This window comes from Cornus florida, unplaced genomic scaffold, assembly GCF_030987335.1.
Source record: "Cornus florida cultivar Cherokee Brave unplaced genomic scaffold, ASM3098733v1 CherokeeBrave_3.0.0_Hap2_Chr01, whole genome shotgun sequence".
Classification (NCBI taxonomy): domain Eukaryota; kingdom Viridiplantae; phylum Streptophyta; class Magnoliopsida; order Cornales; family Cornaceae; genus Cornus; species Cornus florida.
This window is the reverse complement of record NW_026775571.1, coordinates 25,880,892-25,952,980: the sequence shown is the minus strand read 5'-3', so window position 1 is coordinate 25,952,980 and position 72,089 is coordinate 25,880,892. Positions and strand designations below refer to the sequence as shown.

The following is a 72,089-nucleotide window of genomic DNA, read 5'->3' as shown; positions in this document are numbered from 1 at the left end:
CAATGATCCATGGGGTAACACTGGAATTTGAACGACAAGATAAGGCCTTCGGGTTGTTACCTGTTTGAGCAAGAGAAACATTAGGAGTACCAGATGAGGAATTGAATTTCAGCAATTTTAGAAGATGATCCATCTGTTCTTTGCTGAAGGGAAGTGCCTCGGCTTCATGAGCTGATGGGGCTCGGTTGAATCTGCCTTCCTGGTTGAATCTGCCTTCCTGCTTACTCTTCCAATTCGCTGGTTTACCATGAATTTTCCAGCAGGTTTCACGGGTATGGTGAGGCTTGTTGCAGTGGTCACACCAAAGACGGGGCTTTTCATTATGTTTCCTGCCAATATTCGCTTCAGATGCGACCAAGGCAGAGGTCTCAACAGCACCATTTGATAACTTTTTTCCAAGCATGACCAGCCTGCGACTTTCCTCTCTTCGAACCTCGGAGAAGACTTCACCGATTAAAGGCAAGGGTTGTCGTCCAATTATTCTGCCTCTCACTTCATCAAACTCGACATTGAGTCCAATGAGAAACTTGAAGATGCGGTTGTCTTCCACCTTCTTTTTGTAATGGTTGCAATCTTCAGGCGATTTCCACTCATAATCGCTGAACAAATCAAGGTCCTGCCACAAACGTTTCAGAGAGTTGAAATATTTTGTAACACTGTTATCTCCTTGACGGATCTCTCCGAGTTTCAGCGTTAGTTCATAGACTTGAGACTGATTTCCTAGGTCTGAATACATTTGGTTGACATTGTCCCAAAGTTCTTTTGCTGTGTGGTAACACATATAATTAGAACTGATGTCCTCCTCCATAGAATTCACCAACCAGGTCATCACCATCGAATTCTCTGCATCCCAGGTCGAGTAGGATGGATCTTCAGGTTTTGGTTCCTTCTTTTCTCCTGTTAGGTAGCTGATTTTGCCTCTGCCTCGGATATACATCCGCACGGACTGGGACCAGCGAAGGAAGTTTTCACCATTTAGCCGAATTGTGGTAATCTGGACCGAGTGTGTCTGAGAGTTTTGGACTTGGGACTCAAAGGTCTTGGTCTTGGACTCAGGTATGTCATCAGACATGGTGATTAGAGTTGTTTGGAAGAGAAAAAAAAAAGGAACAGCTAGGGGTTTTTTTTTCAGAAGAATCGGTAAAATGCTCTGATACCAAATAGGCGATTTCAAGATTGAAAGAAAATCTGTATATTGCCCTCCTTTGAATGGTTTACAATGCTTTAGTTAAATAGGACATACAAGGGGCTAAAAAAAGGAAACTACAAGCTGACTACAAGCTGTGACAGCAAACTACAGGCTGTAATTACAGGCTATATACTAACAGAAGCTACAGGCTGTGCACTAATAGAAGCTATAGGTTATACACTAAAATATCCCCTAAAATCTGGTCATTGACTATCTATATTTACACGCCTATCATATCCCCTAAAATATGGTCTTATTAAAACCAAATATCTCTTTTTCAACAGAAGAAAAGTCCCTACCGAAATGGCTCGAGAAAGTGCATATGAACCTGTTATGCAACAAAAATGAAGAAAAGTCCCTATGTCTTATTTGAATCCCCCATGGCATGATCTAATTACACTATAAGCTAATATGTGAATGTGTGAACATGCACGCAAGTGTAACATAACATTTTAAACATGTTACAATGGCCTACGGCCTCATTACATTCCATTTACAAGATTTGACATGCCAAACCTCCGAAGTTGATAAAAACTACATTTTTAAACAAAATGTGGCACCAAATAAGTACAAGTGCAAATATAAACATGCTTGACCCTTGGCCTCATGTCATACATGTCAAATAAATTGAAAAGAGTGTACTTATACACACATTACATAAATGAAATCAAGAATACCTGTTTGATACATAAGGCTACAAAAATGGCATTTCATGCTAACATTTGCATGAAATGGAAACTTTAAAACTACATGTCATCCACGGAATGATGAACATCACGAACCAAGTCTTCGTACCCCCAGTAACTTCGGGGGGAATAAATAAGTTTACTTGTAGAGAATGAGCATGCATCGACTCGATTTCTTTCAGATTTTTAGACTAACATGAAACAATTCAAAAGGGTCATGCCACCTAACATCTATGTCAAATGTGAGACTCAGGGAGCATCCTAAGCTACCTTAGAGTGTAATAAACAAGAATCATGATATAAATACATATATGAAACGAACCAAGGTTGGGATAATCCAAAGAAAACGACAAGAAGGATACTTGAATATAGATCAACATGAATTGCATTATCAATACAATCAAGTAAGGGTTGGAATAATCTATATAATACGACAAGAGAATACTAGAGTACAAGGATCACATTATCAATGCAATTTATATGCTTGGAACATACTAATTAACGAGACAAGAAGAATACATGATATCAAGGAAAATGCATAATACCTATACAAGCAAACAAGATTGGAACATTCCAATTAACAAGACAAGGATGATGCACGAAATCAAGGATATTGCATAATATCTATGAAATGAAACAAGATTGGAGCATTTCACATAACACAAGTTTTAAATCTTCAAGGAATAGCAACTTGAAATTTAAAGAGTGAAATCAACCAATGTGGAAACTCGGATATTGCCCGGATTAAAACCGTACTCTTGGGATCACTTTAGGGCTACTAACACATGGGTACCTTCCCCTAGTGCGCACTATAGTTATAGAGGGACAATCCCCCGTACTAGAACCAAGTCCTAGCCATGTTAATTCTTGATTGATATCCTAAGTCCCAAAATCAACAAGTTGTGCAACCAAGAATGTATCAAGATACAAGTAATGCATTAAACCATATTCCATGCACAACCAAGATTTTGGAACACAAAACTCATGCCCTAAGTTCATCAACTATCATGGCATGTGAAATGTAAAGAAATCATGATATGCATCTATATAGACTACAACCAAGATATATGTAGTATATGGAATCCATTGAAGTAAATATACCACAACTATAAGATACATGATTCAATTACTTACTAAGCAACACATAGATAATTAGACCATTCCAAGTCAATTATGTAAATTCATTAAGTACATTAATGAAAATAAGATACAAGGGGTCATGATTAAATCGATGGAAGCATAAAAGGGAATTTAATCTACTTAAGGGATTAAATTATCAAAATTTCAAGACAAGTCTAAATATTCTACGAACAAGGACAAGTTCAAAATCAAGTTACAAGTTCATTTTATACAAGACACAACCATGTGAATTTAGTTCCATACAAAGGAATAATTAAGTATAAGCTTCAAAACTTATCCGATTATTCTCAAATTGCTACACGTGAAGGAACTTGTCAAGGAAATCATGAATACCAAGTTAGAAACTTAATCAAGTGCATGAAACTATTGAATGAATTTTAATTAATTCCTTTAATTAAAATATCTAGATTTTGAAACTCAACCAAATACTCTCAAATTAAAGTATGTTATTAAACATGTCAAGACTTAATTTAATAGCATGATACAAGTGATTTCTATGCAAGATACTGCTTTGAGTATTAAACTTTAATACAAGAAAAATAATAAATGAAAGGTTTCAAAACCTAATCAAATATTCTCGATTTAATATATGTGAAACTATATGGCATGCACATCTATAATATCAAGTCGGAAATCCAATGAAATGAATAGTACACTTGGAATAAATTAATTAATTCAATTAATTAAATATTACTAGATTTCAAAACATCTCCGATTACTCTTAAATTCACTTATGTTGAAGAGCATGCTAGAGCCTAATATAATATAACATCATATATTGATTTTAAGCTAGTTAAGGCCACATGAATTAAATATTTTCTCAAGAAAAATATTAAATAAAAGTTTCAATACTTGTCTAAATGCTTTCAATTTAATATATGTCAATGATCATATCATGGAGTAATATAATATCATGTCACAAGCTTAAAACATGCTATAGCCCACCGGGAGAATCAAATCTCATACAAGAAAATAAATAAATAAAAAATTCTAGACTTGATATCCAAGCATGTAAATGAGTTGTATAGGTATCCATAGCATATAATATAACAAGAATATAAACTATAATACCCCCTACCTCAATTTGAGATGAAAATCTCAAATTCCCACCGAAAGAAAAGTGCTCTGAATCCAACGATGACGCGGGGTTTTGTCGGGGACAACATAGTGAATAAGAATCCCAAGGAAGCCCCATTAATATCACAACTTAACTTCAAACCCAAACTCCAAAAATGGTCAGAAATGGGTTCTAATAAGGGGGAAAGGTAGAGCACGACAAGGCGAACAATAAACGTTAAGGCCGAAGACTTTTCACCAAGGAAAAGTGGTTCAAAGGAGGAGAGAGAAGGTGGCAGCCATGGTAGCCATGGAATCCGGCCGAGAAAGAGGAGGAAGATGATGAAATCTGACTTTTTGACTTTAAGTCCCCTATTTATAGAAAACCCCAAAAAGTGGCCCGAAAGGGTCCCGCCGGGTCTGGAAAAGTGGAATTTGAGCAGACGTGCTCAAAAGGTAAAACTCCGTGAACAAAAAAGATTCAAAATGAGAAAATATGATCAGCGAAAGAAATGGCGTCAAAAATCGAGTCTGGAGTAGAAAGATATGCCCAAACAAGTTCGGCGGCAACCGGTGTCAGAAATCCCTAAAACTGGGGAAAACGTTCGAGAGGAAAATCTAAGAGTCCATGACTCAATGAAAAGTGAAAATGAATCTCGTACGAGGATCCAAACTCAAAATAAAGTATTTTACAATAACTTTCGTTAATTGCACAATGCCCTTACAAAAAGGGTTAATTACAAAACTGCCCCAGAATGAAAATATCTTCTAAAAGATATTTTCTTATATACCTCTAAAATAAATATCTTCAAAAGATATTTATGAAAAATACCCCGAGAAAAGAAAAAGATTTTAAAGAACTGTGCATCCATGTCTCTATGGACACCGGGAGTAACTTTTCTGCAAAAGTAAATGTACGTATTTCGTGGAAACCACTTAGAATGAAGATACGTGAAGTCAACAACCAACTCTGAGCATGAGAAGTGAGGTTGTGCCGAAAAGTGACAAACGGGGAAAAGACGAAATAGAGAAAAGGACAAAATAGGGAAAATGACAAAAAAGTGAATAGTGTCCAGAAAGTGAAAATGTGAAAATGACTCGGTCCTTCAAGGAAGTTGTTAATCCACACGAAAGAGTCTCAGAAACCATTTCTAAGCACTCGAGATGACACTAAGCAACGAGAAACAGAACTCAGAAAAGAAAATTAAACGGAAAAATTTTATCCGTAAAATTTCAGGAAAAAGGAAAAGAAGGAAAATGACCGGGTCATTACATTTATTGAATACCATGACTAGCAACTGTGAAGATGGTGTTGAAGGTGCTGTCCACTGGTGGGTCTCTAATAACATGGGTGGTCTCTGTTTTGTTCGCCGTTGATGATGATGGTGTTATGTCCATAGCATGGATGATAGGGGTATTTTAATATATTTACAGCTCCGGTACAGGTAAATAAGCAAAAAGGACTAATTCACACACATTTTTTTGATAAAGAGATGGTTAACAAATGACAACGCTCTTGCGAGAGGTCGTTTCACAAGGTCAAAATATGATTGTGGTTTTGGAAGCTTGGAAAGTCAAATTTACATTTATAAAACCACTAATACTACTAATGAAGTATAGCGAGTAAGGATCGTCCGTAGGGATTAAACACGTAGTTAGAATCTAACTTCAACTCTGTGGATCATAAGATTGCAAAGAGAGGTTTGGTTGGTTGATTACACTAAGTTCAATTAAATGGAAATGCAAGTAAATTAAACTAAAGTGAGTTAGGGGTTTAAGAGAAGAGAAGAGAGGCTTAGGGCATTGGAACCACCACCAAGCTCTTCACAAATCCACATACTTTTAACTAATTGGGAAAAACATTCTTGCGAACAAAATGCGATTAGTAATTGCAATATTAAGCATGGACCATCAAAATCAAGCATGAATTATCTACCTAACCTACAAGTAAACTAAATGTAGCACAACCCATCAAGTTTAAGCATGTCCCATCAAATTAGTAACAATAGTAACACACATCAATCTAGAGAATCATGAAATTTGCAATAATAAGCAATGGAATATCAAATTCAAGCATAGATTGTCTACCTAAGAACAAGTAAACTAATGTGTAGCACAACCTATCAAGCCCAAGCATAATCCATCAAATTAATTGACAAATCCATTCAATGAAAACTATGCATAGTCATCACTAAATCCTCAAATAATCACACATAGACATACAACCAACATAGAGAATTACTAGAAAGAATTTAACAATAGAAATCAAAGGAGAACCCACGATTCATTATATACACAAGACTATAACATTAATCACAAGATAAATTTCTCAAAAAGATGAAAGATAAGGATTTAGATTACAAGCTTGTGGCTTGTCTAAGCCCTAAGAGAAGTCTAGCCAATCATGGAGGAGGTGAATGTGGTCATGGAACCCTCAAGGGTAATCTCCAAATATGACTCCATCTTCTTCCTCTTCTTCTTTGTTGAATTCTAGAGAGAGAGAGAATGTGTAGATCTTGAGATGTGTTTTTGGTGCCTATCCACTCATCTTTTCTTCTAACCCTAATCTTTAACTTTTCTAGAGAGAAAACTAATGAAAATATCAAAGTTACAATGTAAAAAATAAAGCATACAAAAAAAGATATTTTACAAAATGGTTCAATCCCCTTTTTGAATAAGCTCCTTGGAATGCAAAACAAGTTAGAAAATGAGCCCAAAATGAATTAATCCTGTAGCCATTTGGTAGGTGAAGATTTGGTGAAGTCGGGAATAAAACAGCTTACTGTTAGGCAATCTGCGATTGATCGCAGAAATTCACGATCGGTCGTAAATTCTGCGATCAATTGGGATGATGTGGTAGCCTTATCTTGACAACTGGTGGCCTTATCTGCTGACGTGGCATTACGAAATATTGTACTTTTCTGCGATAGATTGTGACTTGAACGACCGATGATGTGGCGGCCTTATCTCTTGCTAACGTGGCTATGAACGATGACATGGCTTGCGATTGATTGTAACCTAAGTTACACAATCCATCTTAACAGGTGTCGCTTTTACGCTCCGAGCGCGCTCATGCTCTCACGCTCCGTGCGCGCTTTCGCTCAAATTCTCACTACTTACGACTTAATTTTGCCGCTTTCACGCTCCCGTTCTCGAATTCACTTTCACTCCCGCTCCCGCTTTATGTGACTTAAATCGTAACCTTTGCCTTGGCATTTTTTCGACTTTTTTTCGGATTTTCTCGATTTTACTCGGTGGATTTGCTTGACTCCAAAAAGGCTTAATAGACTATTTTTAGCCCGTTTAAATTTTATTGACTTGAAATCGACAAAATTAGAACTGAAATGGGAAAATAAAGATAGACGAAGGGACTAACATACCCTAGCTTAAGGCTAAAATGTGCAACATTTAAGCACTTATCAACAAATATGAGGGGGTTTTACGCACAATATACTAAATTGTTTTACTTGTGTGCCAAAAATCCGAATCTAACTCCCGCAATATGAAAAAATAAAATAAAAAACACAATTGCCATAGAAGGAGTACAAAACTATTCGTACAATATATATATATATATATATATATTGTGATACCTCCAGATTCCCGAATGCGGGTTGGCCAGGCCCACGCATAAATACCCGAGGATATTAAAACAAATTGATAATAAACGAACACAGAGTACAAAAGAATAAAGAAGAATAAATAAAATACTGACAAGAAACTAAAATGATAATCTAATAATAAACCTCATAACATATTTCCATTAATTAATAAACTCTTCTGATACAATTAATCCTCCAACATACAACTCGGGAATCCATACTGTGTGGACCCCTAGAAAATCCAAACTAAACAAATGGCAACAATAACTGTCTAAATCAGGAAACTGAATCATAAAAGAACTCCTATGTAGCATCGGAAGAATGAAGTAGACTGATCCCCGCTCAGCACGAACAACCTCTACTCCTGACGAACACCTGAAAAATAATGGTAGGTCAGGCCCACAAACAAGTTCTACTCTACTACAGTCCAAGCAGAGATCCGATACACGTATACATCCTAGTCAATCCAACAGTAACTAGTAGTCCGTATATATATATATACACACACACTAAAGGAACCTCACTAGACTATAGGGTTGTCTCAACCTGAATAGTAGGCAACATGCAAAACGCACATATAGTGGGCATGAGTACCTAGACCTACCAGGGTACACAACTACACTATATCTAGCTACACATCCCTGGCGATATACGCACCCTAACCACTGATCCTGAGACTCAAGCTCATATCATGACACCATACTTATATATATATAATATAGTAACCATCCTATCCAGTATAAATTAATCCTCCATAAGTCATTCAACTTGTTCAGCTGACCTGACTTGAATATAAGTAGGACTTAACATGTTAGTTAATCCATTCCCTTATATAATAAATTAATCCTCCATAAGTCATTCAACTTGTTCAGCTGACCTGACTTGAATATAAGTATAACTTAACATTTTAGTTAATTCATTCCCTTATATAATAAATTAATCCTCCATAAGTCATTCAACATGTTCAGCTGACCTGACTTGAATATAAGTAGGACTTAACATTTTAGTTAATCCATTCCCTTATATAAAATAGGTAGGACTTAACTGATAAGTTAATCCGTCCCTAGAATGCCATCGTCCCATACCGGTGCATTAAATCACACAATCCAACAATTGATGTAATAATTAAAGAAATACATCAAACATTCCAGAAATAACTATGATAATATGATATCAAGTTATCACATAATATGAATGACTTATTATTTATTTAAGCTTCCTATATCATATGTCCTACACAAACTGAATCTTATACATGATGATATTTTATTATATCGTCAAATAAGCATTCTTCATATCCAATTCATCATACACATTTAATCTCAATTGTTAAAGCATTTTAAAAGATTAAATCCACTCGTTTGTTTAAAACATTCAAATAGCAAGCATCGTTATGATTGAGTGTATTTAAATTTATTTAAACCCAAACCTAGTCCCTATTTAATGTTCAGGAATCCTAGGCATGTTTCTACGTTACATCATTCCACAGATATGAAAAATATATAATTCAAACATGTAAAAATTCACACCAGAAATCAAATCAAAATCATGCATTTATCAACTTATAACACAAGAACAGATATAAACCAATTTCATAAAAACCTATACTTTAATCCAATTAAACATGCATAATTATTTAATTTTATGTATTTAATAAATCCTGGAATTTCCTAGGCATGTACAGAAATACGAATCAAAGGGAAAGAGATACAAGAAAAACTTGTCTTAAACTTTCGGATCGAAAGTTAAACTTCTTCTTCCTTAATCTTCTCTCTACAGGGTTTTTTTCCTCCTTCCTTCATTTTCCTCCTTCCCTCTCTAACTCTCTCTCTCTAGAATATATCACGTGAATATTTCTAGCCCCTTTTTACAACCTATAGCTATATATTTATAGGTTAAATAAAATAACCCTAACCCTTTTCCCAATTCAAGTCAACTTAAAAAAAATATATATATTAAAATATTAAAAAGGTAAGTAAAATATGTTACGTATATAATTTATGTATATCTTTATTAAATAAATAAATTATACACATCCCATTATTTTTTAATGGATTATCCAATAATACTTAAGTTACCATAATATTATAAAGTAACTTAAAACATAACACGTATCAAATCTATGTATATTTTTATTATTTAAATATAAAACATATACATAAGATTAAATATTACTACCCAAGTTACCATAAAAGTAATTAATAAATTACTTTCCCTTTTATATATTTTAAAAAGGTAAGTAAAATATGTTACGTATATAATTTATGTATATGTTTATTAAATAAATAAATTATACACATTCCATTATTTATTAATGGATTATCCAACAATACTTAAGTTACCATAATATTATAAAGTAACTTAAAACATAACACGTATCAAATCTATGTATATTTTTATTATTTAAATATAAAACATATACATCAGATTAAATATTACTATCCAAGTTACCATAAAAGTAATTAATAAATTACTTTCCTTTTTATATATGTATATAATATATATCTATATATATACATACACAACTATCCACGGGTAATAATCCACACACATCCAACCTCTTATCCAAGTAGTCCATGAGACCCAATTGGTTAGCCCATTACTACTAACCATAACCATAAAAGAAAAATAAAATAAAATAAAAAAATAAAAAAATATTTAATTTACAATTAATCAAAACACCATTTAAGCACATAATCTAATTAAACAATTAACACATAGACATATACAAATAATACATAGACACGTAATCAAATAATCAAGAAATACCTAATTCAATTAAACACATAAGTAATTAGTTAAATAATCAATTAAATAATTAACAATACAATTAAAACAAATAAATAAATACCGAGACTATCCTTTTAAAAGTAGGGGTATTACATTCTTCCCCCCTAACAAAAGGAATTTCGTCCTCGGAATTCGCCCTTACTTTTTTTCATTATGCTTAAAAACTGTGAGCGAAATACATCCTCATATTCCCAAGTAGAAGCAACCTCACTATAAGGGCTCCACTTAACTCCATTATACCAAGTGGTATACAGGATTCCTATATTTTAAGAAACACAATAATCATACGATGCGTAGGTTGTATCAACGTAATCCTCCCATGTCGACAAGAGAATGATCTGCATACCTCTAAGTGCCATAGAATATACGCACAAACTCCTACGTACCCAGCGCTAATAATTCGGTAACGCTAATTCAGAGGCGACTGCCTCAATTGCGAAACACAATCTTTTAAAAGTCAATGTAATAAGTAAAATTGACCTTTCTCCAAAAATCGTCGTTCTTCCTACATGGAAAACAGAACGAGCAAACTACTCCCTGATAGAAAAACTCTAGTATACGAGTTTAACTATTTACAACATCCCGCTGTCGCCTCCCAACCGCGCGCAGTTCAATACAAAGGGAAGTATCTGTTTCCGGCATATTTTTAAATGAAGTCGAGGTCTGATTGTACAACCCTTACTTCCATTTCCAACCAACAAATGAGAGGTATGCATTGTGAAAGATACAAAACCTCCAAAGTTGTCACTCGAACCTTCTTGTGCTAACAATATCACAGACAAAATTCCGACAAGTGCAGTAAACACTTCCAACTGCCTATGAAAATTTAGGATATACGCCTCAAACATATCCTGTATGGTCTAATTTAATCTCTCGATTAATTCCTCCGTCTATAGATATGAAGTAGAGCTGCTGCTCCAAAATCTTCATAAAGCTTTTTCAAAATAGCACTTTGCATCCACTAATATGGACATCCACATGTTATAACACCACTATCACTGAACTATAGAACTACTATGAAGTTCTAAAATAAGCATCACTCAAATTTATGTCCTCAAGCGATCTTTCTCAATCCACCACTCGGATTCCATATGAAAAATTAAAATTCCAAATCAATTTCGATCCTTCCAACTGACCGTCACTCCTGTTTAGTTCAACTTCCATATTTGTTATAAGAAGTGGCTAAAGATTCCTATGATATCCGATGATCAACTTTCCACCTTTGTAGCAGGTTTTACACTTAGGGCAATTATATACACGTCCCTATCCGTACCTGTTCACCAAAACTGACATTTAATGTCGTGATGTACCTTCTAACCATTTGGGTATACCAAGAAAAATTATAAATTTCCATCTCAGTCGCCCGACCGTCATATCACTATTTACAGAAACTGCTAACTCTCCTCCAGTACCTTAAACTCCTTCTCTAGGGTCAGCTCCAATATTTAAAATTGACCTCCTGAACTACCTTGATAATAACAAGTGTTATTATTACACCTGCTATACATTCAACTGATAACTCATCAACGAACCGAAAGATTTAAATATCTTATCGGTTGTTAAGGGCATCCACTTCCATAATTGCTTCCACTAGACGGAACTTGATATAAAATGTGAATTACCACTTCTATCTATCTAAACCATCTTGTGATCCATTCTATTCATATGAACTAAAGTCCTACCAGTTCGAAATAGACAAGAACTAAGCTGACCTAACTTATCAGTCAACCAATATCCCATCCAGAATCATGAGCCTTGTGCGAAGTCAGCAATCCCTCAACTAAATTCGTGGAAAATGCTCTCTCATTTCCACTTCAATATAGGGAATAGCTGTAAATGATCTAGTGATCTCTGATGGTCCATCTAGACTATCTAATAAAAATTACAATGGGAGACAAAATCACTATGTCCCCCTTCCTGCCTGTCCTCCAAACATCTGCTTCATACTGTAAAGTATCATATTTCCACTAAGATAAATAAAGAACTAAGAGTTGTGAAATTCAGTCCTTGCATCCTCTATCCAATTTATCTGCAGAAAGTATCGTTAATCCGGTACCACCAGCTTTCGTCTGTACCCATTGTTTAAATTGGAGTATCTTCAAAAGCGAATTCTGTAACTAAATCTATCCACTACTGATCTGTGATAAACTTACCGATATTGCAAGTCAATCGGTAATTCCATTTATCAATAATCAACTATGACTTTAACTCAACAAAAGTCAACAAACTACGACATTTCCATACATACCATGCACCTCATCTTTATATAAGTGTTTGGTCTCACCATCTTATTTTTGACACACCCTGCTTCTTTAAGACAAGTTAATGACAATCAACTTCTTTGTCTAACTTCAAAAGAATATGAAATCTTTCTATCATCTACATAAGTCATCAATTTCCTTGCAACAGCTAATTGTTGCAAATTGTGACTAAAAAAATAATTCCATATTATTTATGGAAATGAAGAGACTTAGTTTCCTCCTCCATGTGCAACACCGGCAAATTCCTCTTAATGACACACCCTCTTGAATAAATTCTTGATTAAGAATTTATTGATGAATATTTATTCAGTCTCCTATCCTCACTCGGTGTCATTCCAATAAGTACTTAATCCCATACTAAATTCTCCTTCTGATTTGGTAACAATTTCTGAAATTTTCAAGAAGATGTTCAGCAAATCCAGCACCTCTGATATATCATCATGGCGTTACAGTGGTCTTTATTTACCACTACCTCACGCATACCGAAACATTAACAATCACCAATATCATGGCATTGTAATATAATACGAATCCATACCAACGTAAAGTATATCAAACTAATCGTTCTAAATTGTTTGACTCGTAGTGATGATTTAATTATCCCATCCCAAAACACACCATAATGACACACGTCCAGGTTCAATAGATTGGCTAGATTTATGTGTATCTACCAAATCCTACGACCGTATACTCACAAATCTAGCGTAAATAACGCTATTACACCATGTTATTAAAACAATAATTGGCTGATCACACCCTTATGTCCCCAACTAAACCACATACCAAATCCCGAGTAATTAACAAAATAAATAAATAAAACACGTATGATAAACACAATAGAACAAAATATACTCCTACTTAGGACATCGTTCTTTCTAGAAAAGAAAGTCTCCTTTGAAATCAACCTTACTAGATTGTTTCAAAAATTTCTTTTATAGTTTCGTAAATAATCATTCAACCTCGAAACATATCCTTTAAAACATTGCTTAAAAGCACAAATGTTTGCCTAAGCAAATACCAAGGGCTTAACCCTCATCCTCCTTATATGCGGAATGTAAACTGTCTAATTTGACTTTATAAATCGAATTAGAACGTCACAACATAATACCAATGCCTTTTTGTATGTGATTTAAAAATTATGTATTTCGTTCTGATAAGAACACATCCGATCCCCAAACTCCTGAACAATACTTCTTATATACCTCTTTTAGAGATGATAAGAAAGCTTAATTATTTGAAGATTGATCAACTCCAATTCTACTAATAACATTCGCTATACTATTAGCAATTCAGATCACCTCGCACGATCATCCATCTTCAAGATTTAGTACCCTCTCTACTGGATGCACATAAATCTCCTCCATTAGGATCCTCTTCGGCTCTTACTCTTCGCTTGTCTCCTTTTTGAGACCAACTGAAGTCGTGTTGACCCCGATATGCGGTGATCTATCACGTACACCTAAATCCTTCCTTAGCTTATACTTTTAAAGTAACGCCAAATGAACCTAAACCATCGATCCCTAACTCTGCCTTCTGGCAACGAAATCGATAACGTACTCCTTTACTCCTTTGGCTCTTTACCACTTTCGCCTTGAACCCATCCTTTTCCTAGTGCCAACCATTCTATGACTACAAAATATAATTGACATCAGCTCTTCCTAACAAATCGTAAATAAAGTACAACGAATCCTAATACGGGCTCTAAGTTTTAAGAGACGCAACGCGGAAGTTACATAACGAAAGACACTCCTAAGGACACTTGAACCTAGAGTGCTCTGATACCAACTGTGATACTCCCGGATTCCCGAATGCGGGTTGGCCAGGCCCACGCCCAAATACCCGAGCATATCAAAACAAATTGATAATAAACGAACACAGAGTACAAAAGAATAAAGAAGAATAAATAAAATGCTGACAAGAAACTAAAATGATAATCTAATAATAAACCTCATAATATATTTCCATTAATTAATAAACTCTTCTGATATAACTGATCCTCCAAAATACAACTCGGGAATCCATACTGTGTGGACCCCTAGAAAATCCAAACTAAACAAATAGTAACAATAAATGTCTAAATCAGGAAACTGAATCATAAAAGAACCCCTATGTAGCATCGGAAGAATGAAGTAGATTGATCCCCGCTCAGCACGAACAACCTCTACTCTTGACGAACACCTAAAAAATAATGGTGGGTCAGGCCCACAAACAAATTCTACTCTACTACAGTCCAAGCAGAGATCCGATACACGTATACATCCTAGTCAGTCCAACAGTAACTAGTAGTCCGTATATATATATATACACACACACTAAAGGAACTTCACTAGACTATAGGGTTGTCTCAACCTGAATAGTAGGCAACATGCAAACCGCACATATAGTGGGCATGAGTACCTAGACCTACCAGGGTACACAACTACACTATATCTAGCTACACATTCCTGGCGATATACGCACCCTAACCACTGATCCTGAGACTCAAGCTCATATTATGGCACCATACTTATATATATATAATCTAGTAACCATCATATCCAGTATAAATTAATCCTCCATAAGTCATTCAACTTGTTCAGCTGACCTGACTTGAATATAAGTAGGACTTAACATTTTAGTTAATCCATTCCCTTATATAATAAATTAATCCTGCATAAATCATTCAACTTGTTCAGCTGACCTGACTTGAATATAAGTAGGACTTAACATTTTAGTTAATCCATTCCCTTATATAAAATAGGTAGGACTTAACTGATAAGTTAATCCGTCCCTAGAATGCCACCGTCCCATACCGGTGCATTAAACCACACAATCCAACAATTGATGTAATAATTAAAGAAATACATCAAACATTCCAGAAATAACTATGATAATATGATATCAAGTTATCACATAATATGAATGACTTATTATTTATTTAAGCTTCCTATATCATATGTCCTACCCAAACTGAATCTTATACATGATGATATTTTATTATATCGTCAAATAAGCATTCTCCATATCCAATTCATCATACACATTTAATCTCAATTGTTAAAGCATTTTAAAAGATTAAATCCATTCGTTTATTTAAACATTCAAATAGCAAGCATCGTTATGATTGAGTGTATTTAAATTTATTTAAACCTAAACCTAGTCCCTATTTAATGTTTAGGAATCCTAGGCATGTTTCTACGTTCCATCATTCCACAGATATGAAAAATACATAATTCAAACATGTAAAAATTCACACCAGAAATCAAATCAAAATCATGCATTTTTTAATTCATAACACAAGAACAGATATGAACCAATTTCATAAAAACCTATACTTTAATCCAATTAAACATGCATAATTATTTAATTTTATGTGTTTAATAAATCCAGGAATTTCCTAGGCATGTACAGAAACACGAATCAAAGGGAAAGAGATAGAAGAAGAACTTGCCTTAAACTTTCGGATCGAAAGTTAAACTTCTTCTTCCTTGATCTTCTCTCTATAGGGTTTTTTTCCTTATTCATTCATTTTCTTCCTTCTCTCTCTAACTCTCCATCTCTCTAGAATATATCACGTGAATATTTCTAACCCCCTTCTACAACCCATAACTATATATTTATAGGTTAAATAAAATAACCCTAACCCTTTTCTCAATCCAAGTCAACTTAAAAAAAAAAATTAAAATATTAAAAAGGTAAGTAAAATATGTTAAGTATATAATTTATGTATATCTATTAAATAAATAAATTATACGCACCTCATTATTTTTTAATGGATTATCCAATAATACTTAAGTTACCATAATATTATAAAGTAACTTAAAACATAACACGTATCAAATATATGTATATTTTTATTATTTAAATATAAAACATATACATAAGATTAAATATTACTACCAAGTTACCATAAAAGTAATTAATAAATTACTTTCCCTTTTATATATATTAAAAAGGTAAGTAAAATATGTTACGCGTATATGTTTATTAAATAAATAAATTATACACATTCCATTATTTATTAATGGATTATCCAATAATACTTAAGTTACCATAATATTATAAAGTAACTTAAAACATAACACGTATCAAATCTATATATATTTTTATTATTTATAAAGCATATACATCAGATTAAATATTACTATTCAAGTTACCATAAAAGTAATTAATAAATTAATTTCCTTTTTATATATGTGTATAATATATATCTATATATATACATACACAATTATCCATGGGTAATAATCCACACACATCCAATCTCCTATCTAAGTAATCCATGGGACCCAATTGGTTAGCCCATTACTACTAACCATAACCATAAAAGAAAAATAAAATAAAATAATGAAATAAAAGAAAATATTTAATTTATAATTAATCAAAACACCATTTAAGCACATAATCTAATTAAACAATTAACACATAAACAAATACAAATAATATATAGACACGTAATCAAATAATTAAGAAATACCTAATTCAATTAAACATATAAGTAATTAGTTAAATAATCAATTAAATAATTAACAATACAATTAAAACAGATAAATAAATACCGAGACTATCATTTTAAAATTAAGATATTACATATATATCTCTCTTGTAAATAAGGATGCCAAAGTTGTCGCAATGGATAAGTCCTCCTCATAACATTTTCTCGCATTTAAAGTCGGAATGCAAGAGCCACTCAATGGCACATCCAGACCCTTTCGGACCTAATACTTGGCGAAACACCGTATCAAAGACTCATATCAACCTTTACGAATAAGGGGGTTTCAACCCAAAATGTTATGAAAGGCGGGGTTGTATTTATATATGTGTGAAACGTCTCGAATTGTTTTCTTTCTTTCGAGTCGTGTATCATTGCTAAAGGAATTCATCGTTGTCGAATGAGCTCCAGACAACTCCATCACGAACTCAGCGAAACCCTATCATCCATTCTTGATTGTGAGCGAAACCCTAGTTATTTGATTTGTGAATATTTGAGGATTTTTGGTGTGAAAGAAAGAAATCCATAAAATTCAAACTTGAATCTTCAACAACATCATCATCATCATAATGGTCACTTGTCTCTTTTCAAGTTCACGAAGGCGTAGTTGGATATCTGTGTTGAGGGACAAACGCAGCCTCGAGCTGCCGGAAAAAGCAACGAAGGCAGCAAATTGGGATCGGAAAATCTCTCGGCAACTTCAACAGACGCCGGTGAGAGTGCTGGGAACATGAAGGCACATGTTTAATCCTAGAATCAGCTTCATTTTCTTCCGAATTATGTTCGATATAAACTTTCTAGAGGGAGAAAATAAGCATTCAAATCTTCGATTGCTCTGAATCCAACACAAGATACGAATTCCAAACGCTCGTTTTTTGCTCTCTCTAGCTCTGCACCCAACGATCCGTTTGGCAATCAAAGATATCCGAACCAAGGTGTGTGCTTGTGAACAATATTTGTGGATTTTTGGTGTGAAAGAAAGAAATCCATAGAGTTCAATCTTGAATCTTCAACAACATCATCATCATCAGAATGGTCACTTGTCTCTTTTCAAGTTCACAATTTTTTTCGATGCAGAGGCATATTGGGATAAGGTTTGGACTCTCAACATTTGATTGTTCATGTTGTATCTAAATTGTTCATTGGATAATATTATTTGATCATATCTTGTTCATCTCAATCTTAGGTTGATTTGTTTCTTTTTGTTTCTGCAGCTCCTGCTATGTTAAAGAGGCCATTCCAATTTTGCTATATACTGTGCTGATCTTTTTCTGTATTCTTTCTTATAGCTGTTTATATAATTAGGACAGATTGGTTCTCTTATTAATCCATCAGAATTATAATATAATAACAGTGATGGCCCTAATACTAGTGTAACTTAGGTGGGTTAATTACCTAGTTATATATCATAATCATTTTTGTCATCGCGGTACTAAGTGGTTTACCTTGGTCTCAGTGGTTTTTCTACATCCTAAAAAGTAATCCCTCATTCATCCTCATTTATTTGGAACTTTCATTTAAATTTAATTTTTTTTATTAAATTTTTTTTCGAACAGGGATTTATTGACAAGTTTAGTTTGTTGATATTTTTGATGTTCTAACAAAGTATTGCCGGAGATTTGTGTCTTTATCTACTTCAGTGCAGTTCAAGGTAATGGACTTAGGGTTGCGTCTTGAATAAGCTTGTGAGTCAATTGGAAAGATAGCTTTTATGTGTATGATATAAAAATGAAGTTTCTTTGTTATAATTTTAGTGGTATATTTTTTAATTATTGTCTTGCAACTATTTGAAGCCAATGTTAATGTGGTAGACAAAAATTTGAAGCTAATGTTAATGATAATAAAGATTCAAATAGCATTGACAAAAGTGGAAATAAACAAAAAAAGGACACTGTATTCACAACGCAGAAAAATTTAGTCACATACATGAAGCATGCTGCCTGATGCATTTACTAGCTTAATTTATTACTTTTGATAACTTATCAAAAAAAAAAATTAATTTATTACTTTTGATAAAGATCTCAAATTCTTTGCTTGCTTCATCTAACAGAATAATGCTTACACTAGCTTTTATTAATTTATTACATTTGATAAAGCTCTCAAATACTTTGCTTGCTTCATGTAAGTGAATAATGCTTACACTCCATCTCTATATAGCAGTTTAGAGAGGGAGAGACTCTACATTCCAGCTCTAGTACTATCTGATATTGGGATTGATTGACTAGAGCTAAACACATCTACTCCACCGTGTTAGAGATTCTCTAAAACTTTCACACCCCTAATCTCCCCTTGTCCTTCCATTAATATTATTAATGGCTTCCTCAAAGTCTGCGTCATTTGTAAAGTACCCATATCCGGAAGAGGTTAATGTGAGGGACTTTGTTCCTGTCATCCTCTCTAAACAAAACTATTTTGTGTGGAAAAAGCTGATGCTTCGTCTTTTTGAGAGTCAAGGCTTGGTTGGTTTCTTCAATGGCAAAGTTCCGGCACCACTTGAAAGGATCACAGTACCAAATAGTGATATTATCTCGAAGGAGATGGAGAACAAGGATTACCAGGATTGGAAAAGATCAGACGCGCTGTTACAAAGATGGGTTTTAGCGACGATCAGTGAAGATGTTCTTCCAAATATGGTTTGCTTGAAAACTGCTAAAGATATTTGGTCAAAGTTAATTTCCCTGCATGAAAGAAAAATAGGTAAGGTCATGACTTAATTATGTGAATGATTACATAAAAAATATTGGGTACCCAGGGGTACCACAATGTAGTACTCCGAATAGTTATTTCCTATTATGAAGAAAAATAGTTAATTTTCTCAAACTCATCCTCTTTTGCAGAGTACCCATTCCCAGCAGAGATCAATGTGAGGGACTTTGTTCCCATCAAGCTCTCTGTAGATAACTCTTCTACGTGGCAAAAGTTGATGCTTCGTCTTATTGAGAGTCAAGGCTTGGTCGGTTTCATCAACGGGCAGGTTTCACAACCAGTTAAAAGGATCATGGTACCAGATGATGGTGGTAATTGCTCTACCAACGTGACAACGGAGATAGAGAATGAGGATTACAAGGCCTGGAAAAAAACTGATGCCCTGCTGCAGAGCTGGATTTTAGGGACGATCCTTGAAGATGATATTGAGCTTGTGTTAGATTACGAAACCACAAAAGAAATATGGGAAATGATCAACTGGAACTTCAATCCTGACTCCTCTGGTGAAAGTAACACTGGTAAGGCTTATTCTTCTAATGTTTTGCAGTGCACTTTCCTAGTTTTTGTTATGTATTTTTCTTGTTTTTGTTTTGTTATGTTCTTATAGTTTTGTTTTGAGAAATTGTAATTCTTGTAAACGGTTTAAAATTGAAATTCTTACAAGTTCTCCAATTTATTTTATCCAGTCTCTTTTAATGGGGTTTGTAAATGTTTCTATTGATATATATATTGCCAAAATAATTATTTGTTACGAAATTGGGTCTTACCTAAGTCTAGGAATTTTTGTGGGAATTGTTAAGGCCCCGTTTGGGAAGTGTAGTGTGATGTAGTGTACTGCTCTAGCCTAGAACAGAACAAGTGTTTTGTAGTGTGATGTTCTGAAATGAGAACAAAACATGTTTGGTGTTCCAAGTTTGCTCTACCGAATCATGGAACAAAAACATGGTAGAACATGTTTGGTAATGTATATTGTTCTAAGAAATATGAGAACAAAACATGTTTGGTGTTCCAAAGTGTAACCAAAATTAATTTGATAAATAAAATAATTAAATATGTTGGATTAAAAATGTTTTTAAATAATATTTTCTTCAATGCATTTTTTCTAACTTTATTAAGTATAAAGTAAGAAAAAATGATTGTATTATTTTAACATATTGTTCCTCTATTTATCTTAATTTATTATAAAAACCATTAAAATAAATTAAAAAAATCCAAATATGGAACTGAAATAAAGTTTCAACATATCATAGTTTCATGAATTTTAATATATTACATACACGAGTATCAAAAATATTACAGCATTCGTCAACAATGCCAATAAAAGTTCATGAAATAAAATTAAACTTTCAATATTACATTATTTCTCAACAGCCACAATAATAAACAACAACAACATAAGCAAAAACAACAAAAATATAGTTATAGTAAGACAACAACAACATCCATAGATAATGTAGTTTTGCCGATTTTGTTGAGCTTGCATAACAGCAACTACATCCTCCAACTCTTCCTGCACATGACCACCCACTGGCAGACGTTGGTGCATGTCATCCAACCATATAATTTTTCAAACATTGTCAACATTGTCAGCAAACATTGTCAGCATTGATATCTATCTAATTACATAGTTTTAATAAAAATGTGTTAAAAGGGTCATTAACAATTGTAATCTTAGCCAATAACATCGTCTTAACTACACAATTATAATCACGCCATTAAATGCAAAAACAATTTGAGTTGTTTTACTTACATAGTCCGATAATTAGACACATCCTATTATACTCACGTAAGTTGGGAATAATGTCATCGGATTTACCATTTTTCTTTCACATTTATCTCAACATTAAAGCAAACATATACGCCTTTTTGTCTAGGCCCAGGCTCGAACCTCAAGTTATACAACTAGTCCAAAAGCCCTTTGATTATTTGATCTTTCATTGTTAAAGTGTATAAGATAGAATCCCAAAACATTATACAAGGGGTTAGATCTATTTTCTTGTTTTTCATACTTCTTATTTCAGTTCATTCCTTATTTGTAATCAAACATTTCTTTATGCCCAGGTCCTCTATAGTTTTGTCTTTATGACCTCGTCAAAAGTTTTACAATTATTAATCATATGTGTTTTGTCCACTAATTAAGAATGGTAACTTTTTTCAAGTATCAACTAAACAATTCGACTAACAATTCGACTAAAAATAGACCAATAAATATATTCATATGATTTCACGTGGCATTTTTTCGATGCCTGTTAATCACCTTTCATTCACATTGATTTGTTGGTAATATTTTACGTTTTAGAGCCAAACAGCACTTAAATCTTGGAAGTTACATTATGACAAATTAGGATCGAAAGAGTTCATTAGCAAAAGGAAATTCTTGAAATTTTGAAATGATATCATATGATAGTTGGAAAGAGAATCTCTCCTTATGTAGATACTGAAATTTCAATTCAAACCAACAATATAGATAAACAAACAGTGCTATGGTCAACATCAGATCTGAATGAGTAAATGAATTGGGTGTTAGCATTTAAGTCCGACCGCAAACCACCCGACCAGAAACAGTTAATATCGATCAGACCCGGTCCTTGATCAGGTGAAAATACAATAAACCGGTATATTGAACTCCTGAACCTTCATGGGACACTAGAAACTAGGAAATGAACCTTGCCAAAGTTCATTGAACTTTGAACCTCCATGCAGAAAAACAGAAAATAGGAAAATGATTCTTCAAACCCGGAAACAAGAAGGGTTGTTTCTCTTGCTCATTCACATTAAAATGGAGCATAATCAATTTAGAAGGGAAATATAACACCGAAAATACATAGGTTTTGGCACTCGTATATTTAACACAACGTAACAGTACAACAATCAAATTATATAAAATCTATTTTCATAAACCTTCATTAATTGTGGAAGTCCCATGGCAATGTAAACCAAACTTATAATCCAATCTATATCAAAGATTAGAAGGAAAAAAAAAAATTACATGGGAACGACTCGGGCCTTGTACATGCAAATGTAAGCCATATGCCAATCGCCTGTAAGAAAAGTAAAGAGAATACATTAAAATGAGAGGAAGAAATATTAGTGACACCAATCTCTACTTATTCTCATTGAGATGAATGTGGAGCAATGTTTTGAATATGGGACTGGATCTGGTGGTCAAACCGTTCAGACCAGGAAACAGACCTCCAAATCCTCCCTCATAAAAACATCTCATCTTTTATTGTGGGTCAGTAAATTCTTCTTACTAAAATAATTACACAATTGAACACACTTGTTCTGTCATTTCACAACTGTTTTGTTGAATGATATATGTCGAGTATAGAGATAGGAATATGTGTGGCTCATATCAAGAACTGAAGAGCATGAGGTCGCGTGATTAACGTGATAGAATCGCTGGAAGACAACAAGTTTTTATATCAAGTATTCAAGTATTCAAAAAATAATCGCTGAAAAATACTTGTTTTTATATAATTAACAACATCCATATATATATATATCAACTCTTCCTGCACACAGGATCATTGACCACAAAGATGCATCAATTTAACAAAAAAATGCACACAGTGGCTATGCCTATATATAATTAATTATATATCTATATATATATATATATGTATACATATATATATATCTATGTATATACAATGCACACAGGATCTAACAGTGTCACCGGGTTGCAATCAAAACCCTTTCCTTCAGTCCACTGTGAATTTTTTGAACATTCCACCACAAAATCCCCATTACTGAACATTTTAATTGACAAACAAATTACAAAATCAAAGCAAGTTAGAAGCTTGATACAAGAGGCTTGGCAGTTTGATGGTCCGGCGAAGCCACAGTACACCATAAATAGAGATACAAGAGAGCATTCCTCAACAAATCAGGCAACAAGGTCTTCATAATTAATTTTTTTTTTCAAGCAAACAAAAAATTAACTCACTTGGTGTCGACGATGAAGGTAAATAGACCGAGAATCGCCTGTGAATCCGAGAGTGCAGAGAGCAGCGGCGAAGCTTGGTTCGCCGGAAAACCCAGAGGTCACAAAGGGGAAGTTTATCTTCAGATCTGCATACACAATGGAACACCGAGAACAAGGATCTTCATTATACATGTGACTAAATTTAGACAGAACAGAATGACTCCATTTATGAAGAAGATGCATGTTTGGAACTCACCGGTGAGAAGAAGACGTTGCCGAGAAGCTTCGTATTTACATCAATGGTGTCGATTTCAACCCTAGATCTCGGAAAGCTCCAGACACAAAAGGGTACACTGTGAATCGCCTCAGTCGTGTAGAGAGAACCCTAGAACAAGATGGACTGATTCTTTACATTTTGTTATGTGGATTCCTTGTTTTTGGGCTGTTGTTCTCCATTCTACAGTGAATAGTAGGCCGACCATAATTTGGGAACACTTTGGAACATGATTTTTTTGTTCCGGAAATTGGCCGAAAAACTGAAATTGTTCTAGCACTATTGGACACAATACAGCCCAAACAAGTTGGTGTCCTCAATAGTGTCCATTTGCACCGTAGGGAAGGGCATAGAACAAGATGGAGCATGCCCCAAACAGGCCCTAAGTGAATTGTTATGTCCAAAGTTTGTAACGAATAGCTTAACATATACTACAAAACCAAATTGTAGTGAATATAATTACATTTGCTACAAAACTAAAATGCGATGACTTTTTGCTACCTGCCTTTGCTACAACTTGGTGACAAAATTTTTGTCTCTAGAATTCTCTTGCTATGAAAACATAACTTTTTCCTGAAAACAAAAAAAAAAATTTGTAGCAAAAAACCTACTTTTTTGTAGTGAAATCACCATGATTACTCTTCTATATTTAAACTAGACAGTTTTCGTTAGTGTGTGTGATAATTATCTAGCTATCAGAAATATGGTGGTCCTTAATCATTATCAAGCACTGATACTACATGTTTTTTGTTTTTTGGGTAAAGCACTGATACATGTTACTACATAGACATGCATGGTACTGGGAAAAAGGACCAAAGAGAGACTGAATAGGATTTTTGATCGACATTATTTTATATAAAAGTTAATCTGGTTGAATAAATGCACAATAAACATAAAAAGTTTTGTTCATGAGTTAATTTTGTATTACTCTTCCTATATTAAATCCTTGAATTTCATAGTTTTTTTTAAAAAAGAAGGTGAATCTAGTGCACAAGGCTTTTGCTATTGCAGGGTCTATAGAGCATCAGACGTATGCAGCCTTACATTCGCTTGCAGAGAAGTAGTTTTTTGTTTCAAACTTAAATTTCATAATCATGAATGAAATAATTAAAAAGATTCTGATCACTAATTTTTATTTGTGTTTTTTCATGACAATGCCATATGAAGAAACAGAAGAAGATCCAACTAGTCAATACTTGCCGCTGCACAAAGCTGCATTGACAGGTGACTGGGAGGCTGCCAAAGAATCTATTTAAAAAAATCCAGGTGCTGAGAGAGCCTTCATCACGAGAACCAAAGAAACAGCACTCATGATAGCAATTAGATCTGCGCGGGGAAACCATTTTGTGAAGAAACTCTTGGAGTTCCTGGCACCAGAGGATTTGGGTCTACGTGATAATGGTGGCATGACAGCTCTACATCATGCTGCAATAGCCGGCAACACTGAGGCAGCCAAGTTCTTAGTGGACAAGAACCCAGACCTGCCCAATTATTGTAGCAATAATGATGTGTCACCTCTCCTCCAAGCTGCTACATTCTGCCGAAGAAAGATGGTTGTTTACTTGTTGGACGTTACTAAGACAGATATTACACCCAAACTATTTGAGGGTATAAATGGTGCTAAACTTGTCAAAGATCTGATACTTAGTGGTCTTTATGGTAAGCAGTATTTCATTTCCATAGAAAATGCTTTTAATTCGAAAGAAGTCAGCATCACTTAGTACAACTCGTTCACCTATAATACTTCTGCACAAGCACATGCCAAAAAAAAAAAAGAAGAAAAAAAGAAAAAGTTTAAAGTAAAACAGTTTCTTACTACTAATGAATTCTTAATTTTATCTAATGTATGTTGCAGACATTGCTCTACTATTAATTCGGTGCTACCCCGAACTGGCATGGGTGCGACCTTATTCGGCCCTGACAATAATTGCTTCCAAAAGTTCTTCTGCGTTTAAAAGTGGAGCACACTTAAACTGGTGGCAAAACTTACTATACTCTTGTTAGTCTCTTAATCTGCTATCTCTCCTCTTTTTATTGTTTATTTTGCTGTACAATTATTTTTTACCTTTGTTGGGGTTGGACGTGCATATCTCCTTGGTTCTTATTCCGTTATTGGTTTGGAAATTTTTTGTTTAAGTAGTAGGAAAAAGAAAAGTTTTAAAATACTATATATAGGAAAGTTGAATCTCCAAATGGCAAAAACTCTGACCTCACATTCTTGAGGCTGAGAGTTTGAATCTCCTTGGGGCCACCCCTTTGTGATTTTCTCGGTACTTGCCTGGTGCATACGGGATGGAGATTATGGTGTGCTTAAGGCCAAACTCACCCATGGTCGACCAAAAAAAAAAAAAAAAGGGTCAAAAGTTCTTTGCAAATATAATACTAAAAATTATGACATTACAAGAGTCCATGACGTAGTAGAACCAAAATAGGAGGAAAATAAATATAATTAATTTAGAGGATCCCTAAAATTCACTAGGAATTTTTTTTTCTAAATTTCATTGTTGTATCAGAACAATAGTAATTCAGTGACTGCAACCTTAAAGATAATAATAAAATTGTTTGGCTTGTAATTCCAAGTCCCAGGAGGCAAGACAAGATTGTTTGGCTTGTAACATGGGTCAAGCTTGCCACAAATGTGAGTGAGTCAAACTATTTATATTTCAGACTGTGGGTAGGTCTTCTAAGGATCGGTTGACTATAAGGGTTTAGGAATAATCGTCATTGACCATTTTCTAAATGCCTTATCGATGAGGGCTTCCGGCAAAAATGAAAGCTCAACAATGAGATTAGAAAACACATATGTGCTGAATAAGAAATTCAACACGCTCATGAAGAAAGACATTCATTAATAGATGGAAAAGTTAAAGTAGTGGTTGCAAGTGATGAAATAAAAACCTTCAATGAGACTTTCTTAGAGAGATTTTTCCCACTCATTCTTATACTAAATTATCGGACTAAAAATAAGCTACAACTACCTAATTTAAAGCCAAAGAGCTACAAGGATTGGGAAACTGAAGAGATGTGATAGATAAAGCTACAAGCTATAAGCCATGATAAGCTAAGATATTGGCTTATTGGATGATAGTGCTAGACCCCCTGCTTGTGGGACTTTTATCTGGTATTTATAAGGGTCTAGCTCTGCTCTTTTTTCTTTTTTTTTTCCTAGTTGGTACTCCCACACTCCCTACCAAGGAATTGTTTGCACCCAAGAGGAGTCGAACCTTAGACTTGATGCTTCTTGAGGCACCAGGGAAAGTGACTTACCGACTTGAGTCAACCCCTTGGGGTATCTAGCTTGGCTTGTTGCTTGGTTCTCTTCATATAACTTTTCATGGGAATCAAGTTTGAAAGCAATCAGTCACGACTGCCCATGGACTCTTCAACTTTTGGCAATCTTATGTTTGACCATGCGTCAGTTTTGTGTGCTACCCATCTCTAGTTGGTGAGCTTCAACCTCTTTATGCTTTGTTGATTCTACTTGTTTACCCATTTTTAGCTTTTCCCAACCATGCTAGCTGAAAATCTAATCTTGTCCATGCCTTGGCTGTTGAACCCTCTTAACGACCTTTAAGCATGATCATACTATTTATTTTAAACTTCTATTCAATTTGCTTAACTTGGTTTCTGGAGCTCTGTTGAATCTTGGGAACTTCACCATTAACTTAAATTAAACTTGTCTTCACATCCTTGGTATTATTATTTTTTTTTGATAAGTTACATCCTTGGTATTATGAATTGAGAAGATGTCTTGGATCACAATTTGATCGAGCTAGGGTTGGTGTTTCTGTTGACCACTATGGTGGTAATGCGCTGTATTGACCACGTGTTGATCCTTGATTCAAACAATTTGTCCCTAGCATGGCAACCTGGGATTTCCAACAATTCATGAGAGTCAAGAGTTGCAACCGAGGAATTGAGACATCTCTGAGTCATGATCTCTTCTGGTCAACAATTCATGATCTCTTTTGGTTAACAATTCATGATCTCAGTCCTCAATCGGCATGGTCAACATATTTCTTAGGACAATTATTAAAGATAATGATCATTTGCTCTTGACCGCTTTGTCTTGAAATTCTCCCCCTTAACCACACTGATTGAGGGATCATTTAATCGACATGTGACTATTACTACTCACAAAGTTATGCCAAATTGTGGTTCGAGCTTAGTCTTTTCTTTCATGATTCTTGATCACAACTTGGACTCTCTATTTGTTCTTCATATACTGAAATCTCTTTGTCAATCTTCACCATTGACATAGGGCATAATCCGAACCACGTAAATTTTTGTGTTGTGTGGTTCATGGTTTTACTTTTTTTGTCTTTTTGTTATGATTAACCACCATCTACTCTAAAAGCTTAAGCTATTAGAGAGGGTGTAACTTTAATATTTAAATCCTTTTAACACGCCCCCTCACGTGTGGCCTTCTTTGGTCCAACACGTGTTTCAGTTTTAATTATCAGGGTGATGGTGAGGGTTGAACACTATGCCTTACTTTCTCTAATACCATGTTAACCACCATCTACTCTAAAAGTTTAACCTATTAAAGAGGATGTAATTTTAATATTTACATCCTTCAACAATTATTGTTCTTGGTATTGAGGTGTTTGTGGTAACACAACTATCAAGATCAATCCCTTATCAACGAGTTGGTCCCATAGAAGGATGCTTTTTATGACTTACTTGCTTGTCTCTTGATTGATTTGACCTTCCTCTAACAGTAACAAGTTGGTCCCATAGAAGGATGCTTGTTAGACTTGCTTACTTGTCTCTTGATTGATTTGACCTTCCTCTAACAGTAGTTTTCCTTGAGATGCTCGACATCCTTTGTGTTCCATGGTTAGTGATTAGTTTCGTTGCAACCAGCTCTCTTGGTTAAGGTTTAGGTAATTGTCTTGCCCTGATTTTTCCTACGACAACATCGTGGGGGAATGTTTATTAAGTTGATGTAGATGAGGATGCCCTTAGAAAAATAAGATTTTTTATGGGACAAAATGTAATATGGCCTTAGGAACATGGAGTCGCTATCTAAAATTGAGTTGTGGTGTGTTAGATCACTTAGAATATGTGATTCGAATTAAATTGAATGACCATACTTACTGATTCAATGGTTTTGATTATGCATGGGGAAGGGATTAGGCACCCCACAAATACATACTTATGCATTGTTACTAAACTTTTACATGTTTCTCTAAGTATGTCAGTGCAGGTAGAACCTTATAAGATTCTCTGTTAATTTAGTCTTGTTAGAAATGATATTAGGCCTATTATGAAGACCTTAACTCATGTCATTATGGCATAATGCTTATGACTTGGTAACCCGAGTATTAACTTGAACATTGTGATGACATGGACTAACCTATGTACAAGTGACCAAGTGTTAAATGTGAGAGGCACCTAATGCAACTAATGCTAACTTGAATTAAGAGAAGCTAGCGACTTTTTATTGGTGGAACCAAACCAAGGGTGGCCTACATATTTTTCCTTTGAAAAGGAAAGAATCAGGTATAGTTTGAAAAGACATGTTTCGACCTAGGGTACTTTATTATAATTTTGGCAGAGTTACATTTTGACAAATGAGTTTTGTTAAGTGTCAAAAGAAATTATTTTATTGTAAAAATTGATGTAGAAGTATTTATAAATTTGAAAATTTTAGAAAATTTTTAAAGTTTTTAAAACAATGCATTATATATGATGTATTAAGTGATATTTGGTGAAAATTCGACAGAGTATTGATGCAGCCCAATGTCTTAGGGACATAGTGATCATATTTTGATGATTTGACCAGAAGCTAAATGCACCTAAAAATGTTAGATATGACCAAAATGTGCTCCTAATGAGTGATGACAACTGTGCAATTACTTAACCACATTTCTGAATTAGAATGCCATCAAAGCTCCAATTTGAGGTAAAATTTTGAGATTTCTAAAATTCCATGAAAATGAATATTTTTAGAAACAATATGAAATTTAGAATTGCTGGAAAAATAAAGAAAATCGTATGGTTTTGAAAATATTAGGTCTTTGGTATACTAGGCAGACTAATTCAATTACATTATTTATGCAAAAAAATAAATCAAATAAAGATAAAAAGATATTATCAAATATAGACAAATGAATTTGGTCTTTGCCCTCTTGTAGATTCCCAGATCCACTATACTTTCTCCTTCAATGTGGAGAATAAACCCATTACAAAGAAGCTTCAAGCTCTCTTTCCCCCAAAGTGAAAAACCCTTCGCTTTGAATCCAAGGGATACGCTAGCCCTCTTCCATTAGCAATAAATGATAGAGAATGATTTTGGTACAACAATAATTCTCTCACAGATTGATTTTTCAATACAAGCTACAGTTATAAATGAAAGAAAGTTGAAATCTAGAATTTGGGGTTCTAATGATTGATTACAATAAATGTTGTTTGCATTTAAGCTCAATGGTAGTTCATACTCCTAAATGTTCAAAACATTGAGTATTTATAGTCCCTCTAAAAAATATGGTTGTTTGGTGCCCTAGATGCACAAAGGGATAATTGAACTAACTGTTGCATTTTTGAAATCACAGATTTAGTGGACTAACTTTACAAGTTGGTCGACTGACTTTCAAAAGTTAGTCAACCGAGTCTTTAATTGGTCGAATGAAAGTTTATGTTCAAAAATGATCAAAAGTACATTTGACTACTTTCGGTTGACTGAATCTTTGATTCTATCAAACTGATTCTTAGTACACTATAGTGATTTTAGTTGACTGATGAAAACACTTAGTTGATTGATTCATTTGAAATCAATTTGCACCCTACACTAGAGTACACTAGTCGATCGACTTATACAGTTGGTCAACTGATTCTCTTGACTTGGAGATTTAAGCCCTGTTTAACCAATTTCGTCAATTGATACGAAAACTTAGTTGACTAATTTCCCTTGTGGAAATTGAATTCTGTTAAAGCTATATAACAAGTTTGAACATTCTCAAGGTTGACTAAGGCCTTATAAAATGAATGAATTAAGTTCGTGGCCTAGACCAAGTATTCTAAGGACCTTTAAATGATACTTTCAATTCTATGATGTCTGTTTCAGTGTATATTGTGTGTCAAACTACTCAAGCACTAAAAAAGTGTGCCCTTTTTAGCTATTGTTTTGTGATCTGATGATAGATATCATATTACCTATTAGATAAGGGTAGGAAACAAAACAAAATGAGTTCGAAACTCCACTACTAGAGATTGTTTCCTATAACCAACCTAATTCCTATAACCAAACCTACATAATATAAACAGAATGGGATACAGTTCTGGAATTAGGCTTCACAATCTGGGTTTTAGAGCCCACTTAGTGAAGAGTTTGAGCTTTCAATCATAGTTACTTCAAAAATAATTTTACCTTGTAATCTAACACTCACCCAAGACCATACTATACTATAATCTTGATCTTCAATCTTTGAGCTTTAATGGTCCATCATCATATTACTTCTTGTTAGTCCATGGCTTTTGAATTACTTGAGATAATTTGATACCTGATAATATGCACACTTAAGTAACAAGTGAATATTTTTAATGTGCTAAATTGGTTAATTTTGATGTTTTCTCCAAAAAAAGGAAAAAAAATCAGGTTGTTAATGCGTGAATGCACACACAAAAAATAGTTTTTTTGGGAAAAAAAATCCTATGGGGTTCTAAGATTGAAAAATGGTTGGTTAAAGGAGGTGCTCATCCCTCTCTCATTTTCTGTACTGCTGTAGCACTCCGGTGATTCTACCAGCAGGACTAACAACAACTTAGCCTACTTTGCGAGAGAGAAACAAGGACCCCTTGCTTAGCCTACTTCACGAGAGAGAACCAAGGGCGCTTGCTTAGAGATATGGGCGAAAGAGATGCAAAAATAAAAAAAAATAAAATAAATGAAGAAAGGTAGAAGATGAGAGAGATGCATGCAAAAGAGAGAAAAACAAATTAAAATAAAACCCTAAAGATGCATCTATATAAGGGTGAGTGAAGAGAGGAAATGAGTTAAGAGGACCTTGTGTCTCTCAAACAATTGTTAGAAGTAGGAAGTTTTCTCAACTTGATTCAATATGTATCATCAAAGGTTGGAAGTTTATTCTTCAAAAGTTTTTACGAGGACTGTAGACTAATTTTGAAAGAGATGAAGGTTGGTTGTACTCCTTGGATTGCTTGGACTTGAGTAAAAGGTGCTTGGAGGCAGTTCAGGACCCTTTCAGGTTGCAGAAGGGAGTTGAATAGGTCGTAATCCCGAAATCTAGTGGAGGAAGGGGTTATTTATAGAAGTTTTGGGCCAATGGGAATTACGGAAAGCCGAAACTATGATGTTTTAGGGAAAATATCATCATTTCCGCATCAAGTGATGTGGCAATCCCATTCTTGGGCAGTAATCCTCTGTGCCACATCTTTTGATGTAGCAATTTGAAACCTCCTCGATTTTCATGACAAAATCGTGTTTTAAGTGATAATGACCTAATTATTTTTCATGTTATCATATTTTTAGCGATAGAATCTGATTTTGACTAGGTTTTGAGTCGTTTGACCCTTAGCCTTTGGGATAGTCTAATGAGAGAATCTCAGGGACTCCTTTCAAGATCGAAAAAAATAGAAATAGCCCAATCAAAGGGATATTTTGGGGTTTTTATTAAGGTAAAGTAATCCAAATTTCATTATGTAAGCATCAATTTGAGGTTTTGATGAAGCCAAGATGATGATTTGAAAAATCAGGAATGGGTGCTCATGACTGGACGACTCCTATGGCTCTTATGCGATTCAATGGTGGAAGTATTCGAATCGAAAGGTATTTTTAGGATTTGTAGGTAAAATGACTTGAATTTTACCATAGGCATGTCAATTTGAGTTCTTTGATAATGGAAAGATGGACATTTGAAAATCTGGGAATTGATGTAGGCCTGAAACTCAAATTTGTTTGATATCTCAAAATTGGACCAATTGGTTGGATCCAGTTAAAATCGGCTTGTGCAAATGGATGGATTATTATTATTATTATTATTTATTTTTGGTAAGTAAGAGCAAATTGATGGATTATGATCCCAAATGATGTTTTAAATCATTTTTATTGGGTTTGATGAAGGATTAAGACCTCTTGACGTTGATCGTGATTTAAATTAGGGTGTTGGAAACCCTAATTAAAGCTCGACTTGGGAGTCAATTTCATAATTGGAAGGTGAATCAATTTGAAATGTTGAATAATGATGGAATTCTACTTTTGGGTGGATTTAGAGTCTTTCATGCTCTCTTGTTGCTTAGAGGAGTAGAAATTAATATATGAGAAACCCTAACCGGGACTCCAAGACTCGATTTGTAGGTGATTTCACTATTGAGTATGAAATTGACTCGATTGTTTTTTTTTTTTTTTTTGAAATGATTGAATCCCACTCTAGGGTGGATTTGGAGTTTTTGGGACCCCTTGATCGTGACAAGCGACGGACTCTACGAAGTTTCGGTGATGAAAAATAGCTGAAAATAGGGGGTGGGGGCAAAATATGGTATCTACAATTGTCTTTTGCCATATGAACTTTTGACATTGGTCCCTAAGACATTAGGATTTTGGGCATATTTTGAAAGTTAAGACCGTCTATGATGTAATAGAAGCAAAAGGAGGACGATAAATATAATTAATTAATCTACAGAATCCCTAAATTTCACTACAAAAAGATTTTCTAAGTTCAATTTTCGTATCAAAATGAAGAGAATTCAGTCACTACAACCTTATTTAATTATAGCATAGTCTAAACTCTACAAGATTTAAGAAACAAAAGAAAATCTAAGATGTGGACAAAAAGAAAATATTAAATATTATACTTTCTTAAAAAAATCACATTAAAAGACCACAAATAAACTCTAATAAATAAAAAAGAAACTAGAAAATAAATCCTCACTTATTGCCACTTGTTTTGCACTAATTTCATTACTCCATTTTTTTTTTCAAAAACTATTTTTATAAACAGTTTAATAATTTCATTATTATCTCATCTAGATGTACTAACGAAGTTAGAGGACTCTACATACTACCATAGTGGAGGAGACATCGAAAATCCTACCAATAACAGTTTCCTTTCAGGTTTGTCAAATTTCCTAAGTTTTCATTTGTTTATCTTCTTTACTTTGTCTTTTGGTTGATGGTAAGACTTCAAATCCTAACTCTATAACCTTTTTTTAGATGCCATGGCAACATTTGTTCGGTTGCACGAAAATTTCGAATTGGAAATCCAATTCTATGGAATTAGATTCAATTAATTCAATTCCAAATCCGTTGTTTGGATCAACTTTGAATTTCGTCTATTATTGAATACCAATTCCATTTTTTTTTCTTTCATTAAACCATTCATGTATAAATGAATATTTATAGATGATATATGAGAATATATGCCAACATACACACATATGCACACAAATGTATTATCTGAGAACTTGATAGAAATTATAGGTCATCCTAAATTTCCACCCTCTATCTTTGACGTTGACAAATTTACACTGGTTGTGTGCGCAGTGAAGCAAAAGTTGCATTATGCAATATGGAAAGTCTCATTAATATTTGGTAAGGAATGTGTAAAATAGACACTTCAATTTGGAGCATGCAATACTAAAATATATAGCATAACTCCATTCCTCACTTTCATTTAAATTGCAGTGCCACATATGAAGTATATTCGAGAGATAAAATTGAAACACGAGAAAGCACTTCAACTTGTGAAACATCTTTGCAGCGAAAGCTTGAAGTTGAATTACTAACAACTAAAGATATTATTCAAACATCTTTAGTCAGTGCAGCAGTTTCTGGGATTCCTGAAGTTGTTGAAGAAATTATTGAGGTATTTCCGGACTTAGTTTATCACACAAATGAGATGGGACAAAATATATTCCGTATTGCAATTTTGAACCGTTGTGAAGATGTGTTCAACCTCATTTATCAATTTCGCGAGGAGGTACGACACCTTATACTAACAATTAAAGACGTGAACAATAAAAGTTGTCTAGATTTGATTGTAGATTTGAAAAAAGAGCAAAAACTCAATCTTAGAGGTAGTGCAGCTGGTGCAGCTCTACAGATGCAGCGTGAATTGCAGTGGTTCAAGGTAATGAATAGACTATTTTCCAACTAAGAATAAGTGCATCACAATAAATCTCTTTACATTTCATATCCTTAAGTTGATTTTATCAAAATTTACACACTTCCAATCCTCATTAGTAGGGCAAAAAATGTGTCGAGTTTGAGCCTGAAATCTTATTTGAAATGTTTAGATTATAATTTGAAATTTGTTTAGATATGGATTTTATTTATACATTAATTTTATGAGTTAGATATAAATTATATACGATTATATGAACCCTCACATTATGATATGAGTCTGTACATGGATTTACATAGATCTGCTATTGATCAGATCCATTTCATTCATCTAGCAATAAATCTTGCCACGTAACTTTGATGATATTAATTTGATTCCACGATGTCAGGTTTCTGATTATCTATTGTGCTGACTACTTCCCTTAAACGAATAATAAATATTGGATAGGCGTCAAGTACACAAAAGCATGTTTATGCTTGTTAAGTATGACATTTAGTCTGTCTTGCATTTATGTAGATCTAAGAAGCCAGCATATATATATATTTGTGTGTGCGTGTATGTGTCATAGCCCATAGATTAATCCAACCAGTATTGAAACCAAAATTCCTTGTACATATTCATAAGAAATGTTTGTCTTGAGTGGCACAAACAAAATTCACTCTCATGATCTCATCCAGCACAACCAGTGCTAGATTTTACATTTTGAACCGAGCTCAAGAAAGACTGTCCAACCTCTATTCGATAGATCTGACATGCAAAATGCATGGTTCCCTAGATGTGTTAGCATAACTAGATGCTAAAGAGAAGCCTAACCCAATAAGGTTTTTCTATTTCTTCTATAAATTACTATGGAGAGATTTGATACCTCCTGTCAATCCAAACATGTACAACCCCCGTGGTTTTTGTTCACCAGATGATGGAGAAATCTAGTTTCAATTTTGCAAGAAGTAAAAGTTTTTCAGTGAATTCATTTCTTCTTTTTCTAATTTTTAATCTAAAATTATATAATTCTAGATTTCCTTTAAACCATGCCATATTTTAAACTATTAGAAACTTTTGATCAAATCTGCTTTGTAAATGCCAAGTCATTCCATTTAATGCAGGAAGTAGAAAAACATTCAATTACCAAGGAAAGGACTATATCCGGAACAGTATATACTGAGACACATGAGGAGTTGGTCAAAGAAGGAGAGAAATGGATGAAAGACACAGCTACCTCATGCACAATTATAGCAGCTCTTGTTGCTACTGTAGTGTTTGCAGCTGCCATTACAGTACCAGGTGGAGATGATGACAAAAGTGGCATTCCAATTCTCTTCCAAGATAAATCCTTCATACTCTTTGTCGTATCAGATGCGCTTGCTCTTTTCTCATCTGTTTCTTCTGTACTAATGTTCTTATCCATCCTCACTTTGCGTTATTCAATAATTGATTTTCTCGACACCTTACCCAACAGGTTAATTATTGGTCTCCTATCCCTATTTATCTCCATAATATCCATGATGATAGCCTTCGGCGCCACACTCTTCCTTATTTTTGGACATAAGATAACATGAATTCTTTTTCCTATTATTGCATTTTCCTGTATACCTGTGACTTTGTTTGTGTACTCGCAATTTCCTCTCCTGTTGGACATGATCAAATCCACTTATGGCTCCAACATTTTTTGTAAGCAGAGTGATCGTATCCTTTTTTAGATCTGTAAGTTGAGACGGTAAAAAAACATGAACTTGTGTATCATTTGCAATCTTTGAATCCTTGAATGAATGAACTAAATTTTCTTTTTTTTGAGCTTTCACATATAGTTTTGTTTTCTTCTTTTCTGTGTGTCGTTTCGTGATTGGCCGGGACCATTTAATATTTTTATTCACATTCACAACACGAGTGGTCAGGACCACGTATGAGGTGGTGGTTCCGGACCACCTAATAATTCTCTCGACGAGGGAACTTTATTATCTCAATAAAAGGTATGTCACCCTAAGCAAACAGACAGCACTTAACCACTAAAAAAAGTATGTATTTTCTTTGCATCAATGCCCACTTATAATATTCCACTGCCTTTCAACAAATTGATCAGAAGGAATCACCAGTCACTAAATAGTGGCCGGGATCAGCAGATTATAGGGTTTTCTTGGTTCTATATTAAGGGACCCTGTGGTAGCCTCAGTATGCACCAAAAAACCAAGACAAAGTTGCGCCTTTTGGTCAGGTTTTTTTATACTTTATTGTGTTGCTATATAGAAATGGCTGCTGATCAGACAGACCTTAAGAAGCTTGGGTTGCAAGAGTTTGCACTAGAGAGGAGGCCTCCTGCCGATCCTAAGAGATCGGATCTGAGACCGACGTTTGCAATACCGGCTGATTTTCATGCTCGAGAGGGGAGGCCTCCTGCTGATCCTAAAAGATCTGAGATGAAGGAATATCGGTGTCTTAGCCATGGTATGGTGGTGACCAAAGAGGCTATTAGGAAGTACGAGGCGCCAAAATTGTATGGCGGGGCTCTAATTAAGGAATATCGCAAAAGAAAAAATCCTCACTTGAAGTAGAGACTAGAGTTCACCTGTATCTATCTATCTATCTATTATGCTCCTCTTGCATTATGGAGTAGAGTTCACTTGTAGTATATATTATGCATGCTTCCTTATTAATAAGGTTTACTAGTATATGTATCTTGATCCAGCTTTGTTATACTCTCTCTCTTCCTTATATATATTTTGTGTGTGTGTGTGTGTGTTGTGTCCATTATCCATCCATTTATCTATCTATTTAGAATTTTAAGAAGAGAAGGCTGGTTGTCCGAGATTGTACCCATGACTGTTTTTATTTTATTTATTATATTTATTTTATTTTATTTATTTATCTAGAATTTTAAGAAGAGAAGGCTGGTTGTCCGAGATTGTACCCATGACTGTTTTTATTTTATTTATTATATTTATTTTATTTTATTTATTTATCTAGAATTTTAAGAAGAGAAGGCTGGTTGTCCGAGATTGTACCCATGACTGTTTTTATTTATTGTACCCATGACTGTTTCTATCTATCTAGAATTTTAAGAAGAGAAGGGCTGGTTGTCCGAGATTGTACCCATGACTGTTTTTATTTTATTTATTATATATATATATATATTGAAATTTAAATTTAATGGTATATATTTGTGTCTCAAAATTCAATGGAGTTAAATGATATTGTGTCCATGAAGTCTTATCGGTATGATATTGTTGTTGAAAATTTTATGCCAGACAAGAGTATCAGTGAGCCATACTGAGTGCTATATATTATGAAGTTGGTATACTGGTGGAGTTAGTAAACTTGGTCTGTTGGTGGAGTTAGAAACTTAGTATACTGGTGATTATAAGCAAGCAAGGAAGGAGAAAACAAAGAAGCAACACGAAGAAGACAATCGATTCTCTACAAAGTTGTATGATTTATTTTTGCATTAATTTTTATTTTGTGTTTCTTTTTTTCTTTTTTAAATTGTACTTTTTATGTATATAATTGTTATATTTGTTTAGATTCATTAGCTTGCTCATTTCTTTTTAGTAATACTTAATTTTTATTTTTTTATTTTTTTTATTTTATATTGTAACAATTATTATTATTATTTTTATAACAAAATTGTAGATATATATGCGTGTGCAAGAGCAAGAAGGTTTACTTATAAAAAAAATACCAGTATTGTATATATTGAAGATATATATATATGTGTATAAGAGCAAGAGGGTTTACTTATAAAAATTATCATATCATGCATACAAGAGGGATGAATGTTGCCGCCATCATCATCATCATCATCAATAGTAGTCTCCCAGAGGGACATGACATGATATATGCCGGACATGATATATTCCCACCTTCAATAATTGGGTTACTTGCGTACAGAAAGACAACCTAAAAATCTCCTTTATAAAACAACTTTTATTCCCTCAATAAGTGGATTCCAGAGAAAGACAACATAAATCTTCTTCTATATATATAACAATTTATGTTTTTCCCTTAAGCTCGGTATATCTTATTTACTCTTAAGTACACTGGAATAGTATTTAAGCTGATTAACATTCAATAATTGACAATATTTTGTTATATTTAGGGAAATGTTTGAAGATATGGATAATTTTTTTTCATTATAAGTGTGGACTATCGTTATAATAACATTAGGTGACAACCTAAAACCACTATATGGCAGTATCATTAATTGCTCAATTTTTTTTTTAGTAATACTTAATTTTTTACATATTGTAACAATTATTATTATATTAGCCTATAGGCATGTCAATCAAAACATAAAGACTCGGGTTGGTTAGCCTTTTCTCCTCTTCGTAGGAGTCCTCCTTCCTATAGGAGTTTCTCTACTTGTTAGAGTAGTAGTCGCTCTCTCTTCGGTTGTTGTGATAGTTTGATCCATTAATTCTCCCTTTTCTCCTCTTTTGTTTCTCCAACTGATAGTGTGCTCGATCCCTTTTCTGATCCTTTCTTTGCAACACCGTTGTTTTTCTGTTTTGGTCAAGTTGGGTTGGAAATTTCTTCAATTTCTGGTTGTGCAGTGTTGATGGTCTTGTTTTTAGATGGGTTGAGTTCCTTGTAGTGGTGATTGTGGGGTTTTGTCTCCGATTTTCACTGCTTCTTTCTTTGGTAGGAGGAGTGATTTCAGGTGTTTCTTTCCTCCATCTGGATCCCTGGGTGTCTCCTCTGTGGATCGGCGCCGGTATGTTGGTTTTTGTGGTGCAAAGGTTTCTCCGATTCTGTTGAGGACGTCGGTGGCGACTGTGGTGGGATCTGGCAAATTCCCCATCCCGCATGGGCCCCGCTCCGCCCTTTATAGCCGGGATGGGGATCCTTTTACCTAAATGGGGATGGGGATGGGGCTAATTTGTGAACCGGGGCCGGGGCCGGGGCCGGGGCCGGGGCCGGGCCGGGGTGGGGGTGAGGATGGGGTAAACCCGCCTCGATTAAGTGTGAAGTTACTAATATACCCTTACATATAATAATTTATTACTAAATTAGATTTATTATATATATAAAAATAAGAAAAAATATGTTTTTTTTTTTTAATAAAAAAAATTATGAGACCGGAGCCGGCGGTGGGGCGGGGCGGGGGATAAGGTGGCGGGGGCAGGTATGGGGATTCTGGCAAAATTTTAAGCGGGGATGGGAAATGAAAAATGCATCGGGATGGGGATGGGGAATGGAATCCCCGCCCCACCCCGCCCCGTTGCCATCCCTATGTGTACCTGATTCGAGGATTCTTGGTAGCGTCTGTGATACGTTTTTTCGGCCTAGGTGGTTACTCGAACTCTTGGGCCTTTCAATTTGGCCCAACATAGGGGGTTTTTCCTTTCTTGAATCCATGCCTCCCAGTCCATGTAATGGAGAACGCCCATTCATTTGATGGCCCATTGGGCCAATCCCATTTGGGTATTCTTCGGGTAGAGAATTGTGAATTAGGATCTACGTCTTCATATGCTCCATTTTGTCATTCCAGACCGGTAGCTTCGACAACCTCTGGGGTGGCTCCATCTTTGGTACAATCTTCTCCTACTGATGGTAACATAATCATCCGGAATTGCCAAGGATCGGGAAACCCATTGACAATTCAGCAACTTAAGATCCTCAAACGTAAGTTTTCCCTACTATCTTTGCTCTCTTAAAACTAAATGTAGGGGGAATCATCTTGCCAAACTCTAAAAGGTTCTTGGGTGTCATAATGTGTGCATGGTGGATCCGGTGGGTCGTTCTGGTGGTATAGTTATATGGTGGATGGATGCAGTGAATTTGCAGGCGATTAAACATAATCGGTTTTCTATTACTGCTGTTGTCTCTCGGGATACCCAGCAACCTTGGACATTATCGATAGTTTACACGAGTACGGTGGATAGTACCCGAGCCATGCAATGGAAATATTTGGAACACCGCTCTCAATTCTGGCCTGGTTGGTGGGTGTTGGTGGGTGATTTTAATGATATTCTTTATGCCTCGAAGAAAAGTGGTGGAGTGAGTAAACAGGGCTGGAGGCTGCGAAATTTCAATTCCTTGATGGCACGGTGTAATTCATTGGATATTGGGTTTAAAGGGTATCCGTTTACTTGGAATAATCACAGAGATGGGCCGGCTAATATTCAAGAAATGTTAGATAGGGCACTTGCTACACAAGAATGGTGTTCTGCCTTTCCTCATGCTAAATTATCCAATCTTCCCGTTGCGGGTTCCGACCATCACGCTTTGCTTCTTGAGCTTCATCCATTATTTTCTCTGACAAAGAGACAATTCCACTTTGATGCGCGTTGGAATTTGGATAATAAATATGCAAAAATTATTGCTAATAATTGGTAGATAACTATTCAGGGTTCTCGCCAATTTGGTTGGGCTTCGAAATTAAAGTCTTGTAAAGCGGTTCTAATTTGGTGGGCAAAATAGAATTAAGGGAATTCCCAGGAAAAAATTAATCAAGTGGAGTGTGAGCTTCATTGTTTAAAGGGTAAACCATAGATTACAATCATCATCATGTTTTACAAACTGAACAACTTTTACGTAAGTATTGGTTGGATGAGGAGCTCTATTGGAAGCAAAAATCTCGGAACTAGTGGCTCCAATTTGGGGATCAAAATACTAAGTTCTTCCATGCTGCAAAAAATGAAGACGGGCTCGAAACCTTATTTTTGGTATTGCAGATGAAGGAGGGCAATGGTACGATGAGGAGTCTCAAGTTCAGTCTATTTTCTTACAATATTTTCAAGGTCTCTTTCAGTCTCAAAACCCCTCCAATATTGATCAATTTTTAAGGTACATTCCCAATCGTATTTCTCCTGAACAAAATCATTTTCTTTTGGAACAACCACCCACCCCCCCCCCCCCCACCCCGGCCCCCATGGAGTTGGAAATTAGGAAGGCGGCGTGTGACATGGCTCCACTTAAAGTGCCTGGACTTGACGGTATGACGCCTTTGTTTTATTAAAAATACTAGGATGCGGTTAAAGGCGATATTGTTGCGGGCATAGCCAGTTTTTTTCATTCAGGTTATATGCTTTCCAGTCTTAATCATACTAATGTTGTTTTGATTCCTAAAATTATGTCGCCTACTTTAGTTTCGCATTATCAGCTTATTTCGTTATGTAATGTTTCCTATCATATTATTGCAAAAGTACTAACAAACAGGTTGAAAGCGGTGATTGATTTTATCATTAGTGAAACACAGAGTGATTTTGTTGTAGGGCGGCATATCACGGAAAATATTCTTGTCACTCATGAGATTTTACATTACCTAAAAAATAAGCGAAAGGGACGAAAGGTTTTTATGGCCTTTAAATTGGATATGAGCAAGGCGTATGACCGTATTAAATGGGCCTTCTTTTTTCAGATGTTGTCAAGATTGGGGTTTTAAGAGCATTAGATAAAGCTTATATCTGCTTGTGTTTCTTTGGTTACTTATTCCATTAATATCAATGGAAAATCTGTTGGCTTCTTCCATCCTTCTCATAGGTTGTGGCAAGGAGATCCTCTTTTGCCATATTTATTTATCATTTGTGTTGAAACGCTTTCCTTGGCTCTGCATCGAGATCAATAAGCAAAGGTATTGACTGGAGTTCAAATCTGTAGGGGAGCTCTAGAAATTTCCGATCTGTTTTTTGTGGATGATTCTATTGTGTTTTGTTCAGCTACGGAAGGTGAAGTTCAATCCTTAACACGAATATTGCAACAATATGAGCGAACCTCGAGACAACAAGTAAACTTTGCAAAATCTTCAATTTTCTTGCCCAAAAATGCTTCCCCAACTTTGCGCCGTAATTTAAGCAGGTTGCTTGGTCTAATTGAGTGTCAGCGATTATTGGTCGGTCTAAAAGAGATGTGTTTAAATTTGTGTCTCAACACATGCAGGAATGACGGGCTTCATGGAAATCTAGTACATTATCGGCTGGAGGGAAAGAGATTCTGATAAAGGCGGTGTTGAATGACCTTCCCACCTACGTAATGTCTGCTTTTGAGCTTCCTCGTTCTCTATGTTTTGAGTTGATGCAACATATTAGAGGATTCTAGTGGCATCAAAATGGGAAGAAGCGACTAGTGCATTGGATCAATTGGGAACTTTTGTGTTGGTCTAAAAAGATTGGGGGCTTGGATTCAGAGATTTGGAAGCTTTCAATATGGCATTATTGGCAAAACATGCTTGGAATTTTCAAGTTTCTCAAAAAGGTTTAGCTTACCAATTGCTCAAAGCTAAGTATTTTCCGTCGTGTTCTTTTCTGGAGGCGTAGTTGGGATCGACACTATCCTGGGGGTGGCGTAGCATTTGGTTAACCTAAACTCTGTTGAGATCTGGGCTGAGATGGTTGGTTGGAAATGGGAAAGCAATTCATATTTAGCGTGATCATTGGGTCTCGGATTTTCCAACTACGCTTACTCCACGTCGGGAGACTGTTGTTTTTTCTTACTGTCATGTGGTTGAACTTACTGATTATCCTCATTCTTCATGGAGAATGGATATTCTTCACCAATTATTTGAGCCAAGTGTTATCCAAGCTATTTCTTGTATGGTATTTAGTCATTGGGACAAGGATGATGTTCAATTTTGGGCTCCCGAAGCTATTGGGAAATTTTCGGTGAAATCGGCTTATGGATTAGCTTTATCCATTGTTGGGCTACCTGGGGATTTCTTTTCTGGGTGGTCTCTATTGCCTTCTTCGGGTTCTGCTGCTATTGCTTGGCGGAAATCCGTTTGGAGGTGTGATGCTCCTTCTAAGGTTAAATATTTTTTGTGGAGATGTTGCCATGATGCCCTTTAAACGGGGTTAGTTCTTTTGCAGCAAGGTTGGCAAATTTCTCCTTTTTGTTCTCATTGTGGGGCTGATGAAGAGGACCTTGTTCATCTTTTAGTCAAATGTCCACATTCACTTCAGGTTTGGAAGCTGTCTCCTCTCTGGTTTGATTTTTCAAATGCTCACTTTTCCTCTTTTGTGGAATGGTGGAGTTTTGTGCTTGATCATGCAGCGTGTGCTCCTGATAAAAACTCTTATATGAGTTTGATTTCCTTTTGTGCTTGGGCTATTTGGAAGGCTCGTAATCGGCAAGTGTTTGAAAATGAGTTAAGGAGTCCTTCGGTGGTGGTGAACCTTGCTATGGAGTGCTTATGGGAATTTGCAGATATGCGAATGAGATGTAGGCAGCTGGTGGGGAAGAGAAGTACGAATTTTTTGCCTTATGCCTGGGTTCCGCCATTATCGGGGCAAGTCAAATGTAATGTGGATGCTTGTTTTGACATGATCTCTTCTTTAGGAGGTGGGGGGCTGTTTTTCGTGACTCTTTAGGTTCCATCCTTCATTTAGTGGTGTTTCAGCCTTTTCCTTCATCCTCTGCTTTGGTGGTGTAGGCCGTTTGTCTTCGACGTGTTATTTCCTGGGCTCAATCGCTTCAATTGCTTAATATATGTTTTGAATTCGATGCAAAGCTGATTGTGGAAGCTGTCAATGGAACAGGACGTGTTACAATTGATGTTGCGTCAATCATTTGTAATATTAATATAGCTTTGAATTTGTTTCATTTGGCCTCGGTTTTTCATGTGCGGCAATCTGGTAATAGGGTGGCTCATGCTCTTGCCAGTTTGTCTAGAGGTTCTATGGATTCTGATTGTTCTTTATTGACCGTGCCTCCTAATATTGTAGATTTGACAATTAGGGATGTGTCTTTGAATTTTAGTTAAGTGTTGGTGGTTTCTGTTTGCCAGGGGAAAAAAAAAATAATAATAATTATTTTTTTATAGCAAAATTGAAGAATTTCACGTGCTGGAGAAGGTGGTTCTAGTAGTGCCATTCTGTGACATTCGCAATTTTTCATTTTTCTGTTAATTTTTTGAAAATTTGGATTTATTTATTTTTGTGCCTTGTTTTGCGTTTCACGCACTGGTAGCGTGCCACAAAGGTGTCGAGAGTGGTTTTGGAAATTTCTTTGAGTTTAGAACTCTTAGAAATATATTTTGAGTCGTTTTAGTATTTTTTAGATTTTTGGTCTGGGAGATCCCTTGTGGGTCCCATGCTTGGTTATTTCGTGTGGGTGATCTTTTTGAGTCCATGTGTATTTCATGTTTATTACATGATGTATATTTATGTGGTTATGTGTATAGATGTGTGATTATAGCATGTTTTGGTATATATAAACAAATAAGGGCATTTTAATCATTTTGTGAGTCAAGGTGGACCCCACTTTGACCAATGCACTTTAAATTGGCCACACATTCATATATTGACCATTTTTCCTCCTCCTTCCGCCGAGAGACTTCTCTCTCCCTCTCTTTCTCTCTACAATTACTTTCTCTCTCTAAATTTCAAATTTAAAGCTTCCATTTCTCCATTTTCTTATAGGAAAAATCTTTGCCATTGAAGGCAAAGTTGTAGAGCTCAACGAGAGCTTCAATTTGATTGGAGCGGATTTTCGTTTTGGTGACATGGGGATTTTCAAAAATTTGGGAAAATTAGGGCTTTTGCTCATTTCTTGAGGTAGGGGTCTCTAAAGCCTACATCCTTTGTTTTTTGTGAATTAATTTTCTTATATTTGTGTATAGCATGAATAAATTGTGATTTTGAAGCATGATATTATGTTTTATGTGATGAAATGTGTTGAATTATATGCTTATGTGAGCTTTTGTGAAGATATATGTTTAATTAGTGTTATCACATTAATTTTATGTTTTAAATGCCATGATTGTTGAGTTAATTGCATGAGAAATTGTTGTGTTAATTTACCCCCAAAACATGCAAGTATGATTGCAGTCAATGTAAGAATTTTCATATTGGCATGACGTTAAAATTCATGAAGCATTCCTGCATTTGCATTGGGTGACAGAAAGGGAAATTTGATTCTTAATTGAAAATTTAATCTTTTGAAAGGTTTTGAAATGATATTTGCGAAAACCAGACGACAAGGAGTCGCTTTGTGTCGGTGGCGTTAATGGAACCTAGAGGGAACATAGGAAGATTGCCCTATGTGTGGTTGAATTACCTAGGCCCCAAATGATGCTAAAGAGTTGCCTTAGGTCAGGGATAGTTAGCCAATCATTCTCTTGTGGCGCCGAAGAGTTGCCTCGAGCTGGGTTACATTAACGGTTTGACAGTTGTTGCAATTGGCAAAGGTTTTGGAAATGGGGAGTCCACATTGCATTGCTTTGGCATTGCATTTATTATGCTTGGATTGTATTATTGATGAGTATGTTGATTATTTTCCTCAATGTATGCATGATCCTTTTTCCTTTGCTCCATTCTTTGCGTATAATTCACGGGATCATTAAGGAGTGCGTTTTAGGCACCTTTTACTGAGCCATTGTGCTCACCCCTTTATTACCACTTTTTAGGTTACGGAAAGGAAGTGGTGGATGGCATTCCCCCACAAATTTAGATGAATTAGAGGACCTTCGATTTCTTTTGTAATCATTATAATATTTGATATTTTGAAGAAAATGTAATGTACATGTTTCTATTTTGCTATAAGCTTGTATAAGACCGGTATATGTATTTATTTTGTGTATAGAATTAGTCTTGAGACCATCCATGAGTCTTTTGTGGTCTCATTTGGATTTCTAATCCTTGTAAGGCTTTATGGCTATGTTATGTTGTAACCGGCTTTATTTTGGCCATCCATGATGTGTTAAACTTGTTATAATGATTTTATAATTGCATAGAAGTTATATGCATTGTATTTGATTAAATGTATGCTTTCGAGACCGATTTAGACCACATTTAAGGTTCCAAATTGCCAAACAAGGGTGTCGGAGGGCTAGACCATAAAAAACAAGCCTTAAGGGCCAATGAGGCTCAAAATGGTTGACGTGTGGAGCACTAGGCATCCGCCATATCTCAACAGAACTAAATTTCAATTACAAAGCCAAACTAGTTGATGTCTAGAGCAAGAAGTCGACCGATTTAGCTGAACCGATCAACGTGTGACCTGCATACGTCAACCGATTCCAGTTGCTTCCTAGTTTTCATTTATTCTCCTCTTTTGTCCAATCCCAGTCCATTTTATGATGTCATGGTGCACTATAAAGCATAATATGATGTATTAATTATACTTAAACATTAGAATGACCATAATGCCCTTATATGACGTTGGGTTCAGTTAAAGACCCATATAATGATTCAGACCCCCGGGTTCAGGTCGTTATATGTTCCTTCCAGCAGGCATGGTGAAAAAGTCAGTGATTGATAAGCGCCAAATATTATATATTCAAGCGCCCTAAATTGCATTAGTAAAGTCCGTTGTATGTTAATTTATGTAGATTATCTTCATTTCTATGTTTTTATGCATTTTCAGGTTCATTGGCCAAAATGGAACAAGAATAAGGCCTTGTGGAATCTTGAGCAACAAAAGGTGCCAATGCTGAATTCTGGCAGCAGTAGAACCTGGGCTTTGCTCGCCATTTTGACCTTCCAAACTCGAGAACTGGACTTCCCTCATAACATGAAAGATTTAGAGCTCTGAATCAGCTTTCCAAATCTTCAAACAGTTTGTCATTCGGAGCTCGGAGCAGAGAGTTATGGCCTTGTTACCAGAGGCGCGCAGAACTGCCTGGCAGCAATGAAATTCTGTCTTGATCTTCATTTTCGACCAACCATCCTTGAGAATTGGATCTCCACCAAAACATGAAATATTTAGAGCTCTGAATTAGCTTTCTAAATCTTCAAACGGTTCATCATTCGGAGTTTGGAGTGCAAAGTTATGGCTGTTTAACCAAAGTAGGTCTGGGCGGAGCAAGTGAAGCATGGGCATTTTTACACTAAATTCGAGTGCTCGAGGCCTTGCTTAGAGTGCTCGAATTTTGGGCAGAATGCCCTTCGGAAATGGCTCATTTCAGCCCACTTGCACCTTGGTTTCTTCACTTTGCTTTCCTCTTTAATGAAGTGGTTGGAGATGTTGGTTGGTGACCTTTTGGGTGGTAGATAAGGCAAGGAAGGCCACACATATCATGGGATCCCATATTCTACAAGATTAGAGGAGAGAGAAGAGAGCAAAGGAAGGTGTTCTTGGAGCTAGAAGAGGGGAGCTCGAAAATGGAGGTCAAGGCTTTGCTTCCTCCTTCCTCTAGTGCATCAATGGGTAACTAAACCTCCATCTAGGGAGGTGATGAAGCCTCCCCTTTTGCTTATGTTCTAGATTAGGATCTATTTTGGGGATTAAGATGTATCATTTTTGGTCTTTTCATAATCTAGAGCATATTACTTCTTGTAATGAATTCTAATGTTTATAAATGATTGTTGTAAGTGATTTATCTTGTCTTAGATGGTTTCTTGTAGTAATCATAATGCTTGCTTCTTCATGGTGACAATGGAGATAGGATTATGAATAGCTTTCAAGGCATGTTGATAGAGAAAATGGATAGTCCATTGCTTAGGAACTTCCTTTGATGGGTTATGCTAGTTTCCTACCTCATGTGCTTTATCATTTGATTACAAACTTGATAGTTCTTGCTTGAGTGAGTATGTTGAAGGCTACACTTTAGTTTAGGTAGCTCAAATGTATTAATTTTTGAGGGATTATTCTTGTTTAATGATTTAATGAACTTCTCTAAGGGTATATGGTAATCTAGTGTTGCTATATATTCCGTGACCATTTTATACATTGTACTTCCCCAATTTAGCCTTAATCTAGCATGTACTTAGGGTGTAGTGTGGATTCATCTCCCTAGTCTTTTCTACTTGTATCTCACTCCTTTAATTTCCTTGCAATTTATTGTTTTATACACTTCAATTACTACCTTAGTGACAAACCAATCAAACAACTCCTTATTACACCTTATCATTCTTAAATAACTCTAGATACTTAGGTTGCCGTAAGACTAGCGCAGTCCCAGTGGTTCGACTTACCCGACCAATAGCCCTATTTTACAATGATTCGTGCTATTGCGAAGGTTGATGTTAATTGACCAACCGATCAATTTTTGGCGCCGTTGCCGGGGACTGCAAACGGTTTAGCGACCAAGGTTCTAGGGTTAAATTTAGTTTGATTGTGAATACTGTGTTTTGTGAATATTTCTTGTGTGGTTTAACCTTTTTTTGTGTTGTAAGTGAGATTCTAGGAACTCGAAGCTCGCCGTGGGAATGCTAGCAAATTGTAAGTCTAGAGGACCCCAGGTAAGTCTTGTGACTTCTAGTTTCGAATTGTGAATATCGTGCATGTGTTAAGCTTAGAAGTAGTTAAATTGCAAGCCCTTGTCGAGGCTATTTCAATTGTTTTAAATTTCATGTTCAAGCATTGGTCCTTGTCGTGGCCATTTACATTTTTTGTCTTGATAATTGAGGAGAATGGGAACATTGTATGTGGAGGTTATGGTGATGAAGTGTTGTGTTGATTGCTTTGTGTGTTGTTGAATTACTCATAGATGGAGAATAGTTATCTTCCAACTCAATTCTACACACCACATGAGTTTTGTGCATTTTGCTCTAGTCATACACATCATACAAGAGAATGTCTTCCAACGAGACAATTCTCGGACTTCTATCTAGAGCAACCAAATGAAAATTTCTTTGAACCGGGTAGTGATCCATACTTCAATGGTTATAACTCGGGTTGGGGAGACCAACAAAACTTCTTGTGGCATGACATAGGAAATTCAACCCCACAATCTCATATGCAACCTTTTCAACCCAATGATCATCCTTTCCCGCCCTCTTCTCCTTTTCCACCGTCTCCATTGGATGAGCTAATTGTTGCTAACAAACAAATGATGGAGTCTATGCACACGCAAATGATGGACTCCAACAATCAACTATTGGCTTCCCTTGCTAGCATGCAATCCACAGTAGAGTCTATCAATCAAGTGGTACCATATCACCAGTCCCAAGTTAGTGCAATGATAGATGATCAAATATCTCAAATTCAACAAAGGATTAATGCTAAAAATCATGAAGAGGAGGAGACATTTTCATTTGAATTTATGGCCAATCCAAAAGAAAATTCTATGAATGATGAGATTACTCCTAGTAACTTTCATCATGAGAATGATCAAGTGGTTGTTACATGTGAAAATGATGAAATGGTGGTTAAAGATCAAAGTGTTGCCACACATCAAAATGAAGCAATTGTGGTTCAAAATGGGAAAAATAATGATGTAGAGATTGTCTACCCTACTCCAAAACAACCCCTACATAATCCTTTGCTTGATGCACCTCCTTTAATGGAGGATCCTCTAAAAGCTTGTTTGGCTCATTTCAATTGTGAGGATTTTAATGTTGACAATTCCATTTCAGAGGTGAATTCTTTGCTTAATATTCATCCACATATTCATTCTTTTCCTTTGTCAACATCAAATGTATCTCTTTCTTGGGAGCTTGCATCTCATCCCATTCCCTCACTTGAGTTATCTCAAACTGTTGAGCCCGAACCACCGGATAAGTGTGGGGAGGATGTTGAAAGTTTGAAGGACAATTCTCCGGGCATTCCCGTGCTAAATATGATTTTTCAAAACCCTTTGCTAGGTGTGCCCTCACTTGATCCATCTTCCCATAATCCAAATCAGCCCTATAGTCCAAAGTTCTTCATTGAGAAAGAAGAGTGGGTTGAGGTCTTTCCGTTACCTCTTTTCCACTTTTGTCTTCAAAGTCTTCCTCCTCCACTTTTAAAAGAATTATCCTATTTGGGGACCTATGACTCTCTAGAGAGACATGGTATAGGGTAAGGAGGATTAACCTGATCTCGGTGCGTCTAGCTATCGACGTTAAATTTAGCACCCTTGGGGAGCAATTCTTTCGACTTCAATGCCTCCCTAATGATCAATTGCCTGAGCCATGAAATTTTATAGGAAATGGTTAAGAAATGCCAAAATTTAACTTTCTCTGGAACTATCTTAAGTTGTGTTCCACATTTTTAGACTGACTTCTTAGACCTTCTCCACTCTTGTTTTCATTCCCGGAAGTTTCTGGCTCTATCAGGCAATTTTCTCGGACTTTCGACATGGCACTCACATGCATAGCCTCTCATCTTCAATGCATTGTTGGATCATGGTTTCTCAAAATCATCCATGCGTTGGAAAGGTGCTACATTTTGAAAAACTTTCCAAATTGTCCATGCATTAGAAAGAAGTTGAAAAGTTTTCAAAATTTTCCATCCATGCATTACATTGGAATGAAAGTGCAAAGTTTAAATTTTTCCATGCATTGAATTAAAATGGAGTTGCAAAGTTTAAACAAAAAAATATTTCCATGCATTTGAGATGATTGCAAAGTTTGAAAAAAAAAAAACTGCAAAGTTTAAAAACAAAATTTTCAAAATTTTCCATGGAATGGAATGAAGTTCATTGGAGGAAAATTGCACAATCTGAAAAATTTTCAAAATTTTCCTTGCATTGCAATGAAGTGTAGAGTTTGACAATTATCCATCCATGCATTGGATTGTATTAATTTGCAATGTTTCATTATTTTCCATGCATGCAAGGTGAAAATAATCCATCCATGCATTGATTTGGAAGCATGTTGCAAGGTTTTATCAATTCTTCAGCTCTCAGTTGATCATGTATACATTCACAATGCATAAGAATGAGGCACCTAATGGAATGACATGCAAAGTTCATCTCTCAACCTCACTGCATAATGTTACAATGCATGCAAAAGTTCATCTCTGAACCTCAATGCTACTGCCTTCATTTCGAGCACTCTATTTCCTCTTTGGAGTGCTCGAAAGCTCTATGAAGCTTGCACAAAACCATTCTGAGGCTACTGCTTGTATTTCGAGCGCTCTAAGTCCATTTTCGAGTGCTCGAAATGTAAGCCTCTTCATTTTCCCGAGCTTACTGATCCAATTTCGAGCACTCGAATTGGCATTTCGAGTGCTCGACATCCCTCCACATCTTGGCCATTCTCTCTGCCCCAAGCTCGAGCACTCCAGCTTCCTCTTTGGAGTGCTCGAATTTTGCTCCATCCCATACTAACCTCTCTCAATCTCACTGCCTCATTTTCGAGCCCTCTATCGCCCATTTGGAGTGCTCGAAAACTCCATGAAACTTCTCAATCCATTCCGCGGCCACTGCCTTCACTTCGAGCACACACTCACCTTCCAACCATCCCTCATCTCTCACAACTCGCTTCACCAAACCATAACCCTTACCAGCTCTCGGCATCAACCATCTTCCCCATCCCCCTCACCTGCAAACCACCAACTCAACCTCAACCCCACACACCACCTTCCTCCCTCTCGGCATCTCTTCAGCCAACCTATCTCGGCTGCCTTCAATTCGAGTGCTCGCAGGCTCAGTTCGAGCACTCGAATCAACCTCCTCACCAACCCATCCTCAATCACTCTCGGCTTATCTCCATGCAAACTGCAACCAACCTCCACAGCAGACAACCATCCTCACCACCTTGCATGTCTACGGCAAACCCACTTCCCTCAACCAATTTCGAAATCCCACCATCAAGCCCACGGCCTCCATGCATGCATGCACACCCCATGCATGCATGCCACCCACAACCTACCTAAACCTAATGCAACACCATGCACCCACATCCAACCAAACATCTCTCACCACCTCCCAACCATCCTCCTCATCAACCATGTACCCACATGCAACCCACAACTCACCACCATCAACCCCCAACCTTCCTCATCTCTCTCGGCACACCCCAACCCCTCTTAACTCCTCACCACTCTCGACCAACCACCACCTCACTACCACAAAGCTCCCCTCACCTCTCTGCCATATTTTCGAGCACTCGAAGCCAAGCTTCGAGTGCTCGCATTTGCTTGAGTTCTCACACAACAAACACCCGAGCCCACTGCCCCATTTTAGAGCACTCGAAGACACACTTCGAGTGCTTGAACCAAGCCACCTCTCTTTTAAACACAACCTCAACCAACCAACTCCCTCTCACTCGGCTCAACCTCTCCACAACTCATCAACCTCACCTCACAACCCTCTCCCAAATCCACTACACCTCTCTCGGTAACCATGCACACCATCCTCCAAACTCAACCTCTCGGCACCCTTAAGCTCCAACCCAACTATCCAAACCCACCACCTCATGCATGCCTCCATAACCACACCACCACACAAGGACATGCATTCATGCATGCACCACCACTTCCACCCCACATTTCCCACCATGCATGCATGCATGCACCTCCCCATGCATGCTTACCCACCCATCTATCAATCTCTCATCCATATCTTCCATTAACCACAAAATAATGGGCCTTGTGTTCTCCATTGTTGGGTAAGTGTCTACCCTCTTTTTCTTTTACTTTTTGATCCATGGAGGATGGGATTGCTTGTGTGAAGGATTTGTGATTGTTTGGGAGTTGTGTATTGCAATTGCAGGGCCAAATTTTTGGATTTTCTCATCTCTAATCAACCTTTGGCCCTCTTCCTTTTTGTCTTGCACACCACGTGTTTGACGAATTGCCTAAGCCAACTTTATCTCTCTAAATGCACGGCTTTTGGCATTATTTTGTTTTCCATTTTACACTTATGACTCATGTGTGCCAATTTGTATTTTGTATGGATTTTTACCTTGCAATCACATTCAGGTTAGTATTTTTCTTTCTGTTTTGATTTTTCTTACGAGACCTATGCTTTCACCTATGTACATTAGTTCTCTTTTGATAGGTCTTCATGTCCAAGTTTGGGGGACGCCGTTGCGCACTCACATGGCTGAACATCTACGTCGTCGTCACTCCACTTGGTATTATTGTTCTTTTACCCTCTTTGCGCTTATTTTGATTTACTTGTCTTCTCACATTGAGGACAATGTGACATTCAAGTTTGGGGGTGCATTTATGTATTTTTGGTTTTACATTTTTGCTAAGCAATGATAATGGAATTTGAAACCTGTTGGAGATGAAAGCATATGTTTAAAACTTTGTGTATAGAAGCAGCTGATATTTTTGAAAATAAAGAAAATTTGAGTTGAAATGATCATGTAGATTCAAATTAGTCTGTACAAATGTCTCAATTAAATTCTCGCTGGATTTGACACTCTTTTAAGCTTCACAATGCACAGATGCACATTGGAAACTTAACTGTGAGGCATGCAACTTGATTGACCTTGACCTTACCCTAGTTAATCTGATTTGATGAACCTAATGGATGAATATCTTTGGCATGATTTAAGTTGTCTAAAAAAAAAAAAAAAAAAAAAACTGAAAAGGAAAGAAAATAATGACCAGTTGACGTTCGTAGCCTTTCCAACTCGAGCTATTAAGCCCTAGGAGTGTCTCTACACTTAACACCCTAAAGCCATCTGGTTTGAGAGTTGTTGGCCTAACGCTTGCTACAAGGGTTGGTTAGAAAGCTTAAGGGACTTAAACATTGTACGGTCATTCAAAAAATAAACTGGTAATAAACATGGTTCGTTGGAGTTCGTAGCCTTTCCAACTTGAGCTATTAAGCCCTAGGAGTGTCTCTACACTTAACACCCTAAAGCCATCTGGTTTGGGAGTTGTTGGCCTAACGCTTGCTACATAGGTTGGTTAGAAAGCTTAAGGGACTTCAGCATTGCACAACCATTCTATGTTTCACTTATAAGTTACAATAAATTGTCAATAAGCAACAAAAGTTGTCTTGTAAATAAAATCATGCCTTAGGGACCTCATTTAAAGGGGAATTTAATGATTTGAAAACTTGTGCTTTGGAATTGGAAAAGAAAGTAAAAGCCGCATGTTGAAAATCCAATTCACTTTCACTGAAGCTAGAGTTGATTTCCATTCAAGAGATGATAATTGAGTTATTTATATAGACTTTGATGTTGATGCATGTATGTGGAAATGTATTTAGCCAATTTTTGTATCAATGCTTCATATATGCAAGGTAGTCTTCCCAATGACCCCATCTCCAACTCTTTTTCTATTTCAAGTTATTTTTGAGCAATGTATATATCTTATTTTACCATGGATGATATTTTTGCAGTAGCAAGCCCATGGTTGTCTTTTCATTAAATTTTTCATTGTAGTTTTGCTAAGGGACTAGCAAAATGTAAGTTTGGGGGTGTGATAAGCGCCGAATATTATATATTCAAGCGCCCTAAATTGCATTAGTAAAGTCCGTTGTATGTTAATTTATGTAGATTATCTTCATTTCTATGTTTTTATGCATTTTCAGGTTCATTGGCCAAAATGGAACAAGAATAAGGCCTTGTGGAATCTTGAGCAACAAAAGGTGCCAATGCTGAATTCTGGCAGCAGTAGAACCTGGGCTTTGCTCGCCATTTTGACCTTCCAAACTCGAGAACTGGACTTCCCTCATAACATGAAAGATTTAGAGCTCTGAATCAGCTTTCCAAATCTTCAAACAGTTTGTCATTCGGAGCTCGGAGCAGAGAGTTATGGCCTTGTTACCAGAGGCGCGCAGAACTGCCTGGCAGCAATGAAATTCTGTCTTGATCTTCATTTTCGACCAACCATCCTTGAGAATTGGATCTCCACCAAAACATGAAATATTTAGAGCTCTGAATTAGCTTTCTAAATCTTCAAACGGTTCATCATTCGGAGTTTGGAGTGCAAAGTTATGGCTGTTTAACCAAAGTAGGTCTGGGCGGAGCAAGTGAAGCATGGGCATTTTTACACTAAATTCGAGTGCTCGAGGCCTTGCTTAGAGTGCTCGAATTTTGGGCAGAATGCCCTTCGGAAATGGCTCATTTCAGCCCACTTGCACCTTGGTTTCTTCACTTTGCTTTCCTCTTTAATGAAGTGGTTGGAGATGTTGGTTGGTGACCTTTTGGGTGGTAGATAAGGCAAGGAAGGCCACACATATCATGGGATCCCATATTCTACAAGATTAGAGGAGAGAGAAGAGAGCAAAGGAAGGTGTTCTTGGAGCTAGAAGAGGGGAGCTCGAAAATGGAGGTCAAGGCTTTGCTTCCTCCTTCCTCTAGTGCATCAATGGGTAACTAAACCTCCATCTAGGGAGGTGATGAAGCCTCCCCTTTTGCTTATGTTCTAGATTAGGATCTATTTTGGGGATTAAGATGTATCATTTTTGGTCTTTTCATAATCTAGAGCATATTACTTCTTGTAATGAATTCTAATGTTTATAAATGATTGTTGTAAGTGATTTATCTTGTCTTAGATGGTTTCTTGTAGTAATCATAATGCTTGCTTCTTCATGGTGACAATGGAGATAGGATTATGAATAGCTTTCAAGGCATGTTGATAGAGAAAATGGATAGTCCATTGCTTAGGAACTTCCTTTGATGGGTTATGCTAGTTTCCTACCTCATGTGCTTTATCATTTGATTACAAACTTGATAGTTCTTGCTTGAGTGAGTATGTTGAAGGCTACACTTTAGTTTAGGTAGCTCAAATGTATTAATTTTTGAGGGATTATTCTTGTTTAATGATTTAATGAACTTCTCTAAGGGTATATGGTAATCTAGTGTTGCTATATATTCCGTGACCATTTTATACATTGTACTTCCCCAATTTAGCCTTAATCTAGCATGTACTTAGGGTGTAGTGTGGATTCATCTCCCTAGTCTTTTCTACTTGTATCTCACTCCTTTAATTTCCTTGCAATTTATTATTTTATACACTTCAATTACTACCTTAGTGACAAACCAATCAAACAACTCCTTATTACACCTTATCATTCTTAAATAACTCTAGATACTTAGGTTGCCGTAAGACTAGCGCAGTCCCAGTGGTTCGACTTACCCGACCAATAGCCCTATTTTACAATGATTCGTGCTATTGCGAAGGTTGATGTTAATTGACCAACCGATCAGTGATGATGTTGGGTAGAATTTTGGTACCCCACTAGAGGGGACTAGACATAAAATACAGTGTCTTTTATGTGGTTAAATTGTCAATAGCGGAATTACAAGTCTAAAATAGCATTTGGCAATATGGTTGGATGTATAAGAGTGAGTAGAGATGTGAGAGAAAATATAATGAAACTTTTAACAGAGGGGAAAGAAAAGAGAAAAGATAAAAGAAATATAAGTGAAGAAATAAAATCACTATTAAGGGGGGATTATGATGATAAGCCTGATGAGGATGCGGACGTGACCGTTAACTGCAAGGATAGTTTAATGGCCCATGAGGAGTTACATTGGAGAAAACAACTTGAGTTAGATAGCAGCTAACATGAGGTGGGAGGGGGTAGTGGATGTAAGAATAGGGGTTTACATAGGGTGGGAAAAGAGATAGCCAATTTGTTTGGGTTTAGAAGTAAATCGTCACTTCATGAACGTGAAGTAGAAAAGAGGGAGAGCTATGGGGCAGTGAGTTATGGTGGGAGGAAACAATCGGTCAATCTTGATATACCAACGGGAAGATTACGGGTTATGGATCCCATACTTGAGAGAGCCAAAAGTGCTAAACAAACAAAAATTGACAAGGGGCGAAATAAAGATCTTAAACAAAGAATGGGGATGGCGGTTTCTAGATGCTATTATTATAACCATATACTCCCTCCATCCCAAAATAAGTGTCATGCTTTCCTTTTTTGTCTGTCCCAAAATAAGTATCCACTTTCCTTTTTTAAACAATATATTTCACATCTTTCCATATATGTCCTTTGAGTTTTAAATTTTAAATTTGAATATTCAAAACTTAAAAGGCCAATTTAGTAACTTTCTAGGGAGACAATGCATGTCCTACATGTCCCCTTAAAAATTATTACTCCCCAAACATGACACTTAAATTGGGACGGAGAGAGTACCATTTAACACCATTGGTTCCCCATACACTCACCCTATATTTGATGTGATTGCTGAGTGTGGTCCTACGATGAAAGCTCCTACTGCTAAGGAGCTTGCCGAAAAATACTTAGAAGAGGCCCTTTGTTTGGCTCATAAAGTGGTCTGAGGTCGCTAGCCAACAAATGGCTGACCCAGAATGCAGGCGTGCCAGAGTCCTGATGGACTCAAATATTTGCCAAACTATTCCTATCGGGTCGGGTCACCGACCTAAGGTGATTCAGGCGAAAGTTGGATAATAAGAATGACCCTCTCCTTAAGGTTACTATTGCTTTTAAGAAAGAACTTTAAACATTCAAGATAAATATCAATTAGAAGCAACTTAACTGAATAATAAATATACTTGAATCTGCAAACCTTTCTTCATTGAACTTGACTGATTACAATGATGAATGAATTACAAACTCTTGATTGAAATGGAAACTAAAGTATTGAATGCTGAAAGATGAACTAAGTACTAAACTGATAGTGCTAAACTGAACTTGATGAAATAAAACTAAGTGCTAAGTCATATGAATGCTAAAGGTTGAACTTTAGAAATGGTCTTGGACCCCTCCCTTGTAAGCCCTGAGTAGGTATTTATAGAAGCCTTCATCTGGTGTTGTCCCTTTCAAACCATTTCTCTAGAAATTAAATGGTTGTAAGCTGAAAATGACTTTTCCTAACCATCTTGCTGAGTTGGTCAGGTTGACTGACTTGCACATCTCTCTATGGGCAGATACAAATGTGTCTGACATAGTAGTTTTGACTAAATGGTGCATATTCTTTCATGCTTGATGATTTTGGTCTTCAAGCCATTTTCAGCTCTATACACCTGTAATGCTTGGCTTGATTTGTACACTGGCTTGGCATCTCTGATTACTGACAATTATGACTTTCTTCATGAGATGTAGGTGTGAACCTTCCATCTATAGTTCTGAACCTCTGGACTTCTGACATGGTCAAGTTGTCTTTTTCTATTTCAAGCTTTCTTTAGGTTTCTAGGCCTGACTTGTTTTGTTCTTGAGATATTGGGATTCATAGCCGTTCTTTATTTCCAAATATTCTTTAAGTGACTGTAGTGACCTAGTCATTTCCTTTCCTTTTCCCTTCTCTCAGATTTTCACAGATATTTTTTTTCCGTTGATCTTTTCCTTTTTGAGTTCAGTTTCTCGTCACTTAGGTCATCTCGGGTTCTCAGAAATAGGTTCTGAGACTCTTTTATTTGGATTGACAATTTCCTTTGAGGACCGAGTCATTTCCATATTTTTCACTTTTTGAACACTTTTCACTTTTCGTCCTTTTCCCTATTTTATCTTTTTCCCGTTTGTCACTTTGTTGGCATAACCACACCTTTTGTGTTCAGAGTTGGTTTTTAACTTTAAGTATCTTCATTCTAAGTGGTTTCTACGAAATACGTATCTTTACTTTTGCAGAAAAGTACTCTGGTTGTTCCCAGTGTCCATAGGGGCATGGATGCACAATTCTTCAAAAACACTTTCATTTCTTGGGGTGTTTTTCATAAATATCTTTTAAAGATATTTATTTCAGGGGTTTTTAATAAAATATTTTTGGAAGATATTTTCATTCTGGGCAGTTGTGCAGTTTTCACTTTTTGGAGAGGCCATTGTGCAATTATGAAAGTTATTGCTAAATGCCTTGTCTTGAGCCTGGATCCTCGTACGGGATTTATTTTCACTTTTCGTCGAGTCGCGTACTCTTAGAATTTCCTTCTGGATGTTTTTCTCCAGTTTCAGGGTTTCTGAACCTGGTTTGCGCCAAACTTGTTTGGTGCATATCTTTTTGCTCGGGACTCAGTTTTTGACGTCGTTTCTTCCGTTGTTCATATTTTCTCATTTTGCTTCTTTTTTGTTCATGGAGTTTTGTCGTTTGAGCGCGTCTGCTCAAATTTCACTTTTCCGAACCCGGCGGGGCCCGTTCAGGACACTTTTAGGGTTTTTCTATAAATAGGAAGTCTTAAGAAGAAAAATCAGATTTTCTCTCTCTCTCTCTCCTCTCCCTTGGTCGGCAGCCATGGCAGCCAAGGGGCTACCACCCTTCTCTCTTCTTTTTCGGTCACTTCCCTTAGGTAAAAAGGTATAGTGCCTTAGCGTTTTATGTTCGCCTTGCCATGCTCTGCCTTTCCCCCTTATTAGAATCTATTTTTGGCCATTTCTTGAGTTCGGGTTTGAGGTCAAGTTGTGATTTTAATGGGGCTTCCTTGGGGGTTGTGTTCATCGTGTTGTCCCCGACAAAGCCTAGAAGTTTCGTCGAATTCGGAGCGGTTTCGTTTTGGTGGGGATTAGAGATTTCATCTCAAATGGAGGTAGGGGGTGTTATAATTTCATATTTATGTTGTCTTGCATGCTTTTGATACTTATACAACTTGTATGCATGCTTTTATTAAGAATCTAGAATTTAATTTAATTATTTTCTATGGTTAAGATTTAACTCTCATGATGGTATTCAACTTAGAATTATATTATGGTATGCTAGGAAAATAAGTTTTGATGTGTTTGTTGACATATATTAAATTGGGATTATTTGAATAAGAATTGCACTTTTTATTTAATAATTATCTTTAGTGAAAGTTTAATTCCCATGGACGTACCTTGCATAAAAATAAATTATGATATGCTTTTAAATTAAGTCTTGACATGTTCTTTAACATACTTTAATTTGTAAACATTTGGATGAGTTTGAAAATCTAGAGACTTTAATTAAGAGAATTAATTAAAATCTATTTTTATGGTTCCATTGGTCTAATTAGGATTTGAATGAATATATGTAATGACAATGCTATGTCCTTTAGCATATATTAAATTGAGGCCATTTGGAAAGGATTTGAAATCTAGAGAATTTAATTACTTTTATTTAATTAAATTCTATTTTGTTGTTCCATGGATTTAATTTTGTTGTAGAAGTTGTTTCTATGTATAAATCATAGATTTGGACTTTTGTGTATTCACATAGTTGTGTTTTGAGCATTGGATAACATTGTTGCTATATTTATATTCATAAGAACATGTTTTCTTTATGGAATATATTTTTGCCTTGTGTAATGAATTGCACACTTTGTAATTGACATTATGTATGTTATTTTAGAATTTAAAATCTAAGGCATGGATTGTGTGGTTTCAACCTACTTGTGCATGGAAGGTGATTTCGTGCATTATATAAATTATGTATAAGTTGTGAACTTATTTGGATTATTATGGAGTATTGGGACATTGTTGTTACAAGTGACATGGCTAGAGTTTGGCTCTAGTGCGGGAGGTATGAGTTCTCCCCAATTGAGATAGTGCGCACTAGTGTGGTCTTCCCAGCGGGTTAATGCCCAGAATAACCATTTTGTTCTTGGTTTAGTCCGAGACGTGATGTCCAAGTCTTCCACTATTTGATTTCGCATTCAATTCCAAGTTGACAATCATGTTTAATTGTGACTTGTGGTTTTGGCTATTGGCGATTTGATGTTGTTAAGTACATCTATACTAAATTGTTATATTTAGTTGCTTTCACACTTTTAGATTTAAAGTTGATAACTTAGAGAATCTATGTATTGATGTATGGTTTTAGAAATTCCAATTGTACTAAATTGTTATATTTAGTTGTTATTGCATTTTAGATTTCAAGATGGTAACTTTGAGAATCTATGTCTTGATGCTTAGTATAGCATGCACCTATGTTGTTGAAATTGCATAAATGATGTGTTTTATGCTTGAAATGATTTAAGGTAGCTTAGGATGCTCCCTGAGTCTCACCTTTAACATAGACGTTAGGTGGCATGACCCTTTTGAACTGTTTCATGATAGTCTAAAAATTTGTAAGAAATTGACTCGATGCATGCTCATTCTCCACGAGTAAACTTGTTTACTCACCCGAAGTTACTGGTGGATTTGTTCAGGTACAGGATTCAAGATTTGGAGATTGCACTTGCCTTGGGTGGTTTAGAGATTTGAAGTTTCTTTTAAAGCATTCTTGTTCACATGCAAGTGTTAGCGTGGTTAAGTTTCACCTTTAACGTTTTAATACTTAGTTAGGTGCAATTATGTCATTTTTGTCTTATAACATGTAAAGTGTACTTGGATACACTATTTGGAACCTAATTGATATGTATGACATGAGGCCAAGGGCCACAAGCTTCTAAGTTCAAGTGTATGCATTTAAATTCTAAGTTTTGCCTTTGAAATGTAATTTTTTCTAACTTTGAGGTTTGGCATGTCAAATCTTGTAAATGTGATATAATGAGGCCGTAGGCCATTGTAATATGTTTAAAATGTCATTTTACATTTGCGCGCATGTTCACATCATCACACACTTGCATATAATTCAATTTGATCATACCATGAGGGATTCAAATAAAGCTTAGGGGCTTCTTCTTCATTTTGGTGTATAATAGGTTCATAGGCACTTTCTCGAGCCATTTTGGTCAATCGAAATGCTAGTTCGGTCGACCGATTCCCTTTTTGGTTTCATTTGAACAGTAAAACATGCATTCTAGTAGCCAAATTCGAGTTTTAGGTCCATTTCGGTCGACCGATGGTTCATTTTGGTCAACTGTAGAGATTTTTCTTCACCTTCAGGATTTTAGGAGAATTTCTGGTCATTTCGGTCGACCTAAATGGCTTCCATACTCCAGTTTCTTCAATTCTGTTCCAGTACTGTTGTTTCGACTTCAAATGGTTATATTTCCTTCATTTCTAACCTAAATGGGGTGATTCTTGAGCCTAAACTCAAGGATTTTAAGTTAGATTTTCAATGGTACCTATGCCATTCTAATATTCTAATCACAATGGGAGTTATTTATGTTTTAGTAAAGTAGGGTTAGTTTTCACTTAAACAGGGAAAGGGCATTTCTTGGATTCTTGTCCAATGTTCTTGGAACCTTTTGGAATGTTGTGAAATGACTAGATTAGGCTGTATTCACCTTGTTTGAATTATTTAGAGTCAAGTTTCTTTTCTTAATTGTGAATTGACCATTTTGCCCCTTGGTTAATGGATTTTGTCCGTTTTGACCTTTGTTTTCGCTTTCGTTTCATTTGAGTTCTGTGACTTCATGGAAGGTCACATTGGTGTCTTAGGGATGATTTATATCTCTGTAGACTTTGGTTTTATCTTTTGCTTTCGCATTTCGGATCCGTTATCGGATTAACTTTTGGTTCATCATTGACACACTGGGTTGAAAAACTTGGGCCGTTACAAGTGGTATTAGAGCTCCTAGGTTCGAAAACCCAAGGAAGATGGGTTTCTGGTGCATATCATGCTTGTGTTGCCATGCTCTATGTATTTATGTGCTTCATGATAACATGTTTTGGTCTGATAACATGTTTATGTGCTTATGTGCTACATGTGGTATGCCGTTTGTTTAGCATGATTTAAATTTTATTGTAAAGAGCATGACATATGATGTATGCTGGATTTAATTTGTATATGTATGATTGTTTTGCATTGTTGGCAGGACTTGGGATTAGTCGTTGGATGTTTGAGTTGAGGTTGATTCGTTTGGTGAGTTTTCACTTAGTGCAATGGTTGGTGTGTTTGGTTTTGTTTAGGCACTCTTCTTTGAGGTTGTTGGAGATTGTCCACATGGTTTTATAGTAGTATAGGTTGTTATCGACCTAGCTTTGGTTGTGAGGTAGGTGGAGAGACACCTTTTGTTTAGATTCTTATGAGGTGAGTCATTAGGCGTTGCCATAGTGCTGGATTTGTTGGTTTTGGGCCATAATGGAGTTATGGACCTCTTAAGATCCTGGGTTGTTCGGGATGATTCCTCTGGGAGTGTAATTTTTGTGGGCGGGTACGTTGTGGGCTGGTGCTTGGCACTGTTATGCTACTGTACTGGCTAGCTACAAGCGCAGTTCGGATGGAATTGATGTTGGTTTTGTTTTGATAGGCGTTGTCCTTTTGGTCGATGATGGTAATGATTGTTTTGGGGATCAGTCGTAGTGATTGATTTGGGTGTTGTTGATATGGTTATAGTTGCCATTTTCCTGGAGTTCTCTTACGTGATAACACTTTTGGGATCAAGTCAATTGATTGATGCTTTGGGTAAAGAGAGTATTGCACTGTTAGTGTCACTTGTAGTGTCACCTTTAGATCGGAGATGGATTTTTAGAGTCTTACCATTTTGGTAAGGGCTCACAATTGTTTTGAGACAAGTTGTTGTCGCGTTGGTTTTTGGAGTCAGTTTATTGCTAGGACTGGTCTTTCCTTTCAGCTAGACATTCTAGGATATGATGTCCATAGGGTTCATAGATGCATTATTATTATTATTATTTTTTTTCTTCTTCTGCTGTTTCGTTTACTACCATGTTAGTAGTTTGATTTATGATATTGCGATGCATGAGTAAGTGGAGTTATGTCCACATTTGCCTTCTTGTTGTGTGGCATTAGCATGCCTTCTTTATATGCTTAGAGATGCCATGTTGTTACTGCGTTTTAGTGACATGATTTTGTGCTTACGTGGAGACGTGCTGCATGTACCCTTGATTTTGTCTATGTGAGTAGATTTACCTTCTTGGTAGTTGCATTCCTTGTCATATGCATGACTTCTATATTCAGTTTTCCCTTTTGTATCCTTCGGTCGCATGTAGTGTGCATGCGGGTTGGTTTCGTTGTGAAATTCCTCGTAGAGGAGTTGTCACATTTGTTTTGTCTTGGGCTATCCACTTCCCTAAGGTGGGAAGAGTGCTCCATTTTCTCGTTTGTTGTGTTGACTCTTGTAGGGGAATAGGGTTTCTCCTCTTCTTCTTGATTCATGTTAGGGACTTCACAAGGAGTGAGTCTCTTCTCTTCGTTGCGTTGTGCACGGTTTTGGGGTTGGCTGGTCCGTGAGGATCACCATTGTTGTCTTGAGTCCTTGGTGAGGATTTGGTTGATTTTAGTTGACTTATTTCCATGTAGGGGGTGAAGTCTTTGACATTGTTGTCTTTCATTTCAGAGATGAAGTCGTGGTGTTGTCTTTCTTAGGACTGGTGGTTCCTTTTCTTTGTGTCTTCCCTTGGGGAGTTTTGTCGTGGTTGTTGACGGAGTTGTTGTGCTCAAAGTGAGTTGATTGGTGTGAGATCATTTCTACGGGGACTTATGTCCATATTATTGAGGAATTGTTTGATTCGTGAGGTGAGCTCGATGCTCTTTTGAGGATGTATTTTGTATACTTGCTTTGGTTTTGGAGATCTAGATGTGGTTGACTTTTAGGAGAAGTTTTGGAGGATCGCTGTTGGATATGGCTTGTTTGTGGAGTTTTCTCATCCTAGCTATGGCTAGGTGTAGTTTTGAGGAATCGTGGTTCCGATGATTGGTTGTGGATCGAAATTGAGGAATTTTGATTTAGCTTGGTGTTGCCAAGCACGATTTTGAGAGACTCGTTTTGTGGCCTCGTTCGTCGAGATTATGATATGTGTGCCACTTGGTGGACTTGTATTTCAGGGATTTAGTTATCCATGATAGAGATGTGGATCCGATGTCTGATTATAGTGTAGTCTTGTAGTTGATCTAAATCTGGGAGAAATGAAGGACTTTCGATGAAATGTCTTGTTGCGAGGTTCGTTTTGATTTTTGTAGGCATTAATTTGCTTATTGGGCTTTGGATTCTTGATTGATGTTATTAATAGGAGTATTTTGAGACATTGGAGTTGCTGGCTTTGTTGTATTGAGGATTTGAGGCCTTAAGCATAATGGTGCCTATGACATTGTTGTCAAAGTTTGGGATTAGCCAAGATGGTCTAGAACGTCCTTGTACCATATTCCAACTCTCACAGATACCTGGCTTCCACATTACTTTAGCTATGATCGTTTGTGACATTGATGTCATTTGTATCGAGAGTTTCATGGGTAGACTTTATGGGGGGCAAGTTATGAATTAGTGCCTTATACTGTCATGCTACCGTACAAAGTTGTGTGTTGTGGGCGAGTGCTAGTTGCCGTCGTTGCTACCTTACTGACGAGTAAGTGTGGGCGGGCGCTAGGTACTGTCATTGCTTGTACGTCATGGGCGGGTTCTGGTCGCTATTCGTACTGCCACATTGTCCTTGTTCAGTTCCTTGATTCGATATGTGGGGATCTTGGAGTTCTTTTGGTGGTTGTTTTTGCATCCGTGTGATAGTTTGTCAGGAGGGATGCTTTGGTGGTTGTCTTCCATTCCCTCGTCTGACCTAGGATTCTGTGTGTGAGTCTTGACTTGTCCTGTGGCCGCGTGGTCACTTTCTTTTTGAGAGGTTGTCTTGTCATGAGCACGTGGGTGCGACTGACATTGGCTTCTACATTGTCCTTCAGTGTTGGATATGCTTTTGTAGCATGTTGTGAAGGATACTCAGAGAAGTACTTTGTAGTTATACTGGTTTCGCCTTTTGTTTTGTTGGGGTAGGATTTCGGGGACGAAATCCCTTTAAGGTGGGAAGGTTGTAGTGACCCGGTTATTTCCTTTCCTTTTCCCTTCTCTCAAATTTTTGCGGATATTTTTTTTCCATTGATCTTTTCCTTTTGAGTTTAGTTTCTCTTCCCTTAGTATAGTCTCGGGTGCTCAGAAATAGTTTCTGAGACTCTTTTCTTTGGATTAACAACTTCCTTTGAGGACCGAGTCATTTCTATATTTTTCACTTTATGTCATTTTCCCTATTTTGTCTTTTCCTTGTTTGTCACTTTGTTGGTATAACCACACCTTTTGTGTTCGGAGTTGGTTTTTGACTTCACGTATCTTCATTCTAAGTGGTTTCTACGAAATACGTATTTTTACTTTGGATAAAAGTACTCTAGTTGCTCCCGGTGTCCATAGGGGCATAGATGCACAGTTCTTCAGAAACACTTTCATTTCTTGGGGTGTTTTTCATAAATATCTTTTAAAGATATTTATTTCAGGGGTTTTTGAGAAAATATTTTTGGAAGATATTTTCATTCTGGGCCAGTTGTGCAGTTTTCACTTTTTGGAGGGGCCATTGTGCAATTAATGAAAGTTATTGCTAAATGCCTTGTTTTGATCCTGGATCCTCATACGGGATTCATTTTCACTTTTAGTCGAGTTGCGTACTCTTAGAATTTCCTTCTGGTTCTTTTTCTCCAGTTTCAGGGTTTCTGAACCCGGTTTGCGCCGAACTTGTTTGGTGCATATCTTTCTTCTCGGGACTCGGTTTTCGACGCCGTTTCTTCCGTTGTTCATAACTCATTCTGCTTCTTTTTCATTCATAGAGTTTTTTCGTTTGTGCATGTCCCTCAAATTCTACTTTTTCGGACCCGGCAGGGCCCGTTCGGGACACTTTTAGGGTTTTTCTATAAATAGGAGGTCTTAAGAAGAAAAATCAAATTTTCTCACTCTCTCCTCTCTCTTGTCCGGTAGCCATGATAGCCAAGGGGCTACCACCCTTCTCTCTTCTTTTCCGGCCACTTCCCTTTGGTAAAAAGGTGTAGTGCCTTAGCGTTTTATGTTCGCCTTGCCGTGCTCTACCTTTCCCCTTATTAGAATCCATTTTTGGCCATTTCTTGAGTTTGGGTTTGAGGTTTAGTTATATTTTTGATGGGGCTTCCTTGGGGGTTGTGTTCATCGTGTTGTCCCCGACAAAGCCTAGAAGTTTCGTTGGATTCGGAGCAGTTTCGTTTTGGTGGGGATTTGAGATTTCATCTCAAATGGAGGTAGGGGGTGTTATAATTTCATATTTTTGTTGTCTTGCATGTTTTTGATGGTTATACAACTTGTATGCATGCTTTTGTTAAGAATCTAGAATTTAATTTAATTATTTTCTATGGTTAAGATTTAATTCTCATGATAGTATTCAACTTAGGATTAAATTGTGGCATGCTAGGAAATTAAGTTTTGATGTGTTTGTTGACATATATTAAATTGGGATTATTTGAATAAGAATTGCACTTTTTATTTAATAATTATCTTTGGTGAAAGTTTAATTCCCATGGAAGTAACTTGTGATATGCTTTTAACTTGTGATATGCTTTTAAATTAAGTCTTGACATGTTCTTTAACAAACTTTATTTGAGAACATTTGGATGAGTTTGAAAATCTAGAGACTTTAATTAAGAGAATTAATTAAAATATATTTTTATGGTTCCATTGGTCTAATTAGGATTTGAATGAATATATGTATTGACCATGCTATGTCCTTTAGCATATATTAAATTGAGGTCATTTGGAAATGATTTGAAATCTAGAGAATTTAATTACTTTTATTTAATTAAATTCTATCTTGTTTCTCCATGGATTTAATTTTGTTGTAGAAGTTGTTTTTTATGTATAAATCATGGATTTGGACTTTTGTGTATTCACATAGTTGTGTTTTGAGTATTGGATAACATTATTGCTATATATATATTCATGAGAACATGTTTTCTTTATGGAATATATTGTTGCCTTGTGTAATGAATTGCACACTTTGTAATTGACATTATGTATGTCACTTTAGAATTTAAACTCTAAGGCATGAATTGTGTAGTTTCAACCTACTTGTTCATGGAAGGTGATTTCATGCATTATATAAATTATGTATAAGTTGTGAACTTATTTGGATTATCATGGAGTCTTGGGACATTGTTGTTACAAGTGACATGGCTAGAGTTTGGCTCTAGTGCGGGAGGTATGAGTTTTCCCCAATTGAGATAGTACGCACTAGGGTGGTCTTCCCAGCGGGTTAATGCCCGAAATAACCATTTTGTTGTTGGTTTAGTCCGAGATGTGATGCCCAAGTCTTCTACTATTTGATTTCGCATTCAATTCCAAGTTGACAATCATGTTTAATTGTGACTTGTGGTTTTGGCTATTGGCGATTTGATGTTGTTAAGTACATCCATACTAAATTGTTATATTTAGTTGCTTTCACACTTTTAGATTTAAAGTTGATAACTTAGAGAATCTATGTATTGATGTGTGGTTTTAGAAATTCTAATTGTACTAAATTGTTATATTTAGTTGTTATTGTATTTTAGATTTCAAGATGGTAACTTTGAGAATCTATGTCTTGATGCTTAGTATAGCTTGCACCTATGTCATTGAAATTGCATAAAGGATGTGTTTTATGCTATAAATGATTTAAGGTAGCTTAGGATGCTCCCTGAGTCTCACATTTGATATAGACGTTAGGTGGCATGACCTTTTTGAACTGTTTCATAATAGTTTAAAAATCTGTAAGAAATCGACTCGATGCATGCTCATTCTCTACGAGTAAACTATTTTAGTCACCCCGAAGTTACTGGGGGATTTGTTCAGGTACAGGATTCAAGATTTGGAGATTGCACTTGCCTTGGGTGGTTTAGAGATTTGAAGTTTCTTTTAAAGCATTCTTGTTCACATGCAAGTGTTAGCATGTTTAAGTTTCACCTTTCACGTTGTAATACTTAGTTAGGTGCAATTATGTCATTTTTGTCTTATAACATGTAAAGTGTACTTGGATACACTATTTGGAACCTAATTGATATGTATGACATGAGGCCAAGGGCCATAAGCTTCTAAGTTCAAGTGTATGCATTTAAATTCTAAGTTTTGCCTTTGAAATCTAATTTTTTCTAACTTTGAGGTTTGGCATGTCAAATCTTGTAAATGTGATATAATGAGGCCGTAGTCAATTGTAATATGTTTAAAATGTCATTTTACATTTGCGTGCATGTTTACATCATCACACACTTGCATATAATTCAATTTGATCATACCATGAGGGATTCAAATAAAGCTTAGGGGCTTCTTCTTAATTTTGGTGTATAATAGGTTCATAGGCACTTTCTCGAGCCATTTCGGTCAACCGAAATGCTAGTTCGGTCGACCAATTCCCATTTTGGTTTCATTTGAACAGTAAAACATGCATTCTAGTAGCCAAATTCGAGTTTTAGGTCCATTTCGGTCGACCGATGGTTCATTTTGGTCAACCGTAGAGATTTTTCTTCACCTTCAGGATTTTAGGAGAATTTCTGGTCATTTCGGTCGACCTAAATGGCTTCCATACTCCAGCTTCTTCAGTTCTGTTCCAGTACCGTTGTTTCGACTTCAAATGGTTATATTTCCTTCATTTCTAACCTAAATGGGGTGATTCTTGAGCCTAAACTCAAGGATTTTGAGTTAGATTTTCAATGGTACCTATGCCATTCTAATATTCTAATCACAGTGGGAGTTATTTATGTTTTAGTAAAGTAGGGTTAGTTTTCGCTTAAACAGGGAAAGGGCATTTCTTGGATTCTTGTCCAATGTTCTTGGAACCTCTTGGAATGTTGTGAAATGACTAAATTAGGCTTTATTCACCTTGTTTGACTTGGTTAGAGTCAAGTGTCTCTTCTTAATTGTGATTTGACCATTTTGCCCCTTGGTTAATGGATTTTGCCCGTTTTGACCTTTGTTTCCGCTTTCGTTTCATTTGAGTTCCGTGACTTCATGGAAGGTCACATTGGTGTCTTGGGGATGATTTATATCTCTGTAGACTTTGGTTTTATCTTTTGCTTCCGCATTTCGGATTCGTTATCGGATTAACTTTTGGTTCATCACTGACACACCGGGTTGAAAAACTTGGGCCGTTACAAGTGGTATCAGAGCTCTTAGGTTGGAAAACCTTAGGACGACGGGTTTTGGGTGCATATCATGCTTGTGTTTCCATGCTCTATGTATTTATGTGCTTCATGATAACATGTTTTGGTCTGATAACATGTTTATGTGCTTATGTGCTATATATGGTATGCCGTTTGTTTAACATGATTTAAATTTTATTATAAAGAGCATGACATATGATGTATGATAGATTTGATTTGTATATGCATGATTGTTTTGCATTGTTGGCAGGACTTGGGATTAATTGTTGGATGTTTGAGTTGAGGTTGAGTCGTTTGGTGAGTTTTCACTTAGTGCAATGGTTAGTGTGTTTGGTTTTGTTTAGGCACTCTTCCTTGAGGTTGTTGGTGATTGTCCATATAGTTTTATGATAGTATAGGTTGTTGTCGACCTAGCTTTGGTTGTGAGGTAGGTGGAGTGACACCTTTTGTTTAGACTCTTATGAGGTGAGTCATTAGGCGTTGCCATAGTGCTGGATTTGTTAGTTTTAGGCCATGATAGGGTTATGGACCTCTTAGGATCCTTGTTTGTTCGGGATGATTCCTCTGGGATTGTAATTTTCGTCGGCGGGTACATTGTGGGCGGGTGCTTGGCACTGTCATGCTACTGTACTGGCTAGATACAAGCGCATGTTGGTTTTGTTTTTATAGGCGTTGTCCTTTTGATCGATGATGGTGATGATTATTTTGGGGATCAGTCATAGTGATTGATTTGGGTGTTGTTGATATGGTTATAGTTACCATTTTCCTGGAGTTCTCTTGCGTGATGACGCTTTTAGGATCAAGTCGATTGATTGATACTTTGGGTAGAGAGAGCATTGCACTATTAGTGTCACTTGTAGTGTCACCTTTAGATTCGGAGATGGATTGTTAGAGTCTTACCATTGTGGTAAGGGCTTACAATTGTTTTGATACAAGTTGTTGTCGCGTTGGTTTTTGGAGTCAGTTTATGACTAGGACTGGTCTTTTCTTTCACCTAGACACTCTAGGACAAGATGTCCATTGCGTTCATTTTATTTTATTTTATTTTATTTTATTTTTTTTTAATCTTCTGCAGTTTCATTTACTGCCATGTTAGTAGTTTGATTTATGATATTGCGATGCACGAGTAGGTGAAGGTATGTCTTATATGCTTAGATATGCCATGTTCTTATTGCATTTTAGTGACATGATTTTGTGCTTACGTGGAGACGTGCTGCATGTACCCTTGATTTTGTCTATGTGAGTAGATTTACCTTCTTGGTAGTTGCATTCCTTGTCATATGCATGACTTCCATTGTAACGACCTCGAACCCGAGGATCTAAATCGCTAACCGAATCCTTATCCGAACCTGAGGACAACTAAAGGAACTACCGTCCTTTCTTATGTCAATATATAATATACGTTTCATCACATGGTTTATAAAAATAATAATAATTATAAAGAAATAATAGTAATAAAATGAGATCATAGCTATAAACTATGTTAAAATGGTCTACTAACCCATCGAACACTATGGAGGAGCATCGTCCGCCACTTCCCTTCTATGTCCTAAAAAATCTTAAATATGGGGTGAGCTAAACACTCAGTAGGAGGTGCCTAAGACACACCTCTTACGACCCGTGAATCCACATTGAGAATAAAAAGCATGAGAACGGGATCATATCTTGGGAGTCGAGTAAAACCACTGTATCATCAACAAACATACATAAATCAACCAATACCAAATGCACCAAGTATGCCAATGATGTGCC

The 72,089-nt window shown here is 36.2% G+C and overlaps 2 protein-coding genes across 6 annotated transcripts; both read left to right on the top strand.

The window, feature by feature from the left end:
• Positions 1 to 17,452: 17,452 nt before the first annotated feature.
• Positions 17,453 to 37,877, top strand: LOC132293901 (ankyrin repeat-containing protein ITN1-like). Of its 5 annotated transcripts, XM_059791583.1 has the most exons (8): positions 20,280 to 20,419; positions 25,277 to 25,762; positions 25,959 to 26,102; positions 34,095 to 34,178; positions 34,608 to 34,655; positions 34,749 to 34,929; positions 35,108 to 35,193; positions 36,291 to 37,877. In XM_059791583.1, exons 2-6 carry the CDS (start codon positions 25,414 to 25,416, stop codon positions 34,847 to 34,849), a joined length of 726 nt encoding a protein of 241 aa, XP_059647566.1. In that variant the 5' UTR covers positions 20,280 to 20,419; positions 25,277 to 25,413; the 3' UTR covers positions 34,850 to 34,929; positions 35,108 to 35,193; positions 36,291 to 37,877. The 5 variants fall into 5 exon arrangements, with proteins under 5 accessions (XP_059647548.1, XP_059647566.1, XP_059647574.1 ...); XM_059791591.1 differs by having other exon boundaries at positions 25,277 to 25,711; positions 34,749 to 35,193; XM_059791574.1 differs by having other exon boundaries at positions 34,749 to 35,193.
• Positions 37,878 to 40,896: 3,019 nt separating this feature from the next.
• Positions 40,897 to 41,514, top strand: LOC132270092 (uncharacterized). The gene has a single exon (XM_059771299.1). It carries the CDS (start codon positions 40,897 to 40,899, stop codon positions 41,512 to 41,514), a length of 618 nt encoding a protein of 205 aa, XP_059627282.1.
• Positions 41,515 to 72,089: the final 30,575 nt, after the last annotated feature.

Excerpts from the sequence above, each read along its gene's own strand:
- LOC132270092 (XM_059771299.1), top strand. The coding sequence starts at position 40,897 with ATGGTGGATCCGGTGGGTCGTTCTGGTGGTATAGTTATATGGTGGATG.
- LOC132293901 (XM_059791558.1), top strand. The coding sequence starts at position 34,633 with ATGGAAAGTCTCATTAATATTTG. Across the intron at positions 34,656-34,748 it reads GAAAGTCTCATTAATATTTG|TGCCACATATGAAGTATATT; the intron begins GTAAGGAATGTG and ends TTTAAATTGCAG. Across the intron at positions 35,194-36,290 it reads GTGAATTGCAGTGGTTCAAG|GAAGTAGAAAAACATTCAAT; the intron begins GTAATGAATAGA and ends CATTTAATGCAG.